This window comes from Leucoraja erinacea, chromosome 31 (genome assembly GCF_028641065.1).
Source record: "Leucoraja erinacea ecotype New England chromosome 31, Leri_hhj_1, whole genome shotgun sequence".
Lineage (NCBI taxonomy): Eukaryota > Metazoa > Chordata > Chondrichthyes > Rajiformes > Rajidae > Leucoraja > Leucoraja erinaceus.
The window spans coordinates 11,605,576-11,677,156 of NC_073407.1; the positions used below are offsets into that span (position 1 = coordinate 11,605,576).

General features: G+C 45.4%; 2 protein-coding genes and 2 long non-coding RNA genes across 8 annotated transcripts; 3 read left to right on the forward strand and 1 right to left on the reverse strand.

The window, feature by feature from the left end:
* The first annotated feature begins 8,771 nt into the window (after positions 1-8,771).
* On the forward strand, positions 8,772-17,591 carry LOC129711915 (uncharacterized). 4 transcript variants are annotated; one of them, XR_008725954.1, is made up of 4 exons: positions 8,772-8,895; positions 10,297-10,357; positions 14,988-15,076; positions 17,253-17,591. It is a non-coding gene; the product is annotated as an uncharacterized LOC129711915 (long non-coding RNA). The 4 variants fall into 4 exon arrangements; XR_008725955.1 differs by having other exon boundaries at positions 8,781-8,895; positions 10,300-10,357; XR_008725956.1 differs by lacking the exon at positions 8,772-8,895 and adding an exon at positions 9,736-9,753 and having other exon boundaries at positions 10,300-10,357.
* A 2,464-nt stretch (positions 17,592-20,055) lies between these two features.
* On the forward strand, positions 20,056-24,152 carry LOC129711916 (uncharacterized). 2 transcript variants are annotated; one of them, XR_008725958.1, is made up of 4 exons: positions 20,056-20,210; positions 21,696-21,795; positions 22,488-22,589; positions 23,807-24,152. It is a non-coding gene; the product is annotated as an uncharacterized LOC129711916 (long non-coding RNA). The 2 variants fall into 2 exon arrangements; XR_008725957.1 differs by lacking the exon at positions 20,056-20,210 and having other exon boundaries at positions 21,578-21,795.
* Positions 24,153-29,524: 5,372 nt separating this feature from the next.
* On the reverse strand, positions 29,525-34,857 carry atp6v1g1 (ATPase H+ transporting V1 subunit G1). Its single transcript, XM_055659942.1, has 3 exons — positions 34,702-34,857; positions 32,698-32,798; positions 29,525-30,727 (listed from the first exon to the last, which is right to left on the reverse strand). The coding sequence occupies exons 1-3, from the start codon at positions 34,781-34,783 to the stop codon at positions 30,554-30,556; spliced, it is 357 nt and encodes a 118-aa protein (XP_055515917.1). The 5' UTR covers positions 34,784-34,857; the 3' UTR covers positions 29,525-30,553.
* Positions 34,858-40,119: 5,262 nt separating this feature from the next.
* Positions 40,120-58,335, forward strand: agpat2 (1-acylglycerol-3-phosphate O-acyltransferase 2 (lysophosphatidic acid acyltransferase, beta)). Its single transcript, XM_055659943.1, has 6 exons — positions 40,120-40,484; positions 48,898-49,031; positions 52,382-52,557; positions 54,619-54,714; positions 55,516-55,588; positions 56,642-58,335. Exons 1-6 carry the CDS (start codon positions 40,309-40,311, stop codon positions 56,791-56,793), a joined length of 807 nt encoding a protein of 268 aa, XP_055515918.1. The 5' UTR covers positions 40,120-40,308; the 3' UTR covers positions 56,794-58,335.
* Positions 58,336-71,581: the final 13,246 nt, after the last annotated feature.

Here is a 71,581-nt window from a genome sequence, read left to right on the forward strand (position 1 = left end):
TCAGAGTGCAGGGGAGTGGATGAGAGAGTGGCATGGTATAGAACTTGTGCGAACGGGTGATTGATGGGTCATCGTTGTAAGGTATTCTCGCCTGAGGTAAGGCTCTGTTGTGACTAGCAAAGGACAGGTCCACACCGGGTTTGTGTTCCAGAGCAAGAGCTCGTTTATTCTGCAATCACTGCCTTTTATCTTGAAGGTCACGACCTCAGTCACGAGGCTCATCCACGAGTTTCTGTTACATTGATTGCAAAGACATCACAGACATCACAATCGTGGACACGGTGGGCCTGTTCCATTCTGTATCTCTTAAACTAAATGTCCGGTTGACCGCGAGCAATGAGTAGCTCAAGGGAGGAGGCCTGAGGGATTGGGAACTCTGGAGGCAGAAGGAATGGGTTCACAAACCGGGGGGGGGGGGGGAAACAAAATGCTGGTGTAACTCACCGGGACAGGCAGCATCTCTGGAGAGAAGGAGTGGTGGCGTTTCGGGGCGAGACCCTTCTTCAGACCTGATGACTGAAATGGCAGGCAGCTGGTGGATGGCAAGAGTTCAGGGTAACATTGGGCTGGTCATTTATTGAGGAGACAATGCTGAGACCACTGCTGAAAGCTGATCGTTTGGCTTCAGAGAGGGGAAGATCAGGAGGGATGGCGAAAACACAGACGGCGTGGTACAGAGGGTGGCGTCTGAGGGAAGTGCAGGTGGAGGAAGCTTCAGTGGAATCCAAGACCCTCTTATCTTTGCAGTCTCTGCTGTCGGACGTGTGGGTGTGAGGGCCGGCAGCTCAGACCTGTGCTTGTGTGGGTGTGACTGGGCAATGTGACAGCTCCTGCGATGAGTTAAAACCTGATACATTCCTGACTTCTGGAACTCACACTTCTGGACAGATGTGGTACAGACTCCAGCAGCATTCAAACCTTGTTCTAGTTTAGAGATACAGCGTGGAAACAGACCCACTACCCAAACTCCCATTCTATCAGAGATATCCCTTCAGGCAACCCCTCACTGCCCACCTTACATTGAACGTAGAACATATGTCGAACAGTACAGCACTGGAAGAAACCCTCCATCCCACAATATCAGTGCCGAACATGACTCTTTCTGAATACTAACTCGTTCTCTCTCCCCTGGTTCTGATGTGGAGTCCCAGACCTGGCTGGTTGACCGTCTCTCTCTCTCTCTACAGATGCTGCCTGACCCGCTGAGTGTTTCCAGTATTTTCTGTTTTATTTCGGATTTTCAGCATCTGCAGTTATGCTTTGATGTTTATCTTTCACCAGGCTTTCCTCGAATAGGTGCCCTTCTTTATTCTGGTCACCCTCCATCGCTCTCAAGCCACATCGATGTGTTGACATTCCAAGTGTCGGCACCAAGGGATAGCAACCAGTTTGTTGGGAGATCAGTACGTGGTTGAACGGAAAAAGACACAACGTGCTGGAGTAACTCAGCGGGTCAGGCAGCATCCCTGCAGAGCATGGATAGGTGACATTTGAATATCAAGGTTCAAGATTCAAGGTTCAAGATCTTTTAGGGTACAGTGATATTCGATAATACAGGAGGCATAGAAGAGATTGTGTTCTAACCAAACAGAAGTTTCCATCTGTACATCAGAGGCCAACAAGGAAACAGATAGAAACATAGAAACATAGAAATTAGGTGCAGGAGTAGGCCATTCGGCCCTTCGAGCCTGCACCGCCATTCAATATGATCATGGCTGATCAATGAATTGTGGCAGAGATAATGAATTGTGGTGAAGATAGACACAAAATGCTGGAGTAACTCAACGGGACAGGCAGCATCTCTGGATAGAAGGAATGGGTGATGTTTCGGGTCGAGATCCTTCTTCAGACTTAGAGGGAGGGGAGAGGTGAAGGCATATGGTGGTGCTGATGGGCTGAAATGTGGTTATTTCAATGCCAGGAGTATTGTGGTGAAAGCATATGGACTTAGAGCCTCGATTGATACTTGGGGCTCTGATACTGTGGCCATTGTGGAAACATGGCTGTGGGCAGGACATGAGAAAGATGAGCTGGGTGGGATAATTGGCTGCTGTAAATGACAGCTGGTGTAGGTAGGTGGCAGCAGAATCAAGGGCAAGTTTTAATAAAGCAGTTATAGGATCAAGCATGTTCAATGGTTATTCCTACCTGCTGCAGCTTTAGAGGCTTGTAAACACAATAGCATAGTATACAGTAGTCAATTATACCATCAATTACCAGTTATTCTGGATAAACCATTGCAAGCCAAAGCTGAATATGTGGATCAACCAGACTAGAGCAAAGCCCACAGTGGATCATTTCTGAGGTAGAGTTGAGGTTGGTTTTGTGCAGCGTGCAGAAGAAACTGATGGTCGATGGGAAGAAGCTGTTCTTGAACAATGGAGGCCAGGTTTCTTAGGCTCATTTATCTTTAACCTGATGGTAACATCGAGATGAGAGCGGGGCCATGGTGATGTGTGCCTGAGATATCATTCCCTTCTTAAAGCAGAGCCTCCTCTATTTCCCTTCAATGGCGGGGAGGTCGATACCCATGACGGACAGACAATCTTTATTGATTTGGTCTCCTTTTATCGATTTCTTACAAGCATAACGATAGAAATAAAATGTTTTAGAATCAGGTGGCGAGTGGCCTGGAACATAAAATAGGTATATAGCTTTCAATCTCCTTTTTCCTTTTCTTTTTTTCTTTTTCTTTTCTCTTTTTCGTCTCTTTCTCCTTCTATTTCTTCTTCTTTCTTCTTCCTTCTTTTGGACTATCTTTCTATCTCACGCACCACTTATGTCTTCTTTTCTACTCCTTTCTTCCTTATTCCTGTTTTGCTATTAAATTAAAAAATAAGAAGTTGTATATGAAATGTAATATGTCAACAAGTGTTAGGTACTGAGGTGCCACAGTATTGTACTTACTTCTAACAAAAATTTTTTTTTTTTAAAAAGACGGACAATTTAGCTTTTTGTTTTAATTTAGAGATACAGTTTGGAAACAGGCCCTTCGGCCACCGAGTCCATGCCAGCCAGCGATCCCCCGTACACTTGTTCTACACACTAGGGACAATATACAGAAGCTAATTAACCTGCAAACCTGCACATTTTTGGATTGCAGGAGGAAACCGAAGCACCCGGAGAAAACCCATGCAGTCACAGAGAGAATGTAAAAAACTCCACCCGAGGTCAGGATCGAACTCAGGTCTCTGCTGCTGTAATGCCCCCGTCCCACTTAGGAAACCTGAACAGAAACCTCTGGAGACTTTGCGCCCCACCCAAGGTTTCCGTGCAGTTCCCGGAGGTTGCAGGGGGTTGCCGGAGGTTGCAGGTAGTGGAAGCAGGTAGGGAGACTGACCAAAATCTCTGGGAACCTCCGGGAACCGCACGGAAACCGTGGGTGGGGCGCAGAGTCTACAGAGATTTCCGTTCAGGTTTCCTAAGTGGGACAGGGACATAATAAGGCAGCAACTCTACCGCTGTGCAGCCTCAAATGGCGCATAGTCCATCCTTTCTGTGGACTCCATTGTCCCTGAACTTTCACGTTACCAAACCAGGCGGTGAGACAGCCAGTCTGTATACTCCCCATTGTACATCGGTGGAAGTTTTATAAAGTATTTGGCAACATATCGAATCTCCTCAAACTTCTGTCGATGTGTTGGTGAGGTTTCTTTCAGATTCAGATTCAGATTCAGATTCAGATTCAGATTCAATTTTAATTGTCATTGTCAGTGTACAGTACAGAGACAACAAAATGCATCAATATGCTGGACCCAGGGCAGATCTCCAGAGATATGCACGCCCAGGAACTTGAAGCTGTTGACTTTCTCCACCGACAAACCATCGATGAAGTCAGGTCCGTGGATCCTCAGCTTTCCTATTCTAAAGTTAACAATCAGCGACTTGATCTTGCTGAGGTTGAGAGCAAGATTGTTGCCCTGCCACTTGCCAACCACATTATCGATCTCCGTACTCATCATTACCCGTTATTGGGTCAATGATATCGACGGCAAATTTAAATATGTACTAGACCAAGTGCAGACCCGTTGGGTCTGCTCCCCCAACGCAGCCGTTCCATCCCCGTAGCCCCCACAGGAGACGTGGTCCTCCAACTGAAGATTCGAGCGCTCAGCAGTGCGGCTGTTTTTAAATGGCGTCTTTGAGGCGGGAGGCGGGCACCAGCAGCCGGTATGGTCGCTGGCCAGCAGGAGGCGACAAAATGAGTGAGTGGGGGGGGGGGGGGGGGGGGGGGGGGGGGGGGGGGGGAGAAGGATTTTATTAAATCGTGTACATAAACACAACAAAATTTAATGAGGAGTGGATACTTGGAATGAAAAGCGAAATATCTACCGAAATGGAAGAAATCTGGGCGTTTGTGGGCCTGATGTTGGCGTAGCAACGAATCAAAGCCAGACACCCACAGGCTGGCAACCACAAGACAGGCAGAAACACACACACACACACACCACACACACACACACACACACACACACACACACACACACACACACACACACACACACACACACAGTTTTAAATATAGATAGATGACATGAAGATACAGTGGGGAATGGGTCTAAGGATGAGCGAGGGGGGGGGGGGGGGGGGGGGAGGGAGGGGGGGGGGGGGGGGAGGGGGGGGGGGGGGGGAGTGCTCCCATCTGTGTCTGTAAGAAAGATGATGGTGACTGGAGATGAGATGTGAGGTGTCGTGTGGTCTAGATGATGAGCCTGTTCAGGATGTGGGGATGGGCTCCCAAGGATGGGCTTGAGGTGAAGTGGAGGGGGAGCTCATGGGGACACTGGGACAAGTGGAGTTCAGGCAACATATGATCTGGGCATTCCATGGTGTGATGTGGCCGGCCAGGGATTTGTTGGGCACAAGGTCTCTCAGACTTCAGTGTACCAGTCTGGTGTGCAAGGTTCCGTGGGACAATCAAGGTACTAGATATTGGGTGAAGGAAATCAATCCATCTGTTGTCCCCCTACATGTGAGTCATAGACCTCCTTCCTCTTGCCTGGTGGCTTTCATTAAATAGTTTCTTGGCCCTCTGCCAAAGTCTTCAACCTGCCTGACCACGTGGCCAACTCCTGACCACCCAACGTTACTCACCACTCTGGACTCAAGCAGCAGCCCCATGCACAAAATCTACATTTTAAATTAGAAAGATTCTTGCCCAGAAGCTTTCCTTCCTTGTGAACACATGGAACTGCTGTTGCTGGAATCGGGCTATGACACAAAGTGCTAGAACACCTCAGCGGGTCAGGCAGCATCTATGAAAGACATAGATAGGTGACAATCCATGTCAGGACTCATCTTCAGACCGATTATAGTTGGGAAGAGAAAGCTGGAAAAAGAATGGAGTTGGGCCAAAGCCTGGCAAGGGATAGTTGAACAATAGGACACAAAATGCTGGAGCAAATCAGCAGGTCTGGCAGTATCTCTGGAGAACTTGGAAAGGTAACATTTCGGGATGGGACCTTACACGCCCATGTCCTCCAGAGATGCCATCTGGCCTGTTGAGTTAGTTTGTGTGTCCTTTTGTGTATTAACCAGCATCTGCAGTTCCTTGTTTCTACAAGTGATAGTCGGATACAGGTGAGGGAGTGTTTTGCTTGGCAGATGGGTGGACAGAGACTAGGGTGAAAGCGAGACAAAGGGGAACTAAAGGAGACAAAAAGGAGAAGTAGACAAAAGATTGTTGATAAGGAGAGAAGGGCGTTCCTTTCTTCATCAGTTGCTCCAGCAACAGAGACTTGAAGATGCTCACCGTCAGATGTGGGACATGAGCCAGATTTACTGATGTTGACTCACACTTTATCTAACCAGCTTGCCCCAAAGTCATTTAAGTCCAGTTAAGTAATTTTCAAGCAGAACAACACAGCAAACTCCCAGAAGCAATAACGTGTGTCATTGATATCAGCAATCTGGAAGAGAATGTACAAGGTTTTGTTAGTATGTTTACAGATGGCATTAGAAAAGGTAGTATCATAGGCAGTGAAAATGGTTATCAACAAAGTCAATGAGGTATTGCTCTTTTGGGCTTGAGTGGGCTGAGGAATGGCAAATGGATTTATTTCAGATACGTGTGAGATGTGGCATTGTGGCAACTCGAACCAGGACAGAACCTTCACAGTGAAGGTAGCTGAGGCATGTACGGAATCAAGGGATATGACCATTCAATATGATCATGGCTGATCATCCAACATCAGGAACGGGGTCTTTTATTTATGTTATTGTACCTGCTTGAAATACCTCCTCTGGCAGTGCGATTCTGGGGGGGTTAACTAAAACTGGAGAATTCAATGTTCATACCGTTGGGTTGTAAATGACTTTAGCGGAATATGAGGTGCTGTTCCTCCAGTTTGCATGGGGCCTGGCTCTGGCAATGCAGGAGGCCCGGGACAGAAAGGTTGGTATGGGAATGGGAGGTGGATTAAAATGGTAAGCAAGGAGAGTATCAGGAGATCCGGCAGACCTTGATGGACCAAGCACAAGTGTTGAATGAATTGGGTTGCCTGGTCTACGTTAGGCCTCGCCAATGTAAAGGAGATCTCATCGGGAACAGCAAATGCAGTAGATGATGTTAGTGAAGGTGCATGTGAGCCTCTGTCAACCATTTCTCCCACTATCCAGCCCTCCTTTCTCCCATTCTTTCCACCTATATCCCTTCCTCGGGCTTCACGTTTCACACCTCTTATTTCCTTATCTCATGGCCAATTTGTCTTATTTTCATCTCCGGCCTTTGTCCACCCACTTACCTGTACTCCGCTCACCTGTATCCACCTGTCACTTGCCAGCCTTTGTCCTTCCACCATTTCTCTTCCAGCCTCGATACGATACGATAGGACTTTATGTGTCCCAGGAGGGAAATTGATCTGCCAACAGTCATAAAAACACAAAATCCATGAAACATGAAATTAAAGTGTCGAGTGGAAAGGATTGGGGATGTGCAAAAATTTGGGAGAGGAGGGGAGGGGAGTCAGTCTCGGTCTACCCCACGACAGAAGGGGGAGGAGTTGTACAGTTTGATAGCCACAGGGAAGAAGGATCTCCTGTGGCGTTCTGTACTGCATCTTGGTGGAACCAGTCTGTTGCTGTAGGTGCTCCTCAGGTTTGTAGTCAGATCAGGCTCCACTGACACTTGTTCCCCCTATTACAATAGAAAGCAAGTCCACGATAATGCAGGTGGTGGTCTTTAGTGTTCTGTTGCTGAGATAGGACGAGGCTGAAGAAGGGTCCTGACCCAAAGTGTCACCTACCCATGTCTTCCAGAGATGCTGCCTGACCTGCTGACCTTCTACAGCACTTTATATAGTTTTTCGTAAACCCAGCACCTTCAGTTCCTTTTGCCTACTTAACCGACTTCATGCAACGATGATGTGCATTTTCGACAGGCAGGCAAGCTTTTCTCCAGCACTGGGTGAACCTGCAACCCATTGATCAACCTATGCTGATCAGTACATGGGCACCTCCGCACCCACTGAAATGTTGCATGTCTTGCATGAGTCAGACACTCAAACTGGCTGTGGGAGGATATGGAAAAAAGAACAGTATGGCTGTGATGAGCTGCAAGGCCTGCTCCCGTATTGTACATGATAGTATCTACATGCCCCACTGTCGGCTGCCTCGGCAAGGCCACCAGCATAATATAGGACGAGTCTCACCCCGGCCATTTCCTCTTTTCCCCCTTCCCATTGGCAAAAAGGTATAGAAGTGTGCAAATGCACAGCTCAAGATTCAGGGACAGTTTCTTCCTAGCTGTTATCAGGCAACAGAACCATCCTACCACAACTAGAGAGCAGTCCTGAACTACTATCTACATCATTGGTGACCCTCGGACTATCTTTGATTGGACTTTACTGGCTTTATCTTGCAAGTTATTCACGTTGTTCCCTCTATCATGTGTCTGTACACCACAAATGGCTCGATTGTAATCATGCCATAGAGGGAGTACAGGGAAGGTTCACCAGGCTGATTCCTGGCATGGCCAGACTTTCATATGAAGAAAGACTGGATAGGCTCGGCTTGTACTCGCGAGAATTTAGAAGATTGACGGGGGATCTTATAGAAACTTACAAAATTCTTAAGGGGTTGGACAGGCTAGATGCAGGAAGATTATTCCTGTTGTTGGGGAAGTCCAAAACAAGGGATCACAGTTTAAGGATAAGGGGGGAAATCTTTTAGGACCGAGATGAGAAAATCATTTTTCACACAGAGAGTGGTGAATCTGTGGAACTCTCTGCCACAGAAGGTAGTTGAGGCCAGTTCATTGGCTATATTTAAGAGGGAGTTAGATGTGGCCCTTGTGGCCAAAGGGATCAGGGGGTTTGGAGAGACGGCAGATACAGGATACTGAGTTGGATGATCAGCCATGATCATATTGAATGGCGGTGCAGGCTCGAATGGCCGAATGGCCTACTCCTGCACCTATTTTCTATGTTTCTATGTATAGTCTTTCCACTGACTGGTTAGTACGCAACAAAAGCTTTTCACTGTAACTTGGTTCAAGTGACAATAAACTCAAGCGCAAACTTTGCTGGTACCACCTGTTTGGACGCTGTGTATGGCAAATATCTCTAATACAGATGTGCAGTGCTGGTTGCCCTTGAACCAGAAGTGGCTCCAGTGGTTTGTCGCCATTGTCAGACGGGGACAATGTGGTGTACACTAGGTGGGGTTGGTCGTCAGATCAGGTTCCACTGACACTCAGTTGCAATTCACCAGCCGGAAAGGGTATTGCCAACAATGTCAAAGTAACCGGACAGGTTTAGCAATCCCTGTGTTTCAGTCCCCAGACAGCTTTATCTCTCAAGTACAGGGTTGCTGAGGTAACGAAGGTTGAGTCACTTCCTCCCAATAAAAACCTGTCAACCAGAAAGATCGGAGCGAGTGCAGGGTGTTTGCTCCAAGGTAAGTGGGAGTAGCACTGGGGATGGTCTTTGGGGGAGTTGAGAGCATGCGTGTGGGAAGACGCAGTTCACAGCTACAGCTCGTGACATGGAGTTTTCAACTGTTTCTCTGTCCACAGATGCTGCCCGATCGGATGAGAATCGTCATGTTTTCTGTGTTATTATCCACATATTGAGTGCAGGGTGATCTTTTTGTTTTGGGGAATGTCTGATGTGATTCAGGAAGCTGCCACAGGCTCCGGCGTGTCTGCAGCTGAGGACAAAACTATGCTGTTGGTGTTGCTCTTGAGGCTTTTGTTGCGGGAGGTTTGTATAGTTATGAGGAGGCGTGACAGACTGCAGATGTTGCAACCTGGAGCAATAATCCACATCTGCAGGGGAATGGAATTGTTAATGTTCCTGGTCAAAAGTCTGCAACAGGACTGAGTGGAGATGGGAGATGGCCGGTGTAGAGAGGAGAGGGGGAGTGGTGCGACAAGGACGATAGGTGATTGGTGCACTGTGGTGACACAAGGGACTGCAGATGCTGGCTTAAAAAAAAGGACACAAAGTGCAGGAGTAGCATCTCTGGAGACCCTCCTTCAGACCTGAACCAAAATGTCACCTATCCACGTTCTCCAGAGAAGCTGCCTGATCTGCTGAGGTAGGGTTGCTCCTCAGGTTCCTATAAAATTTGGCGCGGCACAGTGGCGCAGCGGTAGAGTTGCTGCCTTACAGTGCTTCCGGAGCCAGAGACGCGGGTTCGATCCTGGCTACGGGTGTTTGTCTGTACGGAGTTTGTACGTCCTAGCCCATGACCTGCATGGGTTTTCTCTGAGAACTTTGCTTCGGCTTCCTCCCACACTCGAGAGATGTACAGGTTTGTAGGTTAATTGGCTTGGTATAAATGTAAAAAGTGTCCCTAGTGTCGGATAGTGTTAACGTACAGGGATTGCTGGTTGGTGCGGACCCGGTTGGCCGAAGGGCCTGTTTCCACACTGAATCTTTAAACTAAACTAAACTAAATGAAACTAAATGAAACTAAACTAAACTGCTGGGAAGAAATTGTCCCTGAATCTGGAATATATTGAAGGTGGATATATATAATATATATAATATATATATATATATATATATGTCTGTCAGACTCCACCTTCAGTATATATATAGATATATATATATATATATTATATATATATAAGTATTATATATATATATTGTGTGTGTGTGTGTGTGTGTGTGTGAATATACTGAAGGTGGAGACTGACAGACATTGACACAGAAGTGTGGTGAGCAGGAAAGAGTGGATTGGTTGTGATGTGATTGGGTGGAGGACTGACTTTCCCACTCCAGTTCCTGCCCCCTAGTTTTGTGTTGGATTAAACAACGCTGAGCTTATGTTGTGCTTCTGATTTCACGGCAGCAGCACGGGTGTAAGCATCACTGAGGAAGGGACGGACCACGCAGTGAAACCTTCACTATCTGTGAGTGAAAGAGTACTTTGGGTGTGTGTGACAGATCATTAATGGCAGCTTCTTTGAGTTTGAACTTTCCCATTCAGTCTGAGGCAGGACGGAGCTGAAGGGATTTCATGCAACTTGTCAGACGATATCCAGTCAGGTGCTGAGACACACAAAGAAGTTGTTCTATTCATAATTACACTCGCAGCTCTTTCTAACAAAGTGCTTCAAGCTCTTTTCCTTAGTCAAACATTTAGATTAATTGATACAAATTTAGACTAATTCCTTTAGCCAGAGGGTGGTGAATCAGTGGAATTATTTGCCACTGAAGGCTGTGGAGGCCAAGTCAGTGGATATATTTAAGGCGGAGGTAGATAGAATCTTGATTAGTACGGGTGTCGGGGGTTATGGGGAGAAGGCAGGAGAATGCGGTTAGGAGGGAGAGATAGATCAGCCATGATTGAATGGCGTAGACCTGATGGACCGAATGGTCTAATTCTGCTCCTGTTAGTTATGAACTTTGGGTCAGTATGGTGATGTTGTTGATAGGTGTTGGCGTGGAATGTAACAAGCTGTTGATGCAGTGATCAGTTCTGTGCAGTCACTGTGCTGACACCAGTATAGGTGCACTGGCCCAGAGGGAGTTGACACTGGCAGCGATATCTATTGTCCTGAATCATAGTCCCTGGCACAACAATTGTTCATGTTAAAAACCAGACCTGAATTAACATGCTGTTCAGAAGCTGATAACTCCACAGTAGCTAATTTGGTCATAGAGTCATAGAGCTACACTGCACAGAAACCGGCCCTTCAACCCAACTCACACCGGCACGATGGTAGCGTTGCTGCCTTACAGCGCCAGAGACCCGGGTTCGATCCTGACTGCGGATACTGTCTGCACGGAGTTTGTACGTTCTCCCTGTGACCTTGTGGGTTTTCTCCAGGTGTTCCGGTTTCCTCTCATTCCACATTCCAAAGGCATTTGCATGTTATAATTGGCTTTGGTAAAATTGTAAATTGTCCCGAGTGTGTAGGATAGTTCTAGTGTACGGGATGATGGCTGGTCAGCATGTTTCCACGCTGTATTTCTAAAGGATAAAGTAAAGTCTAATAGTCATCCATGTCTCTACCACTTCCTCTGTCAGCTCATTTCGTACACCCATCACCCTCTGTACAGAATGCTGGCCCCTCAGGTTCCTATCCTTCTTTCCACTCTCACCTTGAACAATGACTTCTAGTTTAGATTCCCCTAGCCTGGGGAAAAGCTGATCTATGCCCTTCATGATTTTATAAACCTCTATAAGCTCTCCTACATTCCGTGGAAAACAGACCCAGTGTGTCCCACCTCTCTTTAGGATTCAAACCCTGCACACCCAGTAACATCGTTTGGGACCCGTACCAATTTGGTAACATCTTTTCTATAGTAGGGTGACCAGAACTGTACACTGTACTCCAAACCGTGTCCTTACCACCATCTTGTGCAGCCCTAACTTAACGTCCAGACTCCGGTACCAATGAAGGCCAGCATGTGAAATCGCTCGGTCTACCTGTTTTTCCCCACCCTGTCTACCTGTGACACTACCTTCATGGAACCACGTATCTGAATCCCGAAATGTCTCTGTTTTACAACACTCCCCGGGGCACCACCATTTACTACGCAAGTCCTGCCCTGGTTTGTACTCGCAAAATGAAACACCTTGCATTCTCCGATTTAAACTCCATTCCTCTGCCCACTTGGCCTCGTTGATTACAATCCCACTGCAATCCTAGATAGGTTTCACTGCTTACAATACCACCGGATTTAGTGTCATCTGCAAACTTACAAGCTTACGCTCATTACAAGCCTCCTGTTAACCCCCTCTTTCCTCGCCCCACCTGGGTTTCTTCCCTCCCCGCCCTATTCCACCTACATTCCATCATCAAGCTTCAACTCTTGAATCCTTTTATCTCACCTTCTGTCTCTTCATCTCTGGCCTTTGTCCACCATATGCGTATAGAAAACCCTCCTCACCTGTACCAACCAATTTAAAATTGTTACAGGCTTTGTCCTGCCCCCCCCCCCCCCCACAACAAACAGTCTGTAAATTGGTATCGACCTAAAAGGTCACCTCTCCATGTTTTCCGGAGATGCTGTCTCCAGAGAGGCTGAGTTCCTCCAGCATTTTGTGTCTTTCCTTGATTACACTAGATCAGGTTCGAGGGATTTATCTGTCTTTCTGGATTGTAACACGCCAGACCGAGTGCACGCCGACCATCGATCACCCGTACAGTAGTTCCATGTCCTATATTGGAATGTGTGAGGAAACCTAAGCATCTGGAGAAAACCCATGCAGTCACAGGGAGAACGTACAAACTCCGCACAGACAGCACCCGCAGTCGAGATCGAACCTGGGTCTCTGTTGCTGAGGCAGCAGCTATATTGCTCCCCACTAACACTGTCATCTCCTGCCATGTCACCTGCCCTGTTTTGTTTCCCGAAAGGAGGTTGGATTTCCCCCTTCTCTAGTCGAAACATCTATATATAGATTGAGAATAATGTCCCGAATACACGTCACAAAGTCCACCCCACCCAACCCAGGGGCACTCTGGCAGTTCCAGTCAACATTGGGAAGGTCAAATAACTTGCTGTGAAACGTGAGGGAGCTCACATCCTCTTTTGATTTCAAAATAGATTTTATTCAAGTAAATAAATTTATACAATAAAAAATACAGGAACCGTGCAAAAAATTCATCCAACATTCTCGGAGGCTATACAAACATTCAATACTGCTTACCCAAACACAATTTTACCCCCACACCTTTGCCACTCATGTGGCCCACTGGCGTGAAATCCCTTCCTTTATTTTGAGGGGCGTCTCCACCACACCCTGCCCCCCACGTCCAGCAGCGGAAAGGGCCCTAGACTGTGCTCCTCCCCCACAGAGCCTTGGCTGCACCAAGCTTGCGTCCCTCAGCACGCACTCCTGCAGTCTGCAGCGGGCCAGTCGGCAACATTCCTGTTCACGGTGCCAACATCTGGCCATCTGCACCAGGAGCTCATTCCAGATGTTTGCTGCAGCTCCACGGTACTCACGGACATGGACTGCAGGGCACTGCCGTGGGCTCACACACCAGGCGACGTGCCTGTTGGTGTCACATGCACAAGGCCAGGGACACAGTGGGTCTACCACCGTGAATGAGGTTTGTGGGGCTGCTTCAAACAGCGCTACTGAGCTTGGGTGGTTCCTGCGCTGAACTCACTGCAGGAGAGGGTGAGACTTCCCCTGTTGGCTCAGTGTTCACCCCAACCATCCTGAGTGCCCCTGGTCCTTAACTTTCATCTCTGTGTGAGAATAACCATCCAAGACTCGTTCAAGGTGCACGGGCCTTGGGCTTAGTGGACCAGGGACTAACTCTACTGAACGTTTTTCCTTCCATTATTTATTATGTAAAAGAATATGTGTGTTATGATTGTGTTTATAGTTTGTTTGATTGTTTGTCTTTTGCACAAAAGTCCGCGAGCATTGCCACTTTCATTTCACTGCACATCTCGTATGTGTATGTGACAAATAAACTTGACTTGACTTGACTTGATCTCGCTGCTGCCGGCAGTAGTTCTCTTGGCTCAGCTCAATCCAACCTTCCAGTGCTGTATGGTGCTCAGCCTAGCAAGGTTTACATCCAAGGAATATTTGTAGGGGTATGGAGAGAAGGCAGGTACAGGATACTGAGTTGGATGATCAGCCATGATCATATTGAATGGCGGTGCAGGCTCGAAGGGCCGAATAGCCTACTCCTGCACCTATTTTCTATGTTTCTATAGAAACAAGGAACTGCAGGTGCTGGTTTACAAAAAAAGATACATAGTGCTGGAAAGTCTAGGCATCCAGACCCTCAGACTATCCTTGATCGGATTTTACTGGCTTTACATTGCACTAAACGTTAGTCCCTTTCCATGTATCTACACACTGTAAATGGATCGACTGTAATCATGTATTGTCTTTCTGCTTAAGAAAGAACTGCAGATGCTGAAAAAAATCGAAGGTAGACAAAAAATGCTGAAGAAAGTCAGCGGGTGAGGCAGCATCTATGGAGAGAAGGAATAGGCGACGTTTCGGGTCGAGACCCTTCTTCAGACTGATGACGGGGTGGTGGGGAAAAGAAAGGAAGTAGGGGGAGACAGTAGGGCAGTGGGAGAACTGGGAAGTGGGAGGGGAAGGAGGGAGAAAGCAAGGGCTATCTAAAATTTGAGAAGTCAATGTTCATACCGCTGGGGTGTAAACTACCCAAGCAAAATACGAGGTGCTGTTATTCCAAGTGAGCTACCCACCCAGTATACGAGGAACATTTATAAATCTATGTTTCGGATAACTTGTGACACAAAACTGGTTGCGAGTTGCAGGCTATATCCCCTTTATAAGTTTACAAGTTCATGAGCAGAATAAGGCCATTTGGCCCATCAAGTCTACTCTGCCATTCAATCATGGCTGATCTATCTTTCCCTCTCAACCCCATTCACTTGCCTTCACCCCATTCACCCACAGCCTTCCATGATCAGGCTTTGTTTTCGAAGCACACTCAATCAGCATCTGTTGTGCGGTGGGTGGATGAATGACATCAATATAGCTCCTACAATAATGTGCAAACCCATTTTTCTTTGCTCTCATTCCCACAGGCGCATGGGGCAGAAGATCGGCGGGCTCTGTGGGGGGAAGGAGGACGATGGAGCGCCGTATGGGAAATCGTCAGCTGGTGGGACCAAGTGTGCGTACGCTGGGACCTTCATGTGATAAGAGCAGAATTAGGCCATTTGGCCCATAAAGTCTACTCTGTCCTTTAATCATGGCTGATCTATCACTCCCTCAATCCCATTCTCCCCATAACCCCTGACACCTGTACTAATCAAAAATCTAACAATCTCTGCCTTAAAAATATCCATTGACATCCACAGCCTTCTGTGACAAAGAATTCCACAGATTCATCACCCTCCCACTACAGAAATCCCTCTTCATCTCCTTCCTAAAGGAACGTCCTTTAGTTCTGAGGCTATGACCACTGGTCCTCGACTCTCCCACTAGTGGAATCATCCTCGCCTCTTGTCTCTCCTGCAGCTCTGAACAACTCCATGCCTGTTCCCATCCCACACCTCCCTCAACATCTCCCACCCCTCCGGATCTCCGCCCTGCCGACAGACAATTCAGCCACGGAGAGTTTTGTTTTCCCAGTGAATTCTGAGCAAGGTCTCTCGGAATATTTCTTGGCCATGTTGTCAGCGTGACATTGCAGGTTCAGTCGCTGTTGACAAATTGCTGCTTGATTGAAGAACAATGGTGGAGCCGGTGTGGGGGATGAGAGAGAGAGAGAGAGGGAGGGGGGGAGGGGGAGAACGAAGGTGGACATGGCACGGGGTACCTTGTAACATTGCCGGCGCTCTTTATGTGGTGACTATCAAAGATCCTATAGCGGAGCAAGATAGACCACTCCTGCTAAATGCAATGGGCTGACGTGTAGTACGCAACGGAACGGAACGTGGGCCTTTTTTTCATCCATTTCCGTAACCGGACCCGACCCGACGCAACTCGCAGTGTAATCAACATTACGGGGGAACAGTTTGTGTTAATAAATTTAAAATTCTGAAAATGAGGAGAAGAGTTTTACCAAATAACTTTGGTAAGCCGGTTACGGAAATGGGACCTTAAATTACCCATGAATCTGCCCATGACCGTACTACGTCTTTTTCGTCGAGTGGACTATCTTGCTCGCTATAGGATCTTTGGTGACTATTGCGTGCCTTGGGTCTGCAAGCAAAGGATTTCACCGTGACTTGTCACATGTGGCAACAAAGTATACATAAAGTTAAATCATTTTATTTCCTCTTTTCGTTTTCTTTGGAACGGCGGCAAAATATGGTGACTGTGCATTCGTGGCTGTGCAAAAGAATGTCTCTGTGCTGTGCAGAGGTGACAATTGAACCAATCAATTGGGTCAAAGAATCAGAGTGAAAAGTGAGAGCTGGCATCACAAGAGGGGGGAATTGTCGGCAGTCTTCCCATATTTAATTCCTGCAATCAGTCTTGATTAAGGGGAGGCTGTTCAGGAAGTCCAATGCAATTTTTTAAAAATTATTTACTTTTTGTGCGCGGGGCATCAGTGCTGGGACCGGCATTTATTGCCCATCCCGACATCCCCTTGAGAAGGTGGAGGTATGCGCCACCTTGTACTGCCGCTGTCCCTCCAGTGAGGAAGCTCCCACAGTGTCGCTGGGCAGGGAGCACCAGGATTCAGACCCAGCTACCGTGAAGGAACGATGATATATTTCCAAATCAGGATGGTGTGCAACATTGTGGGTGGGGCCAGACCTACTGGGAGAGGTTGGGTAGGCTAGGACTTTGTTACGCACAGTGCAGGAGGCCGAGGAGTGATCTTACATATAATATCATGAGAGGAATAGATAGGATGGATGTACAGAGTCTTTTACCCAGAGTCGGGGAATCACGAACCAAGAGGGCAGGGCATAGGCTTGAAGGTGAGGTGGGAAAGACTTAATGGGAAACTAAGAGGCAACCTTTTCACATGGAGAGTGATGGGTATATTGAATGAGCTGCAGAGGTAGCTAAGGCAGGGACACTATTAACATTCTAAAGACGTTCGGGCAGGTACATGGATAGGAAGGATTTTGTGTGGTATGGGCCAAATGCAGGCAAATGGGATTGTCTTAGATGGGGCATCTTGGTCAACGTGGAAGAGTTGGGCCGCAGGCCCTGTCTCCACGATGTATGACTCCATGAGTCCAAAGGTTTGTTCAGGATTGGGTCACGTTGGGTTGGAGATGAAAAGATCTCACTGCCCATTGGTACCCGGACAAATACAGATGTGGATGAGTGAGATGTGATCACATTGGGAAAAGCCTAACTTGACTCTGCCTTTCACTTCTGTCTAGATCCCAGCGGCAATGATGGGAGATCTGTAACCAAGCCTGTCCACAAGAACCCACCGCATAAGGTGGAGTATGGGCCCTGAGGGTAGTGGGAGCACTGAGGGTGAGTGGGGGGGCTCCTCCTCTGCCCCTCCCTCAGTGCTGCCTGACCAACAATGAACCAACCTTTGCTTTGGGTCCAGGCTCCATGACGACTCGTTCACAACCTCTCAGCGCAGAACCGAACTTGTCCGAAAGATTATTGCCTGCGGCATGGAAACAAAAGCAAAAGCAAGGATTAGTCTGAAATTAAACGCGTCAGTGTATCTGTAACTGTACCAATAAATGTGTGCCTTCCATTCACTGACTCGTTCGGTTTTATTTGTACATTGATCCTCTTTGTTTGCTCAATGTCTTTACCGTTCACCAGCTGATGAATGAATGACTGAGGTTCAATGGTGCCTCATTCTACCGACATCATACCATCCAACTCCGCTGGAATCACACCTCAGGCAGCAGCAACGATTTGTTTACTAATCAACACTGTTTCCCCTTCCACCAATATCCACCTTCTCTGACTTCACATTCGTGCCTCTTCTAATCTCACATAAGAGATAGGATTAGAATTAGGCCATTCGGCCCATCAATTCTACTCCGCCATTCAATTATGGCTGGTCCATCTCTCCCTCCTAACCCCGTTCTCCTGCCTTCTCCCCATAACCTCTATCACCTGTACTAATCAAGAATCTATCTATCTCTGCCTTAAATATATCCACTGACTTTGCCTCTAGAAATGATCGGCCAGTCTGCTCACCGCAGATTCAGCACCCTTCCTTCTTCTTATTCCTATCTCTGGCCTTTGTCCACCCATCTGCGAAGCAACCGGCTGAGCAACCCCCCACCTGTGCATCCGCCTATCACTAGTCTGGGGATTTCAAGTCCGAAGAAGGATCTCGACCCAAAACGTCACCCATTCCTTCTCTCCAGAGACGCTGCCTGTCCCACTGAGTTACTCCAGCTTTTAGTATCTATCACATGTCAGGCTTGATTCCACCTCACCGCTCTTGCAGCTTTCTCCCTCACTTCTACGATCAGTCTGCAGAAGGGTATCAACTTGAAACGTTGCCCATCAATTTCCTCCAGAGAGGCCGTCTGATCCGCTCAGTTACTCCAGCACTTTGAGGCTTTTTTTTTTGTAAACCAGCATGTGCAGTTGCTTGTGCTGAGCAATGATTTTACCGCCTTTCTCTCCTCTTACAATCCTCCATTGGCCTGGCGGAAGCACATTGGAATGAGACGGAACTCTTTCCCATGGCCGCGCACAGTTTTGTATCGTCGCCTGAACTTCAATTCATTTCTAATTGATGTTCCGTGCTTTGGAGGCCTGTACTGTCACTGGCAGGGATTGGACCCGGCAGTTCTGTGAGCACCAGTGTTTCCAGTGAGCGAACAATTGCAGTTACTGAGCCCCAGCTCCTCGCTCCAGGTTTGCCCCACTGTCTCACAAGTTCAAAAAGTGTAGCAGGAAAGAACTGCAGATGCTGGATTAAATCGAAGATAGACACAAAATGCTGGAGTAACTCAGCGGGACAGGCAGCATCTCTGGAGAGAAGGAATGGGTGACATCTCCCCATAGATGCTGCCTGTCCCGCTGAGTTACTCCAGCATTTTGTGTCTATCTTCGATGAAACAGTGCAGCACAGGAACGGGCCCTTCGGCCCACAATGTCTGTGCTGATCATGATGCCAAGTTCAACTGATCTCATCTGCCTGCATGTCATCCATGTCCCTCCACTCCCCACATATCCATGTGCCTATCCAAAGGCATCTTAAACACCACTCTGGTATCTGCCTCCATTACCACCCCAGGCAACGCAAACCAGGCTCCCACTACTGTCTGTGTAAAAAACTTCACCAGTGCATAGGCTGCGGAAACAAAAGATAGACATAAAAAGCTGGAGTAACTCAGCGAGACAGGCAGCATCTCTGGAGAGAAGGAATGGGTGACATTTTGGGTCGAGACCTTTCTTCAGACTGGTTAGGGATAAGGCAAACAAGAGATATAGACAATGATGTAGAGAGATAAAGAACAAGAATGAAAGAAATGCAAAAAAGTAACTATGATATAGGAAACAGGCCATCGTTAGCTGTTTGTTGGGTGAAAACGAGAAGCTGGTGTGACTTGGGTGAGGGAGGGATAGAGAGAGAGGGAATGCCGGGAGTACTTGAAGTTAGCGAAATATGAGATGCTGTTCCTCCAATTTGCATTTAGCCTCACTCTGACAATGGAGGAGACGTAGGGCAGAACGTCAGTGTGGGATTGGGAAGGGGAATTAAAGTGTTTAGCAACTGGGAGATCAGGTGGGTTCAGGCGGACTGGATGAAGGTGTTCAGCAAAACGATCGCCCAGTCTAATGTGTGCACTGAATTCGGTCAGTCGCAACACCAGCAGCCTGGCTACACAGCATTGCCATACTGCCCCACCTGGGCCGAAGGGCCTGTTTTCATGCTGCATGGCTCCGTGGAAGATGTCCATCCTCGAATAGCTGCCTCGTCAGACTCTGACAGAAATGAACAAAGTCTCTTCCCCACAAACTTCAGGGTTGGTTAGTTCAGTGCCCTGGAGAGACGGAGACACTGAGAGGGTTGATTTTACTGAATGTGTCAGGTACTATGGGACCATGTAGCAGTTCCAACCCTATCATCCATGACTATCTCCCTGATTTGATTCATGGACACGCCGTCTCAGGCCAGGCTTCACTGACGCCCAGTTTAAACTGTGTTGCAGGGTGTTGCCAAAATAATTCATAGTAACCGGACAGGTTTAGCAATCGACGGAGGAGCTGTACATCCCTGGGTCCCAGTCACTGCCGGCTCTATCTCTCACGTACAGGGTTGCTGGGGTAACGAAGGATGAGTCACTGCCTCCCAATAAAATCTGGCAACTCGGAAAATCGGAGTGAGTTTGTGTGTTTGCATCAAGGTAAGTGGGAGCAGCAACTGGGGATGTTTTTTGGGGGAGTTGAGAGCAGGCGTGTGGGACTCCTGCAGCTTTCCTGTCCCGGTTCAGGCTTGAACCAAGTTCTTCAGCTTGTGACAAGGAGCCTTCGTCCGTTTCTCTATCCACAGATGCTGCCCGACCGGCTGAGAATCATCACGTTTTCTGTGTTATTATCCACATATTGTGTGCAGGGTGATCGTTTTGTTTTGGGAAATGTCTGATGCGATTCAGGAAGCTGCCAGAGCCTAAAGTGTGTCTGCAGCTGGAGTTGCTCGTGAGGCTTTTGATTGTGAGAAGCTTGTATAGTTATGAGGAGACGTGAAAGACTGCAGATGCTATAATTGGGAGCAATAATCCACATGAGGAATTTAGGGAGGCGAGCAACATCTATGCAGTGTTGCGAAATAGTCAATGTTTCTGGTCAAAAGCCTGCAATAGGGTCGAGAATGGGGAAGGATGATGTCTGGTGTAGAGAGGAGAGTGGGAGAGGTGAGACAGGGACCAGAGGTGATTGGTGCACTGAGGAGACAAGAGGAATTGCAGATGGTGGCTTACAAAAAAAAGATACAAAGTACAGGAGTAACTCAGTGGGTCAGGCAACATCTCTGGCGAGAGGTCAAGCCAAATTGAGTTGAAATACTGTCATGGGCACACGTACAGTGAGGTACTTGCAGCAGCATCACAAGCACATGGACTTAGACAACACCAACTATAGATAACACATAGATTACACGTAACATTTCTAAAAGAAAGTAGACTGCGCAAAACACAAGACATTACTTTTAAAACATAATTAGAAAAATAAACCAGTCCATAGTGGTGCTAGAGATGGTCCCTGGTCATGATAGGATTAAGGGTGTGGACCAACAAGGAACTGCAGAAGGTACACAAAAATGCTGGAGAAACTCAGCGGGTGCAGCAGCATCTACGGAGCGAAGGAAATAGGCGACGTTTCGGGCCGAAACCCTTCTTCAGACCTTCTTCAGGAACTGCAGATGCTGGTTTGCATGGGACACAAAGTGATGGAGTAACTCAACGGGTCAGGCAGCATCTCTGGAGAACATGGACAGGTGACGTTTCGGGTCATTTTGTGGAGGTTGGTTTGTGATCTTGATAGTAAATGGAAAATAGGTGATTGGTAGACCGAAGATGGATGAAAGATGATGGGTTTGCAAAGTCTTCACCTGTTCCTCTCTCCACAGATGCTGCCTGATCTGCTGAGAATTTCCACATTTTCGGATTTCATCCACAAATTGAGTGCAGGGTGATAATGTTGTTTTGGGAACGTCCTATATGACTAATAGCTACCAGAGTCTCCAGTGTGTCTGTAGCTGATAATGAAACCATGGCGCTGGTGTCACTTACAGGGTTTTTCATTGTAGTACTACCGTGTTGGTACGAAGTGCGTGCAGACAGACTGTTCTCAGGTAACGTGACGCTTTTTTTAATCTTCACCTTCCCACAAAGGATCAGAGGTTGTGGACATTGCCTGGGACACGGCAACTGAAACATTCGTTCTGTCTGAGTGGGGGAACAAAGATAACCATGGTGTGACTGATCATTAATGGTGAGTTTGAACTTTCTTATTTAACGTGAGACAGGGCGAAGGTGCAGGGAGTTCGCTCAGTGTGAAACGTTAACCAGTCGGCTGCTGAGTCACCCAAGGAAGTCGATGTTTTATCAATACTCACACTCCCCTGCACTTTCTAATAAAGACGTAAGCTGTGCTTCTGACTTTGTGCAGTGATTTTGTTGATTGTAACAAGTTGTTATAGAAAACATAGAAAATAGGTGCAGGAGGAGGCCATTCAGCCCTTCGAGCCATCAGGTCATGAACTGGTCCAGGAACGCTGAGGCCCTTTATAAGAAGGGATCAAGCCGGCTGTACTTTTTGAGAAGGCTCTGCTCCTTCAACATCTGCAGTAAGTTGCTGCAAATGTTCTTCCAATCGGTGGTAGCCAGTGCCATCTTCTTCATTGCCGTGTGCTAGGGTAAATTTAATTAAATTACATTTACACTGTGTTTTCTCAATAAACCAAATTAGAACAAGTATCCGGAGACACAAGCGACTGCAGATGTTGGAATCTTCAGCAAAAAGCCTTGCCTGTCCATTTACCTCCACAGATGCTACCTGGTCTGTTGGGTTACTTCAGCACTTTGTTTCTTGCTGAACAAGTATCTGCCAGTGTAGTGGATGAATTACATCTTATTCTAGCTCCTAAAATGATGTGCAAACCCCATCTTTTTTTTGCTCTCAAGCCTGCAGGTACGTGGGACAGAAGATCGCCGCTCTCTGTGGGAGGAAGAGAAATGATGGAGCGGTGCCCACAAAACCTGCAGCTTCAGTCAGTCAGACTAAGTGTACGTACGCTGAGATCTTGACTCCCCTGCAGCTGTGCACACCTCCATGCCTGGCCGATCTCTCTCAATCCCCTTGATCCCTTCCCTGGGAGGTTCCCCGACAGGCAGTCGGTCACAGAAGGTCTGGTTTTCTCAGAAACCTCAGGGCAGGCTCTCATGGTCACCCAGCTATGGGATGGATCTCGTTAAGTTGGAAAGGGTAGAGAAGAGATTCACCATGTTACCTGGGCACGTGGGCTTCAGTTACCGGCTGATGTTATCTGGGCTGAGACTATTTTCTTTAGAACGTAGGAGATGTCTTTATAGAGTGTACAAGATCATGAGGGGCATGGATAAAGAGAACACTCACAGTGTGTTTCCCGGGGTAGTGGATACTAAAACTAGAGGGCATAAGTTTGTTTAGTTTAGTTTAGTTAGTTAAAGCGGGAGGGGAGAAAATTAAGAAGGACGTCAGGGGAAACTTTTACTCTCAGAGGGTAGTCCATATCTGGAATGAGCTGCCAGGCGAAAGTATAGAAGCAGACACAATTACGACTTTTAAAAGTCATTTGGATAGATGTATGAATAGGAAGGGTTTGGAGGCCCATCGGTCAAATGCAGGCAACAGGGACTAGCCCAGTATACCAACTTGGTCGACATGGACAAGGAAGGGCTGTAGGGCCTGTTTCCGTGCATTTCATCTCAATGACTCTCAGGCCAATTTGGGAGCAGAAAAGGTAAGAGTTGTGGAGCTGGTTCTGCAATGCGGTTGTCAGCATGACTTAGCAGGTTCTGACACTATTGACAGATTGCAGCTTCGGGGAGGTTGGATCGTGTTACTGAACCAGGTTGGATGCTTCTGCTAGTGATATCATTATCTTTTAAATGTTGTTATCGCACCTCCCTCAACAGGTAGAGGCAGGTACAATAACACTATTTAAAGGATATTTCGAAACAGGTACATGGATAGGAAAGATTTTGAGTTATTTTGGTCAAACCTGTGTAAACAGGCGCAGCTTACTGTAGATGAGGAATCTTGGTTGGAATGGAAGGAATGGGCCAGAGGGCCTGTTTCCATGCTGTGTCACTCCATGACTCGAAACGTTTCCTCATGGGTGGGTCACGTGGAGTTGGAGATGTAAACCTCTCACAGTTATCCGGACAAATAAGGAGGTGGATGAGAGAAGTGATCACATTGAGAAAAGCCTCACCTGACTCTGCCTTTCTCTTCTGTCTAGACCCCAACGGCATCAATGATGGGAGATCTGTAACCAAGCCTGTCCACAACGACACATCACGTGATGTGCAGTGTGGGTCCTGCGGGTAGAGGGGGCACTGAGGGCGAGGGGGGTGGGGGCTCCTCATCTGCCCCTCCCTCAGTGCTGTCCGTCCAACAATGAACCAACCTTTGTTTTTGGGTCCAGGAACCATGACGACTTGTTCACAACCTCTCAGCGCAGAACCGAACTTGTCCGAAAATCTATTCCCTGCGGCACGGAAACAAAAGCAAAAGCAAGGAGCAGTCCGAAATTAAACGCTTCAGTGTATCTGTAACTGACACTAGTAAACTGGTTATATTCCGTTCACTGGCTGGTTTTGCTTTATTTGTGCATTGTTCCTCTTTGTTTCAGCGATGCTTTCCCCTGTTGACTACTTGCTGATTAATGGCGAGGTTCAGTGGTGCTTCATTCCCCTTGTGACCATGCCCTTTAACACCCCGATTGGTGGTCATAGGGTCATACAGCATGGAAACAGGCCCTTCTCCCCAATGTGCCCACACTCTGCCCACACCTACCAACATGTTCCAGCTACACTAGTCCCACCTGCCTGCGTTTGGTCCATATCCCTCCAAACCTGTCCTATCATGTACCTGGAGAACCGCATGATGGTACACTGGGTCTCACTGCCTCACTAGTTTTCAAACTCCATTCCATGTTTTAACAAAGACCAGTCAAGCATAAACTCCCCACTCACCCCACCCCACTCCTAACGCTGGCATTGGCATTGGTGTAGGTCTGCTCACCTGGAACAGATCCTGTGGTCATTCCCTTGATTTGACATCTGCTAAGTCAGAGAGATGTGCGTTTAGGAGGGTTTGTTATACTGTCACAGACTGCAAGGCACTCTCTGTCCTCATAGGTTGGGTCATAGTGTCCTACAGCTTGGAAACAGGCCTTTTGACCCAACTTGACCATGCTGACCAAAACGTCCCATCAACGCTAGTCCCACCTGCCCACGTTTGGACCACGCTCCTCTCAATCTTTCCTGCCCAAATGTCTCTTAACTTTTGTTATAGTATCTGTCTCAACTACCTCCTCTGGTAGCTTGCTCTATATACCCAGCAGCCTCTATCTGTAAAAGTTGATCCTCAGGTTCCTATTAAATCTTTCTCCTCTCACCTTAACCTTAGGTCCTCTGGTTCATGATTCCACTACTCTGTGCATTCAACCCATCTATACTCCCCCAGCTTCCTGTGCTCCAAGGAATAAAGTCCTAGCCTGCCTAACCTCTCCCTAGAGCTCAGGTCCTTGAGTTCTGGCAACATCTTCATGAGTCCTCTGTGTTCTTCCTTGCTTAATGACGTCCTTCCAGTAGCAGGGTGACTTAAACTGACAACAATTTTCCAAATGCGCCCTCACAACCCTGACCGTTGAAAGCCTTCTTGACCACGCTCTGCCACTTTCAGGGAACTGTACCTGTATTCCTAAATCCATCTCCTCAACAACAATTCCCTGTGCCCTGCCATTCACTGTGAAAAAGATAGAAAATATTGCACATTCCATGACTTTAGACTTTAGAGATACAGCGTAGAAACAGGCCCTTCGGTCCACCAAGCCCATGCCAAACTGCAATCACCCCGTGCACTAGCATTATCCTACACACTAGGGACAATTTACAATTTTTAACAAAGCCAATTAACATGCAAACCTGTACGTCTTTGGAGTGTGGAAGGAAACCGAAGCCTGTGGAATTCTCTGCCTCAGAGGACGGTGGAGGCGGGTTTTCTGGATGCTTTCAAGAGAGAGCTAGATAGGGCTCTTCAAAATAGCCGAGTCAGGAGATATGGGGAGAAGGCAGGAACGGGGTACTGATTGGGGATGATCAGCCATGATCACATTGAATGGCGGTGCAGGCTCAAAGGGCCGAATGGCCTCCTCCTGCACCTATTGTCTATTGCCACCCAGAGAAATCCCATGCAGGTCATGGGGAGAACGTAAACACTCCGTAAGGACAGCACCTGTAATCAGGATCGAACGCAGGTCTCTGGCACCATAATCAGTGAATTGACTGCAGACTAATGTTCATAAAACACAATGTGTTTAACCCTTTCAATCCATGCCCATTGCACTTCACTGAACATTAGTGGAACATTTAAGTCCAACTTCTTGCAAAGCAAAGCTCCCGAAGCTCCACAGCTTAGGTAGAAATAAGGAACTGCAGACGCTGGTTTATATAAAGATAGACACAACGTGCTGGAGTAACTCAGCGGGCAAGGCAGCATCTCTGGCGAAAAACAACGGGTGACGTTTCAGGTTAACCATCCCTACCCGAAACGTCACCCGTCCGTTTTGCAGTAGTACAACTCTCTCTTCCATTGTACGAGGCAAGTGCTTTTGAAGGGAGTGCAGGAAATGGAGCCAGGGTGAACCGAAAGGGAGTGCATGAAACAGACCAGGTGAATCAAATGCCAAATCATTGGGATGTCTGAAGAATTGGACGGAATATTGCTGGAGTTTTATTGTAGAGATTCAGTCTTTTCAGTCAATTGGTGCGGTGGCGCCCTCTACTGGTCCACCTCCTCTACTGGTCCATCTCCTCTACTGCCTGTTTGCTCCTTTCCTTTGTTCACTTGCTGAGGCAGTTTACTTTTACTTTAGAGATACAGCGTGGAAACAGGCCCTTTGGCCCACTGAGTCCGCGTAGACCAGCGATCACCCCGTACACTAGTACTATCCTACACAGTAGGGATAATTTGCAATTTTTAACAAAGCCAATTAACCTACAAACCTCTACGTTTTAGGAATGTGGGAGCAGCTACAGGCATATGGGAAAAAAAAGGTGGTCACAGGGAGAATGTACAAACTCTGTACAGACAGTACCCATGGTCAAGATCAAACCTGGGACTGCGCCACCATGCCGCCCTAAGTTCACACAGAACTAAAGCTGTCCTAGCTCGGAACTTACTTGCTCCTTTGCATTCTCTTCGGCCAGAGGTGTTACATATGGACCACGCCACATTTGCCCTGAACTTGTCAGGTACATAATGATGGTGGAAATACTACCCATAGTCAGGATCAAACCCGGGTGTTTGGCGTTGTAAGGCAACAACTCTGCCACTGCACCACCTGTCATAACCCACTGTGGCATCCCATTAATACATCAAAACCTTTGCACAAAAACCTCCTCTAGCCCTCCTTATCCACAGTTAGCCTCATCTCTTTACAGGTAAAGTACAGTGTGATTTTGATGTACTTTCGTATGACCTTGCACTAAAAGTTATTCCCTTAACATGTATCAATACACTGTAAGTGGCTCGATTGTAATCATGTATTGTCTGTCTGCTGACTGGATAGCACGTAACATAAGTTTTTCACTGTACCTCGGTACACGTGATAATAAACTAAACCTGATGTTCTTGTACATGAATTACAAAACATCAACACAAAGTCAGGGCCTATCAGCAAAGGTGTTTAGAAGCAGGGACCATATGGTCATCATTGTACAAGGTGCTAGAGAGACCACGCCTGGAGTAATTTGCAGTTTTGGTCACCTTATTTAAGAAAAGTTAATCTAGTGCTGAAAGTAGCTCAGAATAGATTCACCAGGCAAATTCCTGGAATGACACATCACTGGCAGCTAAAGGTTTGATCTATACGCATCAAAGTTTGGAAGAATGAGGAACTGAATTAATCTGAGATTGAGTAGGCTGGTTCTATTTTATCTGGAGCAAAGGGAGCTGAGAGGTGACATGAGAAATGTCTATAAAATTTTGAAAGACATGGATTGGATAGGTAGCTTCCGTGTTAGAGACATACAAAACTAGAGGGTAAAGATTTAAGGTAAGAGTGAGGAGCTTTAAAGGAGGTCTGAGGGGTAAATTTTCACATGATCAGCAGCTGATGTCTAGAATGAGCTGCCAGAGGAAATGGTGGTGGATGAAACAGTAACAATGGGTAAGAGGCATCTGGAGAGATGAGCAGAGCGTTGAGGAATGTGGAATTCATGCAGGCAAAAGTAGGATCAGTAAAGATCGGCATGATGACACAAGGAACTGCAGGTGCTGGAATCTTGCATAGAACATGAAGTGCTGGAGTAACTCAACGGGTCAGGCAGCATCGCTGGAGGATGTAGATATTTCACAGTAGTGTTGGTCCGTGATGTAGGATGTGATCCTGAGGTAGGATTAATAATTTCAAGGAAGTATGAAGAACCACTGTGTGCAGACAAAAGCAGGGAAGGTAATGGGCTGCTCCAGTACTCAAGGCAGGCAGCAGGCTGAGTCATGGCAATCTTTATCAACTGTGAAGGAGAGATTTCACTCAATCTTCATAAGTACTTTCAAGTGAAATAGTCTGCCTGAATTTGATCCCAACACTAGACATAGAAGCAATTATCGAGGCACTGCAAAAAGGCTCTGAATTCTTCATCTCCTCCACTGACAAGTTTTCAGACCCCTTTGTGAAAATGTCTATCTGGTTTCATTAGTCACACTAAGTTGGTATGCAGGTACATTTAGTACAGCAAAGTGGCACAACTGGTAGAGTTGCTGCCTTACAGTGCCAGAGACCCTGACCTCGAGTGCTTTCTATGTGGAGTTGGCACGTTCTCCCTGCGACCATGTAGGTTTCCTCCGTGTGTTCCAGTCTCTTCCCATGTTCCAGACATGCAGATTTGTCGATTAAAACATTGGAATTTGTAAATGGTCCCCAGTATGTAGGGAGTGGATGCAAAAGTAGGATAATGTAGAACTAGTGTGAATCGGTGATCAATGGTCAGCGGGGACTCGGTGAACTGAGTTTCCATGCTGCATCTTTCAATAAATCAATTCGGATGCAAACTTTTGACTATCACAAGAAAGTTTTATTAAACACCCTGTTTTTGATTCTACGTGTAGGAATGACAAATAACTTGCATTTACAAACCATCCCGATATTGGGACACTTCAAGAACGGTGCGTTATAGCTAAAGGCTGAGGTGCAAGGGCAGAGGCAGCAATGTGCCCCATTGATTAGAATCGCTGCCAATGCTCTCCCCACATTCACATCGACGGGTCGGTGGGATATCATTGGATCTCTTACCTGTTCCTCTGGTTTGAGGTTCAGAACAATACAGCACAGGAACAGATTGCTAGACCAACAAAGTCTGTTCAGCTTGTTGAATGCTTTATCAAAGGCCATGCGCACAATATCCACTGCCCTACTCTCATCAATCATCTTCACCTAAAAATACTCAATTAAGTTTGTAAGACGTGTTATACTGATCCGTATCATCCTGCAGCTTAAGGCTAGTCTCCTTGCTCACACCACTAATGTTCATGCCATCTATAAACTTACTAATCATACTGTCTACATTCATATCCAAACCATTAATACATAAAGTTTCCCGACTCTAATCCAAAGTACATCATTGGTCACATGCTTCCAATTACAAAACCACACCACACACCTCTCATCATCAAGTCAATTTTGGATCCAATTTGCCAGCTTGGCCTGGACCTATGGGGTCTCACCTTTGCACCAGTTTCCCCATGCAGAAAGCTGTCCTGATACTGATTGAATTCAGGTAATTAAAAGCAAGGCAACGCAGTTGATGCACCACATTAAGGCAACAAGGCAAGAGAACCAGACCGCCCTGAAAATGCATGATCATATCCTGCTGTTTCTCACCAGACACAGCAGCTTGTGAGTAAAATCCCATGAGATGCATGTGTAACAAAAAAAAACATGTACATGATGTGAAGGCAGCAACAGATTTATTACCAGATTAAGACAGAAGTATTATGATGAACAGTAATGTTAACAAAAACAAAAATGTTTAATTGCCAGCAGTTTCAAGTAAAAGAATAGACTACTCTGTCGCACACTAGGATGGTACTACACAACACGAATTCAAACACAAAGTTGGAATCTCATTACAATAATCAGCTGTTACACAGCTTAGATTCTGAAAATAATCACTTAATTATCCAAGTTTCCTTTTTATATATTAGACTTTAATGGCACTCGGACATCTGTTCCAACAGGTGCATTTATGCCAACTATGCAGAGTCTGAACTGTTTATAATTGCTCAAGGCCATTTTGTTACAATGGGATCCGAATCTAAGATGGATCCAATTGCCAATGTCCCATATTTCTATTTAGAATATTAATAAAGCATTTTCGTCCCAAAATATTTCAAGTGGACAGAGTTCAGTGCATTCTTTGCCTCCCTCAATTATTCGCAGTTTGATAAAGATTTCTTGGATCACTACATCAGTTTATATTGTCAGACTGACCACGTTTGTGCAACAACAACAACAAAAAATCAGTAGAGTAATCACACAAGCTCCAATGATCTGAATGCAAGTATCTACTTGTGTCAAGCACAATTTTATATTTTAATTATGTCTACTGTTAAAATGCACCCTTAATTCAAAATATAATCTAAGCAATTGTTTTATTCTAGTATGATTAATATTGTGCGCATTTATATCACTTAATATCTGAATTCCTCACTTTTAAAATGGAAAATCATTGTTGAAACGCCTTCAGTTTTGCCTCGGAAAATCTAGTGGAAATCAGGAACATGTAAGAGTTTCAACATCAGAGGAAACTTCACAAGAGAAACTCAAACTGCCCTTTTTTTAAAAATTCATCTGATTTTTATTTTATTTGAAAGTAGAAATGTTGCACAAATAAGAGTTTGCATAAGCATAGTAATATCACAAAATATTTCTATCCCAGTGGTTCTTTGGTATTGTTCAATGCAAAACTACAATCCAGTTCTAACCATTAATGCGAACGTTGACATGAATTTCTGGTTTGATGTCACAGATCAAGTTGAGGAGGTTATTCAAAACCATTTCCTTGTGCTGCTCATAGCTTGCCCCAATTATTTTGATTTTCTCAACAGTGTCTTTGTCAACTTCAGTGGCCGAATTACCATGTGAACCAAGTGCCTGAAAAGGAATGTAAAATTGTCAACGGTGTGTTCAATTCTACACACGAATTGTGCCTTTTGCACAACACCCACAGAAGCCTTTGTCCAGCATTTTAAACATTCATGTAGCGATACTGTTCATTAAATATTAAACCAGTAACCAAGCACTGGTCCGAATTCCATGCATACATTAAGACAAAAGAATCTCAAACGCACACATGCTAGTTCCCTGCAAACATTCCTTCTATTTGCAACTTTTAAGAACTCAAGAATTGGCTTTACGGGCATTGCTTCACAGAGCATTACATTTTAACTCTTGCATATCCAGCTGCAGCTCCATTATCAAAATTAATTTGTCACATTTTATTTCTGAACACAAATTCAGAACCATACTTTTCTGCCAAAAATCAGTGATGCCAATAGCCACCACACTCCCCACAGAAATGGTGAGCAGAGGGAGGCTGCTCGATTTACACGATATAAACTTAAAATGATGTCCATTCGTTTTCAAGCCATCACCATCTGACCACAAGAATCAATTACTGCCAATCTCCGACATTGACATTTCTTGCAAGCGAGTCAGCGTTCAGACTTGAGCTATGGATTTCTGAGAAGGAGCCCTCAAAATAATAATTTCAGCATTTATGTTTCCTTGCCTTGCCCTCTCGCAATCCAGGCATGTTCTCTCCCTCGAGTAGGAAGGAACTGCAGATGCTGGTTGACACCAAAGACGGATACAAAATGCTTGAGTCAATCAGCGGGTCAGGCAGCATTTTCGGAATGGGTGAATTTTTGGGTCGAGACCTTTCTTCAGACGTCTCTTCCCTCTATTTCTTTATACAGACTCCTCTATTTCTTCAGTGCCTTAATTTCACATTTACTTCTCCATTTTAATTTACACTTCCTCTTCATGACTTTTCTCCAATTTAATCTTTCACCCGTCGGCCACGTCAATTTGATTATCATAACCTCACACTGAGCATATAATATTCTCTGACAAAGAGAACTGGCCAAGTCTAATCTATGCAGAGTGCCAGATAGATATTTAAAAAAGGTGAAAACTCCATGATTATTTGAAAGCTGCTGAATCAAGGATACTGCAGCTATTAGATGCACAAAATGACATAATGTTGAGATACTGGATCTACTAAAAACTGATGGAAATGTTAGCTGCACATAAAATGGACAAACCACGGATGGGGTGCATCGTCAGTGACAAGAGATGTAAAGGAAGGAAATTACAGGGGGGGCTCTTTCCATTCTGACTAATTCTCAATGGAATCATTCATCCAATCAGTTTTCCCAGCTCAATTGGCCTGTCTGCGCCATCCAGTCATCACCCGTACACTAGCTCTATCATTCACACTAAGGACAATTTACAGAAGCCAATTATCCTCCAAAAACCTGCATGTCTTTGGAATGCGGGAGGAAACCAGAGCATCAGGAGAAAACCCACCCCGTCACGAGGAGAACGTATAAACTCCATACAGACAGCACTTATAGTCAGGATCAAACCCAAGTCTCTTGTGCTGTAACACAGTAACTCTACCACTGCGCCACCCTTCAGATTAGTTCTTCTGATTATCAATCACATTAAGGACAACGTCGGCACATTTTCAATTTTAAGTCGACCTAAATTAACGCAGAACATCCACAAAAGGTAGGCACAAGGAAATCCAGACTCCAAAAGATAAAGTGCCGAGTTACTCCAGCACTTTGAATCAATTTTCCACAAAAAGTCACTGTTAAAAACAATCATTAACTGAAGATCAATGATCTGCTACTCTAGAGAGATCAGCAGCACTTAACAAGAAAGTTCCTGATTTCATAAAATCATCACTTCTAACGGGATTCCTGCAAACAGACCACGCACTGGTGCACTTAAAATGCACAATCAGGAGCAACTCAATCCTCTAAGTATGTGTTTAAGACTGGAAGCCAAGCCTTTAAAGCATTCTCTGAGGTTTACTGTGCACTTATACCACGTACAGCATCTTCCTTATTTTTGAACTCCTTCTCCCGCTGGAGGCGGTACTGCTCGATCTCAGCCTGGGCCTCCTCCTTCGCTTGCTTCAACCGACGATGCTTTCCTGCAAAGGAGAAAAGTCAGAGACATTCAGCAAAGCACATTTACAATATAAAGTCTATATGTTTGCTATCAAACATCTATTTTAATCAAACCCGATGCCAGGTTTGCTTCCTCACAGTGCTTATCATTCTTGAAAGTGAACTCAGCAATAATATCCTGTTATTCATTAGATTAATAGGAAATGTAATGGCTCACTGAACTAAGAGGCACCCCCTCTCCCCACCCACCATTGTAAAATAAATGCACAGCACACAATTTGGTTACAGAAATGGCTTCATTATAGGAAGCAGAGGGTGGTGGTGGAAGGTTGTTTTACGGACTGGAGACCTGTGTGTCAGGGATTGATGCTGGGCCCATTACTATTTGTCATTTATGTCAATGATTTGGATGAGAATGTACATGTACAAGGCATGATTGGTAAGTACAAGGCATGATTGGTAAGTTTGCAAATGACAATGAAATAGGTGGTCTCGTACACAGTGAAGATGGTTATCAACAATTACAACAGGACATTTTAGTTTAAGATATTAGTCAGCTGGGCAAATGGGCCGAGGAGTGGCTAATAGGGTTTAATTCAGATAGGTGCGTAGGAAGGAACTGCAGATGCTGGTTTAAACCAAAGATAGACACAAAATGCTGGAGTAACTAAGCGAGACAGGCAGCATCTCTGGAGAGAAGGAATGATGTTTGTTTTGTTTAGAGTCAAGACCTTTTTTTCAGACGGTCTCTTCCCTTTATTTCTTCATACAGACCTCTCTATTTCTTCAGTGCCTTCATTTCACATTCACTTCTCCAATCTAATGGATCCGAAGAAGCGTCATGACCTGAAACATCACCCATTCCTTATCTCCAGACATGTGCTTTAACTGTAGGACCAGCTAACACAAATAAAATGAAAGTTAAGTAACTTCCCAAAATATTCTGCAATTTTTATAATGGATATCCATAGATCTGCAGACCAGTTTCAAAGGCGTAAATTCAAGAGCCATTGCACAATAACTTTAACCCTTTTACACAAAGCGCCCACATTGTTGTAAGCAATGCAGAAAAAGCAGAAATCAGATTTCAAATTCTGGAACAAAGTAAAACAGGAAACATTGAGCATACTCAGCAAGTCAACCCACATCCAGCAATTTCTGCTTTTGGTTTGGGATGGGGGGGGGGGAGGGGTGGGGGAAAAGGAGGGGGGAGAGGAAGGAAAAAGGAGGGGGGGGGGAGAGAGGGGTGGGGGAGGGGAGAGTGGTGGAGGGAGGGAGGGGGACGGACAGTGGAGAATGGAGGGGGGAGAGGGGGAGGAGAGGGGGGGAAGGTGGGGAGTGGAGTGGGAGGGGGTGAGGGGGAGTGGGGGAGGGTGGAGAATGGGGGGGGTGGAGAGGGAGGGAGGGGGAGGGGGGAGTGTAGAGGGGGGAGAACGAGGGGAGGGAGGGGGAGGGGGAGGGGGAGGGGGGGGGGGAGAGGGAGAGAGGGAGGGAGGGGGGGAGGGAGGGGAGGGAGGCGGAGGGGGAGGGAGAGAAGGGGGATGGAGTGAGCGAGGGAGGGGGGGGGGAGAGTGAGGGAGCGGGAGGGGGGGAGGGGGAGTGGGGGGGGGTGGAGAATGGAGGGGGGGAGAGGGAGGGAGGGGGGGGGGGAGGGGGGAGAGGGAGGGGGGGAGGGGGAGGGGGAGGGGGGGGGATGGAGAATGGAGGGGGTGGGGAGTGAGGGAGGGGGAGGGGTGGAGAGGAGGGAGGGGGGGAGGGAGAGGGAGGTGTGGGGGAGGGAGGGAGAATGGAGGGGGTTGGGAGGGGGAGGGGGAGGGGGTGGAGAGTGAGTGAGGGGGGAGGGGAAATATGGGGGAGTCGGGAGGGTTGTCGCGGAGAGGACAGGCGGTGGGGATGGAGAGGCGGCTCCCCCGGACCCGCACTCACGTTTGCGGGCCTCGGTCACCCGCTCGGCCGCGCGTTTCTCCGCCTGCAGAAGCTGCTGGATCCCCTGCGACTGGCTCGCCATCGCCCTCCGCCCGCGCCTGCGCACCCCACTCGATTCCGCCCGCGCCTGCGCACCCCGCCGCCAGCACCGCCCTCTGCAGGCCGAACGCTGACGGTGCAGAGAGGACGGGACAGGGGGGATGGGACAGGGGGGATGGGCAGTGGGGAGCAGAGAGTGGGGATGGGACAGAGTGGATGGGGCAGTGGGGGATGGGACAGAGGGATGGGGCAGTGGGGGATGGGGCAGGGGGGATGGGACAGTGGGGGGGATGGGGCAGGGGGAGGTGGGACAGGGGGGATGGGACAGAGGGATGGGGCAGTGGGGGATGGGACAGAGTGGATGGGGCAGGGGGGATAGGGGGGGTGAGGACAGTGGGGGGGATGGGGCAGGGGGAGGTGGGAGGGGGGATGGGGGGGGGGAGATAGGGCATGGTGAGGACGGGGCAGGTGAGGATGGGGAAGGTGAGCAAGTGAGAAGGTGAGGCTATGGGGAAGGAGGGGTGGGAGTGGATCAGATATTGTGTGTTGAGGGTAGAGAGGCAGGTAGTGGGGAATGACATTACATAATTGCTCTGGACTTTACAGGCGACAGTTTCGTAGCTCGTAGTGCTGTTACATCACAGCTCCAGAGACCCCGGGTTCGATCCCGACCTCCAATGCTATCTGTGTGGAGTTTGCTCATTCTGCTCATTCTCTCTGTGACTGCACGGGTTTCCTCCCACATCCCAAAGATGTGTGCGTTTATAGCTTACTTAGTTTCTGTACATTTCCCGTGATGTATAGGGAGTGGATGAGAAAGTGGGATAACATGGAACTAGAGTGAATGGATGATCGATGGTGGACATGGATTCAGTTAAGTGCACAGATGGAGCTGAGCATCAAGCACTTTGACAATGTAACCACTAATGAGAGATACCACCCCCTTCGCTATGTTTGACAGATTGCCATGCCAAACACAAAGAGTCCAATCTCACCTCTGAGCATACAACCCTCAGCTCACTCAGCAACAAACCCAACATTATTGTTCTTCTCTGGCAGACTGACCTCTACCATGCTGAGGCCAGGCGTCAGCTCTCGGATACCTCCTCACACCTACCCCTCTCCTCCACAGCATCCAACCTTGTAGTTCCCCAAATCCACACTGCCCTTTCCTATCTCCTTCCTAAAGTCCACAAACAGGACTGGTAGACCCGTCGTCTTTGCCTGCTCTTGCCCCACAGAACTCCTTTCTTAATAACTTGATTCCATCATATTCCCGCTTGTAACCATATAACAATTACAGCACGGAAACAGGGACCCTTCTACCGTCGAACATCTCCCCTAGTCCCATATACCGGCGCTCAGACCATAACCCTCCAGTTCCCACATATAACTATCCAATTTATTTTTAAATGATAAAAACGAATGCCAGCCACCACCTCACTGGAAGTTTGATCCTGACTAGCTACCACTGTCTGAGTAAAGGAGATCCCCCTTGTAAACTTCAGTTCTTAATTCCCATGTCCCCTGCTACTCTCAGTGGGGCTTTTGTCTCTGAGATCCCTCATTTTAAAAACCTCTATCAAGTCCCCCCTTAACCTTCTGCGCTCCAAAGAATAAAGCCCAAAGAATAAAGCCTTGTCCGGGATACCTCACAAGCAACGGTAGAGTTGCCACCTTACAGCGAACGCAGCGCCAGGCTCGGGTTTGATCCTGACTACGGGTGCTGTCTGAACGGAGATTGTACGTTCTCCCCATGACCTGCATGGGTTTTCTCTGAGATCTTTGGTTTCCTCCCACAATCCAAAGACGTCCAGGTATGTAGGTTAATTGGCTTGGTAAATCTAAATGTAAAGTAAAAAATTGTCCCTAGTGGATATAGGATAGTATTAATGAGCGGGGATCACTGTATCTCTAAACTAAACTATGGGCCTCAATTACCCTACAAACAGCAAACAATGGCCTTGTTTCCTTTATCATTGTTACTTTTTTGCATATCTTTTATTCATTGTTCTTTATCTCCCATCGTGTATATCTCTCGTTTCCCTTATCCCTAATCAGACTGAAGAAGGGTCTCGACCCGAAACGTCGCCCATTCCTTCTCTCCAGAGATGCTTCCTGTCTTGCTGAGTTACTCCAGCTTTTTGTGTCTATCCTCAATTGCCTGATCTTTACCATAGACATTCAGCCTCTTTACACCTCCAATCCCCACCAGGAAGGTCTCATGGCCCTCCATTAGTTTCCCTCTACTAACACTCTCCACCGCCTGGCAAAAGTTGTCCTCACCCTCCACAACCTCTTCTGACTCCTCTCATTTTCTTCAGGCCAGGGGCAAACTATTTCGCCAAACACTTGCACACAGTCTGCCATGATTTACTGGAACTCCCGGTTGCTAAATATTTTAACTCCTTATCCCATTCCCATTTTAACCTTTCCATTGCCAATCTGTGTGACATTCCTCCAGGCTAGATGCAAACTGGAAGAACAGCACATCATATTCTGTTTGAGAGGCTGGCAACCCAACGGTATGAACATTGAATTTTCCAACTTGCTGACTAACCTGCCCAAACATCCCCTTTTATCCCTCACCCCCTTTTCAATACCCCCTTCCCCATTTATCTGTGCCCCACCTAGACTTGCACCCAATTCTCCCCTCCCCCATTCCTTCCTTTGGCTTTGCAATTCCTATATGTAATTTGTATTTGGCTTTGCAATTCCTATTATCATTGCTATATGTAAGAGGGAGTTAGATGTGGCCCTTGTGGCTAAAGGGATCAGGGGGTATGGAGAGAAGGCAGGTACGGGATACTGAGTTGGATGATCAGCCATGAACATATTGAATGGCGGTGCAGGCTCGAAGGTGTACCTATTATCTTACTTCTTCTTTTCATCTTTGGCCTTTATCAAACCATAGAGCTACAGTGCCCTCCATAATGTTCGGGACAAAGATCCATTGTTAATTTATTTGCCTCTACTCCACAATTTGAGATTTGTAATAGAAAAAAAATCTCATGTGGTTAAAGTGCACGTTGTCAGATTTTAATAAAGGCCACTTTTATACATTTTGGTTTCACCATGTAGAAATTAAGGCAGTGTTTATACATAGTCCCCCCATTTCAGGGCACCATAATGTGTGGGACACAGCAATGTCATGTAAATGAAAGTAGTCATGTTTAGTATTTTGTTACATATCCTTTGCATGCAATGACCACTTGAAGTCTGCGATTCAAGGACATCACCAGTTGCTGGGTGGCTTCTCTGGTGATGCTCTGCCAGGCCTGTATTACAGCCATATTTAGCTTATGCTTGTTTTGGGGGCTAGTACCCTTCAGTTTTCTCTTCAGCATATAAAAGGCATTCTCAATTGGGTTCAGATCGGGTGATTGACTTGGCCACTCAAGAATTGACAATTTTTTAGCTTGAAAAACTAATTTGTAGCTTTAGCAGTATGTTTGGGATTATTGTCTTGCTGTAGAATGAATCGCCGGCCAATGGGTTTTGAGGGATTGAGCAGATAGGATGTGTCTACACACTTCAGAATTCATTATGCTACTGCCATCATGCTACTATCTTCATTGTATCATCAATGAAGATAAGTGAGCCAGTACCTTCAGTACCTGAGCCCAGGCCATAACCCACCACTGTGTTTCACAGATGAGGTGGTATGCTTTGCAACTTGGGCAGTTCCTTCTCTCCTCCATACTTTGCTCTTGCCATCACTCTGATATGTTAATCTTCGTCTCATCTGTCCACAAGACCTTTTTCCAGAACTGTGGTTGATCTTTTAAGTACTTCTTGGCAAACTTTAACCCGACCATCCTATTTTTGTGGCTAGCCAATGGTTTACATTGTGCAGTGTAGCCTCTGTATTTCTATTCATGAAGTCTTTTGCGGACAATGGTCACTGACAAATCCACACCTGATTACTGAAGAGTGTTTCTGATCTGTCAGACGGGTGTTAGGGGATTTTTCTTAATTATAGAAAGAATTCTTCTGTCATCAGCTATGGAGGTCTTTCTTGGCATGGTAGTCCCTTTGCGATTAGTAAGCTCATTGGTCTCTTTCTTCTTAATGATGTTCCAAACAGTTGATTTTGATAAGCCTAAGGTTTGGCTGATGTCTCTAACAGTTTCATTCTTGTTTCTCAGTCTCATAATGGCTTCTTTGACTTTCATTGGCACAACTTTGGGCCTCATGTTGATAAACAATAATAAAAGTTTCCGAAGGTGATGGAAAGACTGGAGGAAAGATTAGGTACTGGGAGCTCTCTTATACCTGCATTAAGGAAGCATTTAAACACACCTGAGCAATTACACACACCTGTGAAGCCATGTGTTCCTAACATTATGGTGTCCTGAGATGGGGGACTATGTATAAACACTGCTGTAATTTTTACATGGTGAAACCAAAATGTATAAAAATGGCCTTTAATAACATCTGACAATGTGATTTGTTCTATTACAAATCTCAAATTGTGGATTACAGGGGCAAATAAATAAATGATGTGTCCCCAACATTATGGAGGGCATTGTATAAAACAAGCTCTCATCTGTATCCACCTATTACACATGGATTAGGATGTGTAATATGCAGCCCTGCCAACTCTCGGCATTGAGCGTGAGACTCACGCATTTCACGCAATTCTCACTCTCTCATGCTGATCACAGAATCTGACGTCTTCAGTTGTCGTTGACAGAGGTCGTAAGTTGCTGTAGGTGGACTTCCCAATACGCGAGAAATTGTGTCCCTGATCGACGTAGCTTGACGTTAACTAGGTGGTAGCTTGTCGTAGGCATTGTCGTTGGGTGAGTCCAGGTTTCTCACTCTCAACTCTCACCCAATGTTGGCAGCCCTGAATATGTATATTAATGTCTGTAATTAATAGACATTAATGTTTGCACTCCACCTTTCTCCAGCAGACACCACAACCAGTGTGCAGGAGGGTCTCAACCGTAAATATCACCTATCCATGTTCTCCAGAGATGCTGCCTGACCTGTTGGGTTACTCCAGCACTTTGTGTCTTTTTGAGTATGAACCTGCAGTTCCTGGTGTGTGGAGCATCATCACGTGGTTGAGATAAGCCCCGCCCTCCTTCGCTGTGATCGACAGGAGTGGCAACGGCGGTGGCGCTATGATCACGTGGTTGAGAGGAGCCCCGCCCCCTCACTGGAGCAAAGTCCATGGCACTGACGATCACGTGACGGATCATGTGACTGGTTGGAGCCTACGCCCCTCCTCAGTGATTGACAGGTGGATCGTGAGAAGCTCCGCCTCTTCCCACTGAGCACTTGATTGACGACGGGCCCCGCCCCGTCCTGTGATGGACAGGCGGGGCAGCGGCGCTTGGGTCACGTGGGCGAAGATGACCCCGCCCCTCGCTATGATCGGCCGCTGAGGCGACGCTGGAGGAAGCAGCGCCAGTGTAGACGGTGACCGCGGGCAGCTGAACGCGCAGCGCAGCACAGCACAGCACAGCGGCTGGGAGGTGTGTAGGAGGCGAGTGGGGTCGGGGCTGCAGGGCGGAAGGAGTAGTTCCCCCCCACCCGGCGGAGGCGCAGGCCCCGAGCATGGCCCCGCTCTGGCTACTACTGGCCGTCCCGCTGCTGCTGCTCCCCCTCTGGCTGCTGAGCGTCAACTTCCGCTACTACTGCAAGATGGCCTTCTACTATTCGTGGATCATGGCGCTGGCCGTGCCCGTCATCCCCCTCTGCCTGTGGAGGGGCCGCGATGTGGACAACATGAGGTGGGCCCTTTGCCATGAGGGAGGGGGCGACGGGGCAACTAGCCGGGCTGGAGGGAGGGAGACGATGTGAGGGGATGGAGCAATTGGGGCGCAGGCATGTCGTCGGGGGGGCGGGGGGGAGATGGTATGGGGTGACTGTGGGAGTGATGGGATGAAGCAATTGGGATGCACATCTGTCGACGGGGGAGTGAATGGCATGGGGCGTCTCGGGAGGGAGAATGAGGGGATGGAGCAATTGGGGGGGGGAAGGGGGGCAGGTATGAGCATTGAGATGAAACATATGGGGTGCAAATGATGGGGATGGGGAGGAGAATGAATGGGTAAGGATAGGTGGCGGGGGTTGAGAATGGGGGGGGGGTATAACAACATAACAACGAAGGCAGGGGGTGGACATTTGGATGGAGGAAGGTGGACCTTGGGTGAGCTATGTGGGGTGGGGGTAGTAGGAGGAGAGACTGGTCTGATGGAGGGTGTGTTTCTTTGTGTGGGAAAGCAACTAGTATATCTCCAAGGAGGTGAATTGAGCAAAGCAAATTAGAGACAGTAATTGGATGGGTATGTTTAATCGGGTCATGTTGGATTGTTAATGTCTTTAGGGCAAATAGATATGCATAATAACTTCGGTGATGTACTGGAGGATGGTGATCAGAAATGTTAATAGAATCATCTGGGAGTGAATAGAATGACAGAAAATAAAGTTAGTGAAGCCAGGCACCACCTGTGTGGAGAAAAACAATGAAGCAGCATTGACTTGAAACTAACTCTGATCAGCTCCCAACTGATATGACTGACCTGCTGAGTATTTTAAGCAGCCTGCTTCAGATTTCTGACGGTTAGATTTGAATCCACATTCAGAAATGGTTATGGGAAGGGTGAGCAATAATTATGAATCTAGTGAGGCACAGGGACAGTGTTGTAAGCACCATTTTTTTGGCTGTGATGTGAAGGTTTATCTTCTGTTTTCTTTGACAATAATGGCAAAGAAGGATTGGCAAAGAATACTTTTTGTTTAGATTTATAATCTAGAAAGTACATTTGCATTAATGAATATCCGATGAAGGGTGGAGTGTGGCGTAGTGTTTTACTCATATTTGATTGTCTATAATTTAAGGCCGGTTTTTAAGGCAACTTCCGATGCTCCAGAGAAAACTATCCAAGTTTGTCCAACCTCTCCTTATAGCTAATACCCTCTAATCCAGACAGCAACCTGAAACACCCCTTTTGCACCTTCTACAAAGCCACTGCATCCTTCCTCTAATGGGGTGACTGGAACTGCACTAGATACTCCAAATGTGGTAATGTTGCAGTTTTTAAAAAAAAGTTTTATAATGCTGCAACTTGACATCCTGACTCTTGTACTCGATGCCTATCTCCCAGTGCTGCCACTTGCATGAAGATATGGCCTTGAACCCAAGATCCTTTTGTACAACAATGCCGTTAAGGGTCTTGACATTAACTGTATACCTACCCTTTGTATTCGACCTCCCAAAGTGCAACTTCTCACACTTGCTCAGATTATACTCTCATCTGCCATTTCTCAGTCCATATCCATAACTGATCTACGTCCTGCTGTATCCTTTGGCAGCCTACCTTATTGCCTGCAATTTTAATGTCATGCAAACTTGCATCAAATCCATCAGCATTTATGGCCAAATCGTTGGCATCACGTATGCCAGCAGTCCCAGCACCGTTTTCTGCCGATATCCACTGGTCACAGACCTCCAACCAACTTAACACCTTTCCACTGCTGTCTTTAATGGATAAGGCAGTTGTGAGCCCAAAATACCAAGTCACAGTCATTTCCATGCATCTTAATCTTCTGCCTTAGCTTACACTGAGAGACTTGATCAAATGCCTTATTTAAATCCATGTATACAACCACAGCCCGGGCCTCATCAGATGCCTTCTTTCACCACCTTAAAAATCACAGACTCAAGAGACTAGGAACTGCAAATTGTGGGCTCTTGAGTAAAAGCACTGCTGGATGAATTTGGCTGGTCAAACAGTATCTGTGGGTGGAATGGATATGTTTTTAGATAGATTATTTATTCAGATGCCATTCCCTGATCTGGAATAACGGCATTGGCTAATTGATAAATAGGGAGAGGATTCCAAAATCTGAGGTGCAAAGGTTTTTGGGAGTGCTGATGTAGGATTCCCAAAGGGTTAATGTGCAGGTTGAGTCAGTGATAAGGAAGGCCAAAGCAATTCGAGCATTCATCTTGAGGAGACCACAATATAAAAATGAGGATGTCATGCTGAGGCTTTATAAGTTAAGGACACATTTTGAAAATTGTGAGTAGTTTTGGGCCCCATATCTGAGCAAGGATGTGCCGAGGGTCCAGAGGATGTTTACAAGAATGATCCTGGGGATGTTTCAGTTTACATAGAGGAGCGGTTGAAGGTTCTGGGCCTGTACACACATGTTTCCACTAGTGTGAGAGTAGAACTAGAAGGCACTGTCTTAGAATTATAAGGGCGTACCTTTAGAATTAAGAGGAAATTCTTTAGCCAGAGAGTGGTGAATCTGTGGAATTAATTGCCACAGACAGCTGTGGAGGCCAAGATAACGGGAGTTTTTAAAGCAGAAATTGATAGGTTCTTGATTATTCTGTTGGAAGGAACTGCAAATACTGGTTTAAACCGAAGATAGACATAACAAGCTGGAGTAACTCAGTGGGTCAGGCAGTGTCTCTGGAGAAAAGGAATAGGTGACGTTTTGGATCAAGACCCGAGATGTATGGGCATCAAAGGTTAAGGGGAGAAGCCAGGAGAATGGAGTTGAGAAGGAAAAATAGATCAACCATGTTTGAATGGTGGAGTAGACTCCCAATGGGCTGAATGGCCTGATCCTGCCCCTATATCTTATGTTCCACAAATGCTGCCTGTCCTGCTGAGTTCACCCAGCATTCTCTTTATTGACAAAGCCATGATGACTGTCCCTAATTATCACATTGATTTGTAAATAAGTTTTGTCACTTCCTTTCATTTTCATCATATTTCAGCTATAGAAATGACGGTAAAGAATGATTGTGATCATTTCCATCTTAGCAATGATTGTAACTGAAAAATGTAAGGAGATGATGCTTAATGTCAACTCTGTTCTGGTGGTAAAGTAGGAATTAAATTATTTTTGCAAGATGTTTGCATTGCAATTGTTTTTAATGACAATATTTTAGAAGCAAGCACTTTTAAAGATGTTTCGTCACTTGGCAAGGGGCTGTGTTCTATGTTGCTCTCGAAAGTGCCAACTGCAGATAAGATTGAGACAGTCCTTTGAATACATGCAAAGTGTTGCGATTCTTCATTGATATTGGATTTATCTGGCATTGTTGTGCTTGTCAGTTTGAACACAAAAGATGATCTGTCTTGTAGTATCTGTGAGCATTGTGAATAGTGCTACTGGACGGCTACTTGTGGGATTCAGAACAAAACACTTTTTTTGGGAACACACGAGACTGCAGATGCTGGAATCTTGAGCAAAAACGAATTCCTGTCGGGATAATTCAGGCTGATTTGAGTACGGGTCAGAAAGCTGGAAAAGAGGCAGGGGTGGGACAAAGTCTGGCAAGTGGCAGCTGGATTCAGCTAAGGGGGTTTGGTTGGCAGATGAGTGGATGTAAGTGCCCCTACAGTGGAGCAAGTAACAAAGGCTGGAAGTGAAAAGGAGACAAAAGGGTGCTGGAGAAGGAAAGAGGAGCAGTGAAACGTAAGGCAGGAGGGTGGGATATGAATGGAAGTGGACAGGGGGAGGGAAAAGAGGGGAGATAAAGGGAACTGTGGGACACATGGGAGATGACCATATGAAGGAGGGGGATGGAGCAGGGTGAATAGTGTTGGGGAATGATGGGAGGATGTGTGCACCAGGTGAGGAAAACTGTGGCAAGATGGACATTGTTACTTGAAATTGGAGAATTCAAATGTTCATACCTTTTTGGGTTGTAAACCCAGGCAGAATATGAGATGCTTTTGTTCCAATTTAGTGTGGCCTCATCTGGGGATGGAGGAGGCTCGGGACATAGGTTAGTCATACAGCATGGAAACAAGCCCTTTGGCCCAACTTAACCATGCTGACCAAGATGCCCCATCTACACTGGTCCTTCTGCTTGCATTTGAGCTATATCCCTCTAAACCTTTCCAGTCCATGACCCTGTCCAAATGTCTTTTAAATGTTGTTATCGTACCTGCCACAACTACCTCTTCTGGCAGCTTGTTCCATATGCTCTTCACCCTCTGTGGAAAAAGTTCCCCTTACATCTTTCTAATCTTACCTTGAACAAGTCCTCCAGTTTTTAATTCTCCAGTTCTAGGTAAAAGACTGTTAATTTATCCCATCTATTCCCTTCATATTCTCCATTCCTAGAAGATCACCCCTGATTGTCCTGCTCTCCAAGGAATAATGTCCTAACCTGCCCAATCTCTCCCTATACCTTGGTCCCTCAAGTTCTTGGTAACATTCTCGTAAATCTTCTTTGCACTCTTTCTAGCTTAGCAACATCCTTCATATAGCAGGGTGACCTAAACAGAATGCAATATTCCAAATGCAACCTCACCAATGTGTTGTAAAACTATAACATAACATCCCAACTTCTATGCTCAATGCCTTGGCTGATGAAGGCCAATATTCCGAAAGCTTCCTTGACCACTCCATCCACCTGTGACACCACTTTATTTACTTTGTTTCTCAAACAAAGGAACATCCTTGGCCGCTCTCCAGTCATCTGGGACCTTACCTGTGCCTAGAGATGAAACAAAGATCCTCGTCGTGGCCCTTGCAATCTCTTCTTTTGCCTTGCACAATAACCTAGGATAAATCCTATCAGGACCTAGGCATTTATGCACCTTAATGATCCTCGTGAGCCTCAGCACCACCTCCATCTAAAACTCCCCTAGCATATTTATGATTCTCCACAACAAGCCCTTCTTGGTGAATATAGATGTAAAATACTCGTTCAGTACCTCACCTACATCCTCTGACTCCATTGCCTGCTTTATGTTTCAGCAGTCCTAGCTTCTCCCTGGTCACTCATATTTTTAACAGGGGTATTAAAAGCCTGGAGATTTTCCTTAATCCGACCTGCCAACGACATTTCAAGGCCCCCTTTGGCCCTTCTAATCGCCTGCATTCTTTCCTACTCGCTGTATACCATGTCTGATGTCACTTTAAACCTAACACATGCTTCCTTGCCTTGCTGTCCCTTCCCCTTACTAGAACCTGCGGATACTGGACTTTGAATGACTGTTACGTGTTATGTGTGCACTTGCCCAATAACAACTGCTCCCAATCTACCCTCATTAACTCCCATCTAATGACATTATAATCTTCCTTGCCCCAATTAAGTACCTTCCCCCAATATCTAGACTTGTCCATATTCAAAACAATCTTAACATTTGTGGAGCTGTAATTACTATTTCCATTTTTTTCTTTCACCTCAAAACCAGTCACCTGGCCAGGCTAGTTTTCCAATACAAGATCCAGTATGGTCTCTCCTCAAGTCGGCCTATCCAAATACTGTTTTAAGTCTGAAGAAGGGTCCTGACCCAAAATGTCACCTATCCTTTTTTCTCCGGAGATGCTGCCTAACCTGCTGAGTTACTCCAGCATTTATCTACTGTTTAATGAATGAATGAATTAATAAGTTTATTGGCCAACCTCATTGGATACACCTAACACATTCAAGGAATTTGCCTTGGTGCTCCGCCCGCAAGTGACAACATGACATACAGTGACAGTTAGGAATGACACATAAAACATTAATAATAAAACATTATTGATTAAATGTGAATTGAATAAAATACCAGGAGGCTACAGATTTTTGGTTATTGAGTGGAGCTACTGTGGGGGGGGGAAAAAGCAGTTTTTATGTCTGGCTGCGGCAGCTTTGACAGTCTGGCATCACCTTCCAGAGGGAAGTGATTCAAAGAGTTTATGGTCAGGGCGAGAGGGGTCAGAGATGATCTTACCCGCTCGCTTCCTGGCCCTTGCAGCGTACAGTTCGTCAATGGAGGGAAGGTTGCAAGGAGGGAAGGTTTAAGGAGGGAAGGTTTAAGGAAACCTCCTTGGATACACCTAACAACATTTGACCCGTCTAATCTTGTACTGCATAAATCCCAGTCAATATTGGGGAAGTTAGTCACCCACTGCAACAACCTTGTGGTTCTTGCATCCTTCCATGTTCTGTACATATCTGATCCCCCAGCTTCCGCTTTCTATTGGGTTACAAACCCTTATAATATAATCCCATTAGATTAATTGCTTTCTTGTGCTCAAACCACAATGCCTCAGTAGATGTACACTCCAGTATGTCCTCTGACGTTCTCCCTGATTAGTAAAGCAACTCCAAACTTTTTACCCCCCCCCCCCCCCCCCCCCCCCCAGCATCTCGCTGAAACATTGAAACCCAGGCACGTTGAGCTGCCAGTCGTCCCTCTCACAACCAAGTTTACGTAACTGTCAAAATATCATAATTCCAAGCACTGATCCAGGATCTAAGTTCATCAAATTTACCTACAATACTACTTGCATTGAAGTAAACACACTTTCAGCCCTTCATTATCTCCATATTCATGAACCTCTCCATGTCTGACATTCCTTTGATGCTTGCAAGTCCTAACCACTTTCTCATCGGCCCTTTCATTTACTGACCTGCTACTCTGATTCCCACCCACCTGCCATTCTAGTTTAAACTTTCCCGAGTAGCACTAGCAGACCCCCCTGCAAGAATGTTGGTGCCCCTCCAATTCAAGTGCAACCCGTCCCTCTTGTGCAGGTCACCTCTGCCTCGGAAGAGATCCCAATGTTCCAAAAATCTCAATCCCTGTCCCCTGCACCAACTCCTTAGCCACACATTCATCTGTCTTATTCTCCTGTTGCTACCCTTATTAGTACAAGGCACCAGTAGTAATCCAGATATTCCCACCCTTGAGATCCTGCATTTTAACCTTTTGCTTAACTCCCTGTATTTACTCCACAGGACCAGATCCTTTTTCCTACCCATGTCATTTGGGGTGATGTACGCAATGACTTCTGGCTGCTCTCCCTCCCCCTTGAGAATGTTCTGCAGCCCTCACGAGACATCCCAGACCTTGGCAACAGACTATTCTGGAGTCCTTTTTACCTCCGCAGAATCTTCTGTCTGTCCCCCTAACTACAGAGTATCCTATCAATAATACTCTCCCTATCTTCACCCTACTGTTTGTGTCTATCTACTGTTTAAGGAAACCTCATTGGCTACACCTAACAATTTCTGCCCCGTCTAATCCTCTTGCCTTGCGTGAGTCCCAGTCAATATTGGGGAAGTTAAACTTACTCGTTACAGCAACCCGTGGTTCTTGCATCCGATCCGTAATCGATCTACATATCTGATGCTCTATCTTCCTCTGGCTATTGGGTGGCCTATAATATCATCCCATTAGAGTAATTGCTGCTGTCTTATTTTTGTGTCCAAACAATAAAAACTCAGTAGACGTACCCTCCAGTATGTCCTCTCTCAGTTACACCGTGAAATTCTCCCTGATTAGCAAAGCACTTCCTCCATCTCTTTTACCCATCCCCTACCCCCACATCTCATCTGCAACATCGAAACGCAGACACGTTGAGCTGCCATTCGTGTCCCTCTCACAACCAAGTTTCTCTAATGGCCACATCATAATTCCAAGCACTGATCCAGGATCTAAGTTCATCAAATGTACCTGCAATACTCCTTGCATTGAAGTAAACACACTGAACTGACACCTAACTCCCTATATTTACTCCGCAGGATCTCATCCTTTCTCCCACCTATGTCATTTGGGCTAAAGTGCACAAAGACTTCTGGATGCTCTCCCTCCCCCTTGAGAATATTCTGCAGCCGAGACCCTGGCACCAGAGAGTGAAGACTATTCTGGAGTCTCTTTTACTGCCACAGAATCTCCTGCCTGTCCCCCTAACTACCAAGTCTACTTACATTATCACTCTACCCGACTTCACCCTGTGCGTTTGAGCGAGCCCTGGTGCCACAGACCTGGCTGCTACTGTTCTCCCCTGAACGGTCATCCCCCTGAACAGTATCCAAAAGGGTACCTGTTCTGCAGGGGAATGACCACAGGGATTCCTGAACTCTCTGCCTATTCCCTCTCTTGGTGGATCACAATGGGCCATCGGGCCTGTTTCCGTACTGTATGTCTCTGACTGATTACATCTCGTTAAAATAAATATGCAGTAATTTGCATTGTTTTGTGTACAAATCACTATTCATGGTGTTCATTACCATGACAAATTCCTGTTGCTTGTGAAAAGATATGTCTTCTGTTGAGCTATGAACTGTTTAAGCATGACAAATTTACTTGGCTTCTTTCCCCACCCATCTAAATTTGATTGTATGCAGAGTGAATCTAACTATCTCATGCATTCCATGGTTTTGTTCCGCTCCAGGATAGTCCGTAGCGCGTTGCAGCACGTCAAGAATTTGTACGGAATTAAGATTGAAGTGAAAGGGTTGGAGAATCTGAATGTCAAGGGTCCATATGTCATCATCTCCAATCACCAGAGCTCTCTGGACTTAATGGGTAAGGATGGGCTGCCCGTGTGTTGCCTTTCTCCTTTGTAGAGTCTTGTTATTTACAGTTCTTGTGTGGACAGTGGGTGCTGTGGAACAGGTAGAGTGGGAATAGAACTGTGACCATTTGGGGGGGGGGGAGAGAGAAGACTCATTTTACTGAACTGTAATACATTTCAAGCACAGTTCGGTTGAGCAAATTGTACTGTCTGGGTGACACTCCTCTATAGATCTACCGCCAGAGATCAACCTGCTGGCTAATAATGAAAGGATTCCTCCTTGGGCCAGCCTATCAGTATAACTCCCAAATCATTCATTTTTGCTGTGAAGCATTCAGAGTGCTTCTGGATTTCTCCTCTTAAATGAAATTCCAATATCTTTTGGGTGGGGGGTGGCTAATTGGTTTGTTCTTCAAAAGATTATACTTGCCATACGAGCCAAAATGGCCAGCTACTTCATGAGTGATATTGGGAGTAAAACTTCAAATTTTACTGCAAATGCTACTTCCATCATTCCTCAGGCCAGAAATGTCTATCGCCTAGAAAGCAAATATACTAGAAATGTGGGAGCAACGCCTCAGCAGGTTCCTCTCTGAATCTCACCTTGCCGTCATCACCTTGTGAACAAGGGACGAGTGTGATATTGTACCAGTCTTCGTAGAACATCTTTTGATGAAGAGCCACATATACAAGTACAAAAACAGAAGACGTTTATTCAATAGAATGAAACTGTCTAGTTAGAGGGAGATCCAGAGGGGTTACATCATAGTCAGCCAAAGTGCTCATCTAAGATGGTCCAATTTGCTTGTGTCTGGCCTATATCTTTCCACTTTTACCATCTATATATGCTGTCCAAATGATTTTTGTACATTATGATTCTACCCACCACTAGAGATTTTTTTTTTGGCACCTCATTCCATATACATGCCATGGTCTGTGTGAAAACTTGCCCTTCAGATATGCTTTAAATCTTTCTCCTCTCTTCTTAGATCTATGCCCTCTAGTTTTAGACTACCTACCCTGGGAATAGAACTGTGACCATTTACTTTATCTATGCAACTGATTTTACGAATGAATGAATACGTTTATTGGCCAAGTATTCACATACAAGGAATTTGTCTTGGTGCTCCGCCCGTATGCGGTCACACCTCATGTCGTCCTTTGGCCCAATTGGCCATGCCAGTCAAGATGCCAATCTAAGCTAGTCCTATTTGACCCATAATCCTATAAACCTCTCCCATCCATGTACCTACCCAAATGTCTTAAATGCTATTATTGTAATGCTTTACTCCTTTCTTGGGTAGCCTGTTCCATATACCCACATGTATTAATAAGTTGCTCTCCAGGTCACTTTTAAATCTTTCTCCTTTCGCGTTAAACCTATGCCATCTAGTTGTTAATTCCCCTTACATCAGAAAAAGACGGTAGGCATTCAGTTATCTATGCCCCTCTTAATTTTATGCACCTTTATAAAGTCTCCCTTAAGCTCCAAGGAATAAAGTGCTAGCCTGACGAATATCTCCCTATGACATTGACCCCGAGTTCTGAAAATATTCTCATAAATTATATGATGTTTTTCCTATGGCTTCATAAGTAAAATTGTACACAATGGTGACCAGAACTGCACATAAAGGCCTCATTAGTTTCTTGTATAACTATAGCATAAGTCCTGCACTCAATGCTGTGACTTGACAAGGCCAAACACTGCCTTCACCACCTGTTTGACTACTTTCCGAAAACTTTGTAGTTGTACCCCAAGGTGTCTTTGCTCTATACTGCTCCGCAGGGTCCTGTATTTATCCTGCCCTCGATTAACTTCCCAAAATGCATCTCTTTTCACATGTACGAGTTAAATTATTTCTGCCATTTCTTTGCCCACTTTCCCCAATTAAAGTCATAGAATTGTGCAGCCTGCAAAAAAAGGCCTTTGAGCCCACCTTGTCCATACTGACTAAGTTGACATTCTGGGCTACTGCCATTTGGTCATTACCTTACCTATCCTATTTGTATCTGTCCACATGTCTTTGTCATAATTGTATCAGATTCTGCAGCTTCCTCTGGGAGCACATTCCAGATAAAGACTACCCCCAAGTGAAAACAATGCCACTGAGATTTCTCTTGAATCTCTCACCTTAAGTTTATGCCCTCTAGTTTTGGAGTTGCCTACCCTGGGGGGAAAAAACGGAGTCTTCATTTTATCCATGACCTCTCGATCACCTTTATAAGATTACCCTTCAGCTCCCAAACTCCAAAGAAAAAAAATCCCAGCCTATTTCGCCTCTCCCTTTCATTCGAGCCAACAAGCAGGTAACATTCTGGTGAATCTTCTGCACCGTTTACAACTTAATAACATCCTTCCTGTAGCTGGGCCAACAGAACTGCTTCATATTGCAAGTCTGGTCTCGCAACTTGTACAGCTGCTTCATGATGTCCCAACATAAGTGCGGTAAACGCCTTATTCACCATTGTCCACCTGACTCGCCACTTTCAGCGAACTATGCTCCAAGATCTCTCTGTTCCACAACACTCTTCAGAGCTCTACCATTTACTATGCAAGTCCTGGCCAAAGATGTTCAACAGTGCAATTGCCAATTCAGTTGTGTTCTGATTAGATCATGTTATAAGCATTGATATCCTTCAGCATCGTCGCTAATTTTCGTGTCATCTGTAAATTTACTAACAAAAAAATACAGACAAGAGTTTGCCCATCTCCTGTGACTCCACACATAGCAGATCAGGCAGGTCATTAAGGGAATCTACTCTCCCTATTTATCTCCGTATTCTTTATGTGCCTGGATTCTCTTTTATCTTTCTTGCCACCAGTGGGGGAATGTTTTTTAAGGCTGCCGGTCACCTGCTTTGGCCACTTTCGTTTCCAGTTTTTACAAATTTGTGTAAGAGTATCGATCTGCTAGTGATTTTGAGGACTAATAAATTGGCGAACAATGCTGAGATTGCTAGTGAAAAATGAACTCTTTAATAACTCTTTCAGCCAGTGAAAGGGAGACTATGTGTGATGTTGTGATATGTTGAGGATGACGGCTATGCATTCATCCTTGTGTAAAAACCATCCTATTGAGGACTACAGTCATAGCAATGAAACGATGGTGAATTTGTAGTCTGCTGACAAAATTTATTTTGCACCGTGACTCTTGAGGCAAATCTATTTGCTGCCTGTGGAGCTTTTACATCTTTTCCTTTGATCCACCCTCTTTCTCCCCTCTTGATGGGATTGCTGAGTACTTTCCTGTGTTGCAATTTGTGCAATTAATGTTTATTTGGTTTTGCTGGACAATAAAATGTCACCGTGACCTTCAGTCTCCTGATGCAAGGGCCATTATGATAACTCTTGTTTTGCAAGGGATGATGGAAATCCTTCCTGATCGCTGTGTGGCAATTGCAAAGAAGGAACTGATGTACACTGGCACGGTGGGGTTGGCTTGCTGGCTTGCTGGCATCGTCTTCATCAACCGCCAGAAAAAAAGTGATGCAAAGAGTGTGATGACAGAAGCTGCTCAGACCATGCTGAAAGAGAATGTGAGTACATGTTACAAGACCATCATGTATCCATTTGCCTCATTTGACATTAAGAACCTGTGAAACACATTAAACATATCTGTGCTTCAAATAAAGATTTGCGCAGTTGGCAATATTCAAGGATCAATATGTAGGGCAAAACAATATCTCAAGACGAGTCAAGAGTGTTTATTGTCATATGTCCAAACAGAACAATTAAATTCTTTCTTGCAGCAGCACAACAGAATATGTAAACCTAGTACTCTGTGAACGATATATAGGAAGAAAGGTTAAGTGCATTCACACGCATCTAAGTAGTTCCCAGCTAATTTGGATGTTGTACTGCTTCATGGTCTGATGGCTGTAGGGAAGAAGCTGTTCCTGAACCTGGACATTAGTTTTCAGGCTTTGTTTCAATCTTTGTTTCAATGACCTGCTTGAGTGATTGCAGCAAAAGATTAGATATCTCAATTACCACAGAATGATTGGGATTATTGCATTAAACATGTGAATGATCTCAAAGTTATTCGGACCACCCCATGCAATTTCAGTGCATTCTGTAAAGTATAATACATTCCTCACAAGATGGCTCGAGGTGGACTTCATCCTCATGACTAAGGCCAAGCACATTGGTTTTCTTCTTTCACCTGCCCCCTCACTGAAACTCATTGGAAGGGAATTTCATTAAAGGGTGGGGGTGATGTAAGAACTATTGCAACATATTACATCATCAATTCGCTCAACCTTCCCCTTGTATTTTCTTTTGCACCTTGTATCCTTTAAAACTGGATTTATTTAATTATTTGTTCAAATTCCTTGGTTGCTGTGAGATTTAACTGTTCTCTGCATCAACGGTCCAGTTTTTTAAAAATAAATCACCGAGTGGCTTGAGAGCAGGGCAGGGCAGGACGGTGGACTCTTTGGATTGCAACAGGGCCTTTGACAAGATCCCACATGGTAGGCTGGCCTGATTAGATTCATGGAATCCAAGCTGAGCTTGCCAGTGAATTCAAAATTTGATTGGATGAAGGAGTCGGAGGGTAGTTGCGGAGGGCTAGTTGTTGGACTGCCGCAGGGGTCGGCGCTGGGTCTGCTGATGTCTGTGGTGTACATCGTGTAGAAAGGAACTGCAGATGCTGGTTTATACCGGAGATAGACACACGATACTGGAGTAACTCAGCGGGTCAGGCAGCATTTACACGAGGGGTGACTGTAAGTTATCCCTAGTGTAGATAGTTGGCAGTTGAATCTGAGTTGGTGTACGTGTGAAAGGACAGGTAACGGCGATAACTTGGAGTAGTGCTGTAGACTTGAAGGACCAAATCGCCTTTAAGTGTCAGAAGAGATAAGTACTGATAAGAAATGCTGCTATGACTAACAAATTATCTTGGTTTCCCAATATTACATTGCTAGCAGTTTCTTGCACAACTTCCTCCTTACTTTAGCTTCTTTCTTTACCCCACTCCCACCTGCTCAGCGTGTTGCTCAGCATCACCACTCAGCTACTATTTGATTATCTTCCTCTGCAATATTCAAAAGCAAAACCGAGAAACCCAACTGCTTTAAGTCTCCAAACAAGAAAGGAATCGACTAAGCAACTGTCTTCAGCTACATTCTGTTAAGCTAATGTGTCTTGCAGTCACTGCTCACTGCTTAAAGACCACCGTAGAAGCAAATAAATAGCAACACTCTTTTTTTAATTAGCCTTTCTGCTTAAAGTTCTACCTTTTTAATCCTGCCTTTTTTTCTCATTTGTCTCAGAGGCTAATTGGCCCTCTGAAAATTGTGTTGAGACCTTTTTCCTGTTTCTGAAAAGAGCGATATATAAAAATTGCTCAAAGCACTTGTTTTGTTTTTAATATGGTGAGGCTTTGAACTGCATTGAGCAAAATGTGTTTGTGTGTGTATCGTAAAGGTCTGATTGTGGATACAGTTTCTGCATTACACCTGCTGGGGAACTTAACTTCTTCTGTCATTGTAAGAGCTATTGTTTTGCATGCGTGTTTGGTTGTAAATTGAAATTGAGAGTTATTCTGTCAATGCTGAGGTTGACGGTGCACTGAGGCTGTGATATCCTTCCAGATTAGGTTGTGGGTGTTTCCCGAAGGGACCAGGAACCACGATGGGAACATGCTGCCATTTAAGCGAGGAGCTTTCCACTTAGCCGTGCAGGCACAGGTAAAATGAGTCCTCATTTTGAAGATGTTATTCACTGAATGTAGAGAAGTGTGCAGATGTTGGTGCAATGTGTGAGAGTTGTAGAGCAGATTAAATTTCTGATGAGGGGAGTGGGGGGGAGGGATGCTGTTTCACCCTATCCATCAGAAGCCCAAGCTCTTGCACACCCAGTATTGAGTAGGGAGTGCCAGGAAAAAGACACAGAGCAAATCTCCATGATGGCACTGGGAGGTAACTGGGTCCTGCAGAGAACTTTCCTGTTGATCAAAGCCATCCAGAATGGAGTAGACCAAACAAGAGTGTTTAATTGTCATATGCATTGGGAACAAAATAAAGTTCTCACTTGCTACGGCTTTACAGGCACATGACATGCAACACAACATTTATTGTACTGTTTATTGTATATTTATCATTTATACTCAGACCAAAATAGTGCCAGCGAATGTTGTGAAACCTATACAAAATCCATAATTTAGTGCTGAGGTGGATAATCCATGAACCCAAGGGATTGCCTGAAAAGAAGAAACAAAGCAGTGTTTCCTAAAGGTAGATGGGATGAGACTGAACATCACATTGATTTTGCTGAGCCCTTCCCAATCTGAGCCGTGTCATGACGGCTTAATTGGGCTCCATCTAGGAGTGGCTTAAATGCCATCAGTTTTGCTAACAGCAATTGCCTTTTCCCACTTGCTACGACCTGATGGTCTGAAATGCTAATCCCTCTTTTTTAATTTCTGGCAGTGTACAACTATCATGTTGGTGTGTGTTTCTATTTTACATGAATGTACTGTTATGTTTCAGGTTCCAATTATTCCAGTGGTCTTCTCCTCTTACAATGACTTCTACAACAGGGCAGATAAAAGGTTTACCTCTGGTATGTATTGTGCAGGGAGCTCTGACATACTTGAGAAACAGGATGATTCAGTTTTTTCGGAGTATATAATGGAAATAGGCTCTTCAGCCCACTGAATCCAGTATCCATGCCAACCATCAGTCACCCACTTTCTAGCCCTCCCTATACATTAAGGGATATTTTCTTGAAGCTGATTGACCTACAAGCACACGCCTTTGGGTTCTATACCTGCTCTCGTGGTCAAACGTTTGTTCCTTCTAATGACCCTTAGCCTGTTAGCTGATCTGTCTTGGAGTGCAGACTATCTTTGCATGGACTTCGCCCATAAAAATCGTGCTCGCCAAACCTTTTGTTCAGCACAATGTTTCTTCATCTGCGTTATGGCTTGAATAAATTAGTGAACCCTCAAAATTTCCTCTCAAATCACCAATTCAGCTCCTTATAACCATCTTCCAATTCTCTCCAAGATTATCCTCTTATCTCTTTTGGTCTGTCTGCTTCCATGAATAACGCCAACTACTGGATGCTAACATTTTACAAGGGGTTATTTCCAGCTAATGTCTAATTATTACGGCCTGAACTTAAAATGAATTCCAATGCTACAATTTCTGAAAAGATTATTACATAAATTCTTAAGGGAAAAGAAAATATTGTTGGGTGTTGCATGCAGAACAATTGGAATAAGAATAATTAACCAGCTTTTTCAAGGAGCAAAGTGTAAAGAAAATAAAATGCTGCAGTAACTCAGCAGATTAGGCAATGTCTCTGGAGACCATGGTTAGGCAATGTTTTGGATTGGGCCTTTCGGACTAATTGTACTGGAGTTGAGAAAGGGGCAATGGGCTGCTCCACTACCCTCTGGAGTAAAATTCTCACCCCAATGGAACGTTGTAGGGTTTGGCAAACGGGGCTCTGAACGTGGAAAAGATTATGCAACCTTTGCAGTTAAGTAAGGATTGAACGGGCTTTTGATTGGTGAATGAGGAAGATAAGCTTTACTCCAAGCAGTGCAGAGAGCTGGGGAATATCTCCTTGCCCAGAGCCACAGTTATCCATTTGTTTCTTCATTTGCAGGCAAGTGCACAGTTCAGATTCTTCCTGCCATGGAGACTCGTGGGCTGACAACAGATGATGTGCCAGATCTAACAGAGAAATCACGGGATCTGCTCATAGCCACGTGGGATGAAATCTCCGCTCCTTTGCTCAAAGCGAGTGGAAAGCACTAAAAAAAAAAGTTCTCCTTTCACTGATCTCTTCGTGGAGTGTTTGCGTCAGTGATGTTTATGCTGAGGTCCACTGGTTCAGATTGTGCAAGAGTTTTACACTAAAGGAATTTTCATGGGACATTAGGAATTCTTCATTGATCAGCAAGATGCAGTCACTTGGGCTATGAGATAGTCTCTTGCTGGGCTGTATAGGCAGGAGATCCCAGCCGATGGATTTGGAGCCCGAGGTGGGATCTCTTGCTTGTAACTAATAGGAAAAGGGCAGACGCTCTGTGAGCTGTTTAACTGCTGTCATTTCTACTACCCAGGTGCTCCCTCCCTCTCTCCCACCCTCACTCAGGCTGTTTTACTTTGTGAGTTCCATTGTCTTCCTGTAGTGTACCTAAGTTCCAACATATAACGTTGGATACGTTCGAACACGCAAGTTAAGGCACTAGGCTGGAATCTATGGCTGCCATTCACAATTATTAACCATGATTAAATGCCATTGCATTCATTAAAATAACAGCAGCAAGCTGTCCACTAGATTGCAGTACGTAACAATTTTATGTTTTAATGTACAGAGCGGGATAATCGTTGGGTTGTCACGGATCCCATTATTACATTCCATGTCCTTTCTTGATCAGGCCTCTGTTTCCTTGCCTAAATCATTTACCTGGGATGTTGGTGCCAACCCTCCCTCCCGTAAGTGAGTCAGAGATACTGTTCCGGTATGCACTATTGACTTGTTCAAATGCTTTCATCCAAAATGTATTTCACTTGTTGAGTTAGCTACTGTGTATTTATTGAGGCAGATATGTCTTAAGCTTCGAGGGAGGCAAGTCCCGCGAATGAGGTAGTCACTGCCTGCATTGGCGATGAGCTAAAGCCACAGTGAGTTTGCGCACATGGGTCAGGGAACTGGTGTAAATTACAAGTCTCAGTATTCACGGCATACTAGATGTACACAATTTAACCTGCAGTTAAATGTATGTGCAAATGTGACTGTACTATATTTATGGCACCAGAAACGAATTGTGTCCATCCCCAGAATTTAGTCTAGCATTGTTCATTGGGTCAGATAATGTGGAAGCTTCCTTGCCTGTCACGGCCTCTTCCCAAGTATCTTTGTTTAGAGCCATAGATATATAGGTTCTGCAGCTATTATTTGCTCTTGCTTTTGAATGTCCATTTCTCGACCATTTGCAGTTGTCCTGGTAAAATATTAAATAATGTTGCATGCAAATGTAATTTGATTGTTTTAGGCTTGTGTGAAGGCATTCAAACCTTTTAAAAGTTATTTTCAATCAACTTTTGAATAAATATTTAGCTGCAAGTCTGTCTTTGTACCTTTTCCCTCCTTCCCATTCCTTTGAAAATTGACAATTGGTTCTGTCTTAATTGGTTGTGACAACAGCATTTTAGTGAACAATAAAGCGATTTGGGCCATGATATTTCAGGGGTCAGGTGTAATTGCAGAATACTTGAAAGGTATTAGCACAGATTGCTTGAAATGTTGCCATACTTATTGCAAAATAAAATACCAGCAATGCTTAAATGACACATTGGCTTCTCTTCCGCCTCCTGCACCATCAGCTGCCACTTGACTACCGACATTAATACTGCGTCTACACTCTACAAGAACAGGTCAGGGGAATTATACCCTGCCCGACAAAGTGTTTGAGGAGTATGTTAGAATGAACTCCATGATTAGCTGTGTCTACAAAGCCTTCAGATAAATGCGGATGGGAAGTACCAGTCGACGGACACTGAGTTAATTCTGACGATAGTTGACGATAGACACAAAAAGCTGGAGACGCAGCTCCATGGAGTAACTGCGGGTCAGGCAGCATCTCAGGCAGCATTGGATAGTTATATGGATGGGAAGGGAATGGAGGGTTATGGTCTGAGCGCAGGTATATGGGACTAGGGGAGATTATGTGTTCGGCACGGACTAGAAGGGTCGAGATGGCCTGTTTCCGTGCTGTAATTGTTATATGGTTTATCTCTGGAGAAAAGGAATAGATGACAATTCGGTTCGAGACCCTTTTTCAAACAGAGTCGGGAACTGGAACCAAGATATGTGGAAGGTGCATAAGACAAATGACTGAAAGATATGCAAAAAGCAATGATCAAGGAAATGTGGAGTCCACAATGGTCAGGTTGATGTCCTTTCATGAGGTGGGCAAGGTCAGTGTTTCAAGGTGTAGTAAAGTGGGAGGGAAGGAGCAAACTGGGGTAGGTACATGTAGAGATGGTGCCAGTGCCATCTTGTGTAGAAAGCTTGGAGTGTGTGTGTGCGCTCGGTCTTGAGATGGAAATAAAAGATGAATGAGAGCAGGGAAAATCAAAATGAATTAACATTACGGCTGGATCTGTTAACAGGCCTAGCCAGGTAGAAACAATAAGGCAATTGCAGATCTGAAATAAAAACTGAACATTCAGATTCTTAGAGGGTCTGCTGCATCTGACAAGTGAAATGGATTTTGAATCGATATACCTGTGGTGAAGTTGGAAACAAATGCCATGGAGATATTGTTTTTCAGTTCTTTGAATTTGGTAGCATAGAACAGTACAGCACAGAAATAGGCAATTCAGCCCACAATATCTGTAGAACATGATGCCAAGATTAACTGATCTCATTTGCCAGCGCATGATCCATGTCCCTCCATTTCCTGCATATGCATCTGCCCATCTAAAAACTACAAACACCCCCTACTTCAGACAGAATGCGGATAAACCTAGTTTACATCCTCTCCAATGCCTCCACGACCTGTATTGGGGTGACCAAAACTGCGCCAATTGTGGCCAAGCCAGCCCTTAAAGATGCATCATGACTTCCGCACTCTTGTACTAAGTGCCCTGACCAATGAAGGCAGTATATTTTCCTTTTACATTCGACCTCCCAAAGTGCCACATCTCACTCTTGCTCTGACTAAAACCCATCTGCCACTTCTCCACCTATTTCTATGTATCCAAACTTCCCCACAGTCTGCAACTCCAGCAACCTGGGTGTTGCCTGCAAACTTATTAAACAACCTGTCTATGTTTATGTCCCAAGTAATTTATAAATATCACAAACAACAGAGGTCCCAGCACAGATCTCCATCATGTGCCTTCTATGAGTGAGCATGTTCTGAATACTTTTGACCAAATCACTGAATCCCATGCATCGCAATCTGCTGAATAGCCTGCCATGGAAGACTTCGTCAAATGCATTTTGAAAATCTGCATTTGATTCTCTGGCAACACCGCTATATCCTAATAACATTAAATTATTATTGGCAGTGCATCTGCAATTCCTCCCTTAACTCAAAATCCAATTGTTTTGGAAGACTTGCCTGTTTTAGTCACACCACATGGAAAGAGGACCTTCAGCCCAATCCTGCTCTGCTGCCCAAGATGCCCCATCCAAGTTAGCCCTGTTTGACTAGACCAGCTAGTCTTTTCTCGTGTGCTCTCTTTACCTTTTAATTTTCCACATTTTCGGAAAGGTATGGTTTGGACTTGTGGGCCCCTATGTTCAAGCCTTGATTTGGAGAATGTGAGTGGAATTAACACAGTTGCCCAATGTGAGAGCTAGGTCATCTGGGCTAAAGATGGTGGTGAAACAAGAGACACTAATTGGGCCTCTGAGAGAAGAAACTGGTTGTGTGGGGTTGGAAGACGGTATGGGAGCTCTGGAGAGGTCCTTGTTTTGGAATCACTTGGCCTCTCACAGCTTCCTCTGTATATTGTTGATCAATTGATGCAAATTCCTGGCCGTGGACGTAACTTGAAAGTGGCGCCGCAGTAGAGTTGCTGCCTTACAGTGCCAAAGATCCGGGTTCAGTCCTGGCCACAGGTGCTGTCTGCAAGGAGTTTGTATGTTCTCCCTGTGACCATGTACCCCCCCATAAATATTGAACTGCCCCTTTTATTTGCACCCGTCATTTGTTGATTTGCACCCTTTCCTACATCCCAAAGATTTAAAAGAGACGGCATTGGAAGTAGTCAAAGCTCTGGTTATCATTTTCCAAAAGATTATTTTGATTCTGTGTGGAATGGGGCGGGGTATAAATGTGGTCCCATTATTTAAGAAATGACGGAGAGATAAGATGGAGAATTCGAGATCTGTTAACCATGGTAGGGAAAATACTGGACTAGTGGAGAATTGACACCTTCTGGAACTGTGCAGAAACTACACTGGTTTATAAAGAGAAAATCATGCATGTCTATTTGCTGGTGTTCTTTGAAGATATGATCAGAATTGGTGGGAGAGAACTGGTGGATGCAGGTTAGAATTTCTGGGAGGCTTTTGATGAGGTCCAATATAACAGTAAGTTAATTAACAAGGATAGATCACGCAGTTGGGGATAATATACTGAAATTGGTTGAGAGTTGGTAATAGGACAGAAGACAAAAACTTGGGAACCAACAGATCCTTCCCAGGTTGGCAGTCTCTAACTATTGGGGTGTCTTCAAATTGGAGATTGGTCTCCTGCTCCTCACAATCTATGTCAATGATGTGGCTGAGGAGATGAAATGTTCTATTGCCAAGTTTGCTGGCAATACTAAACTACAAGGGATGAGACAAAGGTGCTTCAAGGGGATGTGGACTCAGTAAGTGAGTAAAACAAAGAAAGCTGGAAGAATTTAGCTAGTTAAGCAGCATCTGTGGAAGGAGAAACTGGTGAACATTTTGACTGACTATTCCTCAGATGAACTGAATGGGAAATGGGAATTGTCAGAATGGGAGAAGTGTCAGAGATATAAGTGGGAAGGAAGTGGGCCAGAGAGCATAGGACCGAGTTGCAAGAGGAAGGAATAAGTTTGGTAGGTCAAGAACAGCCTGAAACAATATGCCTGACATGACAGAACTGTTTGTGGATCTTGGGTAGGATGTAGAAGTGGGCAGTGTGGGGTAGGGACACTGCCAGCTTGGAGTTTGTTGATGGAAGATCTGTTGATACGATGGTCCCTGATCCAGGAGATATTGACCTGATGTTGATCTGTCTGGCCATGGTCCTAAGGGAGGTACAAGGATGTGTCTGAGCGCTGACGTATGTCCTCTGTAAGATGCTCAAAAGAGATAAATAAAGATGATGCGTGACATTCCACCCTTTGTGATGAGTAGATCAGGGGAGGTAAGGGGCCAGGGGAGGGGATCATAAGTTCATGTTCATGTGATAGGAGAAGAACTAGGCCATTCGGCCCTTCGTCTAAGCCATTCCATCATGGCTGATCTATCTCACCCTCCTAACCCCATTCTCCTGCCTTCTCCCCATAACCTCTGACACCAGTTGCTCTCCAGGAACGGAAATGTTGCAGACAGGAGAATGGATCTTGGGAAAACACAAAGTGCTGGAGTAACTCAGCTGACCAGGCAGCATCCCCGGGGAAAATGGATCGGTGATGTTTTGGGTTGGGACCATTCGTCAGATTCCAATGGGACTTGGATCTGGTGGAGGAGTCGGCTGAAGTTCGACATCATATCTTGCCTTAAGTCATTGAGGTAGGGGCGTAAGGGTAGAAAGCTGAGGCCTCAGCTGAGCGCTGATCATGCACAGTAAGTGAGGAGGAGACCAAGAGGCAGGGATTGGGGACGTGGCAAATAGAATATAATGTGGAGAAATGTAATGTCATCCACTTTGATGCACGATAAAAAATGAGGATTGATTATTATAGTGACAATGCTGTATGAATCCATGACTCTAATACTCTTAATAATGTCATGGTTCAGACTATCAATGTACCCATTCCGAAACTCATTATCTTCCACCTTTTTCTTCCTGGTGAATACAGGTGAGAAATATTAATTTATGACCTTGTCCACACTCCAGACTAAACCATATTTTCCTTTCATCCAGAACATGCCGGCCCTGAACTCTTCGTAGCTCTCTTTTAAAAGACTCCCACCTGTCTGACCATTTCACCTGCTCCCAATCTACCTTTACCAGGTGGTCTTATATGCTGCTATCGTCAATTTTCTCCCAATTTGAGAACCAACTGTAACCCTTTCCATAACTATCCTAAAACATAGAATTATGGTCACTGTTTTCTTTCCACCGACACTTCCACCACGTTTAGTTTAGAGTTACAGCGCGGAAACAGGCCCTTCGGCCCACCGAATCCGCACCGACCAGCGATCCCCACACATTACCACTCCCCACACACACGGGACAATTTTTCAGAGGTGGAGGGAGTTGGGGGAAGGTAGATGAAGGGGTGCGGAGAAAGATAGGGATAGAGGAGGTTGTGGAAGGTGTGACGGAGAGGCAAAGATAGGGGGTTGAGAAGGGAGAGGTGCAGAGGGCTGGGCAGAGAAGATGGAGAGGACTGAGGAAGGAAGGAAGAGGTGCAGTGGGTTGGGAAGGGGTGGAGAAGTGGAGAGGGTGAGGAAGGGGCAGATGAAGGAATGGGGGAGAGAGGTGGAGGCGGTTGGGGTGGAGAGGGTTGGAGACTGGAGAGATGGAGAGAGTGAGGAAGAGGCAGATGAAGGATTGTGAGAGAGGTGGCGGGTGTTGGGGAGGGAGAGGTGGAGAGGGTGAGGAAGGGGCAGATGGAGGGGATTGGGGTTCGGAAATACATTCCTGGGATGGCAGGACTTTCATATGAAGAAAGACTGGATGGTCTTGGCTTGTACTCGCTAGAACTCAGAAGATTGAGGGGGTATCTTATAGAAACTTACAAAATTCTTAAGGGGTTGGACAGGCTAGATGCAGGAAGATTATTCCCGATGTTGGGGAAGTCCAGAACAAGGGGTCACAGTTTGATGAGAGGGAAGTCTTTTAGGACCGAGATGAGAAAATCATTTTTTACACAGAGAGTGGTGAATCTGTGGAATTCTCTGCCACAGAAGGTAGTTGAGGCCAGTTAACTGACTATATTTAAGAGGGAGTTAGATGTGGCCCTTGTGGCTAAAGGGATCAGGGGATATGGAGAGAAGGCAGGTATGGGATACTGAGTTGGATGATCAGCCATGATCATATTGAATGGTGGTGCAGGCTTGAAGGGCTGAATGGCCTACTCCTGCACCTATTTTCTATGTTTCCAAAATCATCTGAAATCGAACAACAGAAATATAAATCTTAATGTCTTCCCTTAACGTACAGAACCCTTATCAATGTTTTTTTTAGATCTTGTAACATGGTGGAATTTCTGTGGAGAAATAGTTAGCAGAGCTCGCTGAAGGCCCCATGTTACAAGTCCATACAAAATGCGGTGCGTGCAGCCTCTTCATTCAACCACACCAGCTTCGAGACCAGATAGCAATTGTTAAAGAGAGCATTATTTTCCAAGCATTTCTGTACCCACATTAGATATTGCCTGTTAAGTTATTCACAAATGGTTGTCTTCGGGGAGATACAAAGTGTTTTGTAAACTTTATGAATATATAACAGTTATCTGCTTGCTAATTCTAGAGAAAATCCCTGCAGGTAAATTGTAAAAAGTGTATTAATGCAAGGAATTAACACCATAACCGGCAATTAATTTGCCTGTCATGTCATCTCTCTGTAGAAGAAATGGCTTGATCTTCGTAATAATTATGCAACATTTATTTCACAACGAGTTGAACAGCAACAAAGACAAAAAGAAAACAAGCTTAGAATTTAACAGTTTTTGACACCCTCGTGATATTTTATTAAAGAGGAAGTGAGCTCAGAATCGCAATTATCCTCTGCCTTCCTTGTGTGATTTCATGTAGGTGTTGCGAAAATTAGCAAAGAGAGTGTTGTCGCTGAGTTGAAACCTGGAAGTAGTCTCTTTGAGTATAATATTTCAGTGAGATGAGGACTGTACGGTGAGACTGTCAGCCACTGTGCATTATTACTCACGGTACGAGTTTGAAGTGTCACAGCGCGTACCAAAAGTAATAATGAACCGTCACTGACGTACAAGTTGTTATCCAGTTGTTATATTCTCAGGCGAGACTGATCTGGGCCACTTTTTAAAATAGACTGGCCATGTTTTCTGAAAGCTGCCAGGGAATAATGACTTTGGTGTCTTCTTCAGTCACTGCTTCAGAAATCCCAACCTGTTCTCCTCCGCCAGATGATGCGGGTGCAAGTGAACCCGATCCTTATAGACCTGTGGGAATCCATCGGACGGATGCTGCATGTGATGGGCAACGGCTCTTCGCTCCGTCCACCTCTTGTTCTGCGGATGTTTGCCAACGCCGTGTCAGCCGAAGGCTCCGACTCCCAGGCCAACCAACCCAAACCAGTGCTCCAAAGTTACCGGTGAAGATGGTGGTTGTTCTGATTCTCCGACTGTCATAAAGTCACAAGGTCATAAGTGATAAGAGTAGAATTAGGCCATTCGCCCCATCAAGTTTGCTCCACCTTTCAATCCTGGCTGATCTATCTCTCCCTCCGAACCCCATTCTCCTGCCTTCTCTCCATAACCCCTAATCAAAAATCTATCTATCTCTTGCCTTAAAAATATCCACTGATTTGGCCTCCACAGCCTTCTGTGGCAACGAATTCCACAGATTCACCACCCTCTGACTAAAGAAATTTCTCCTCATCTCCTTCCTAAAAGAACGTCTATGGCCATGACCTCTAGTCCTAGACTCTCCCACTAATGGAAACATCCTCTCCACATCCACTCTATCCAAGCGTGTCCTGGGCAACCTCCTTAAACTGTGATGCTGAGAGCTATATGAAGTCTCATATACAGCACAGCAACAAGTCATTTGACCCACAATACCCACCTGCGCGCCCATCTACACTAATCCCATTTGCCTGCATTAGCACTGTATTCTTCTATGCCCTGCTTATTTAAATGGCCTGTCTAAATGCCTCAGAAATTGTATCTCATTCCGCCCCCTCCTTCACCTCCAGTGACAGCGGTGGATATTTATGGCAGGGATAGACAAATTCTTGATTAGAACGGGTGTCATGGCTTATGGGGGAGCAGGCAGGAAAATGTGATTTGTGAGGAGGCAGAGATCAGCCATCAATGGCGGAGTAGACTCAATGGGCCGAATGGTCTAATTCTATTCCTATAGCTTGTGAACATGTGACATCCAGATATCAACCACTCTGTGTGTAAAAAACTTTCTTCTCAAATCCCCTCCCATCTACTTATTTTTGATGGTGGTGAAGGTTTTGCCATTTGTTTTGGAAGGCAGGGCCTTGACATGATGGCAATGAAGCAGTAATGATGTCTGTCTCAGCACGATGTTGAAAAGAGGTTCCAGCAACTGCAGTTCCTTCCTACACATTTCTATTTTCATTTATTGGTTTCATAGGATGTGGGATAATTACTGGATACACAAGCATTCATGCTGATCCTTTAAAACCACTGACCTGTAATGTTTCAAAGAGCAATTAAAAGTCAATTGCACCAATGACAAATGCCCTTCCCTGAAGGATATTTGTAAAATAGACGGGCTATTATGACAGAATGGCAGGCAGTGACTAGTGGGGTACCGCAAGGCTCAGTGCTGGGACCCCAGCTATTTACAATATATATTAATGATTTGGACGAGGGAATTGAATGCAACATCTCCAAGTTTGCGGATGACATTAAGCTGGGGGGCAGTGTTAGCTGTGAGGAGGATGCTAGGAGGCTGCAAGGTGACTTGGATAGGCTGGGTGAATGGGCAAATGCATGGCAGATGCAGTATAATGTGGATAAATATGAGGTTATCCACTTTGGTGGCAAAAACAGGAAAGCAGACTATTATCTAAATGGTGGCTGATTAGGAAAAGGGGAGATGCAACGAGACCTGGGTGTCATGGTACACCAGTCATTGAAAGTAGGCATGCAGGTGCAGCAGACAGTGAAGAAAGCGAATGGTATGTTAGCATTCATAGCAAAAGGATTTGAGTATAGGAGCAGGGAGGTTCTACTGCAGTTGTACAGGGTCTTGGTGAGACCACACCTGGAGTATTGCGTACAGTTTTGATCTCCAAATCTGAGGAAGGACATTATTGCCATAGAGAGAGTGCAGAGAAGGTTCACCAGACTGATTCCTGGGATGTCAGGACTTTCATTTGAAGAAAGACTGGATAGACTCGGCTTGTACTTGCTAGAATTTAGAAGATTGAGGGGGGATCTTATAGAAACTTCTTAAGGGGTTGGACAGGCTAGATGCAGGAAGATTGTTCCTGATGTTGGGGAAGTCCAGGTCAAGGGATCACAGTTTAAGGATAAGGGGGAAATCTTTTAGGACCGAGATGAGAAAAACATTTTTCACACAGAGAGTGGTGAATCTGTGGAATTCTCTGCCACAGAAGGTAGTTGAGGCCAGTTCATTGGCTATATTTAAGAGGGAGTTAGATGTGGAACTTGTGGCTAAAGGGATCAGGGGGTACGGAGAGAAGGCAGGTACGGGATACTGTTGGATGATCAGCCATGATCATATTGAATGGCGGTGCAGGCTCGAAGGGCCGAATGGCCTACTCCTGCACCTATTTTCTACCTATGTTTTTATGACAGTAGAAACGAAGAACTGCAGATGCTGGTTTATACCAAAGAATGACACATAGTGCTGGAGTAACTCAGCAGGTCAGGCAGCATCTCTGGAGAAAAAGGATGGGTGACGTTTCAAGTCTGAAGTAGGATCTCGACACGAAACGTCACCCACCCTTTTACACTAGAGATGCTGCCTGACCCGCTGAGTTACTCCAGCACTTTGAGTCTATATCTGGGCTTTAATGACAGTCTGGCCATTAGGTATTCACCAATCATGAAACTGTCTTTCTTATTCTGGATTTAATTAATTATTGGAATATAAATTCTCCAGTAACTCCAATGAAATACAACTTCACATCCCCAGAGTAGTCCAGGTCAATGGATCCTGGCGCAATAACAAAAGCACCAAGTATTTGCATTCCCGCAAGAGGCACTGCCTTAGTTGGTGCAATCTCCTCAATTTAAATTTAAAAAGACAATTTAAATCAACTTTGAGTCTAGATCCTATTCCGATAAAGTTATTCTTAAGCTCCATCCAAACCAGGTACATTCTATCTCAGATATGGTGCCCCGAACTGACCTGCTGAGTTACTCCAGCATTCTGTGTCTATGCAACTGCATCGAATGTGATCTATTCAGGGGCTTTGATCACTGAAGAGATCTTCTTCCCTCTTAGAATATAAATTCAAGGACAGTACAACACAGAAACTGGCCCTTCACCTCTTAATGCCTGTGCCGAACATGATGCTAAAATAAATTTATCTCATCTGCCTGCATATGATCCAGAGGTCTTCATTCCATACTTGTCTGCTGAAAAGCCTCTTAAAAACGACCATATATCTGCCTTGTTCACCACCTCTGGCAGTGCGTTACAAGCACGTCTATCCAACCTCTCCTTGTAGTTTATAACCCCTAATCTAGGCAGTGGTCGACCCCTCTGCAACTTCTCCAAAGCCTCCACACCCTTCCCGTAATGGGGCAATCAGAAGTGCACGCTGTACTCCAAATGTCGCCTAACCAAAATCTTATGGAGCAGTATCATGACTTCCTGACTCTTATACTCAATGCCCCGACTACACCAAGCACATTCTTTATCACTTTATCTACTTGTGTTGATACTTACAGGGAGCTATGGACCTGAACGTAAGATCACTCTGCACATCAATGCTGTTAAGGGTTTCGCTATCAATCATATATCTTCCTCCTATATTCGACCACCCGACGTGCAACACCTCACACTCACTTGGATGAAACAGCGTCTGCCAATGTCTCCGTAGTTGATCGATGTCCCACTGTATATCTCGACAGCCTTCGTCACTGTATGCAACGTCAGTAATCTTGGCATAGCTGCAATCAACACATTTACATCCAAGTCATTTATATATATATATATCTATATGTCACAAACATCAGTGGTCCCAACACAGATCCCAATGCAACTCCACTGGTCACGGGCCTCTAGCCAGAATAACCCCTTTCCATCACCACCCACTGCCTTCTATGAGTGAACCCGTTCTGAATCCATATGACACAAGTCATCGTGTATGCCATGCATGTTAATCTTCTTGGTCAGTCTACCAGGGGTGACTTTATCAAATTCCTTAGGTGACAGTCACAGTCCTTCCCTCGACGATCATCTTCGACACCTCCTCAAAATCCTCAATCTAATTCTTGTCCTCCAGTCTATTTGAAATAACCACCAGCCTTTTTTGGGATCATTTCCTGGAATAGCCCATCACATTTTAAAAATTGATGCTCATGGAATCGCAGACAGAAGACAGAAAGCCTGGATGAGGAACCATGACAAACAGTGGCAATGAGCGGGATTCAGCAATTTATTCAGGGCTTTGTATTGAAGCTTCCACTGGCAAATGACTCATTTAATTTAGTCTACAGATACAGCATGGAAATAGGCCCTTCTGCCCATCGAGTCTATGCTGACCATCGATCTCCCGTCCACACTGCAAGATGGGACAACAGAGGAGGGGAGGAGTGAGGTGGGGGGGGTACCCTGTCGGAGGAGTGTGTGGAAAAAATAATTACAGCTGCTGGGGGTAGGATAGAAGAAGAGGGTGTGAGAGAGAACCAGGGCAGGGGAGAGGAGACAGAATGGGACAGAGGGGGTGGGTACCTGAAGTTGGAGAATTCCATGTTCATGTTGTGGGCTGCAGAGTACCCAGGTGGAATATTAATTGCTGTTCCTCTACTTTGCAATCGCCCTTATCCTGGCAGAGCAGGAGGCCAACGTTAGATATGTCCGTGAGGGAAGAGGAATTAAAATGACTGGCAACCCGGAGATCCAGGTGGCCATTGCAAACAGAGTGTGCATTCAGCCAAGCAGTGTACTGGTCTGCATTTGGTCTCACCGATGTAGAGGAGGCCACATCGGGAGCACCAAATGCAAAAGACGAGGTTGGAGGAGGCAGGTGAAAGATCTGGCTCACCTGGAAGGGCCATTTGGGTCCCTGGATGAAGGTGAGGGAGGAGGTGTAGGGACAGGGTTACATTTCCTACAGTTTCTGGGGAAAGTGCCAGGGGAGGTGAAGGGATGGGTGGGGAATGATGAGCGGACCAGCGAATCACGAGGAGATTGGTCCCAGCTGAAAGCAGAAAAGTGTGGGGAGGGGAAAATGTGACTCATGATATGATCGCAGAGAATCATTTCCTCAAACATGTGCTGCCCTATTCAAAATAAATGCAAAAAATGCACTAGTGTCCATTTTCAGAATAGAATTGTAAGAAAGGTTATTTTGACAGACTATACTTAAAGTTATATTGCACAATAAATAACATGCTGATAATAAAATCATTAAGGAAAGAGCGGAATGATTTGCAGGGATAATAGCAGGTGGTACAACTGTCAGGAAAAGCTAAATATTCTCTCACCACCTGTCAAGAATCAGATGCGGAAGGGCGATTTCAACCCATGGGGGATGTCAATAATCACAGCCAAATCTTATTGGAAATATTGGGGAAATATTGACTCTTTCAAAGAGTGGTGGCAGTGTGGGGTTTGCACAATCGGGATAGCCAAGGGGAGATGGAAAGAGACTTACGGAGAGTGGAAAAACTAAATGCATCAGCATTGACTGGTGGGGCTGAGTGTTCTGCCACAGTGCTCCGAATACTATGCATTAAACATTACATGGCACTGATGTCCTATGTACAATAGTTAGAAATTTCATTATGGGGAATTGCCGAAAAAACTGTGTTTATTGCAGAAATAATTGCCTTGAATCACCTACTTATTTGAATGATAATTGTCAGCGGGTATTGTAGGCTTTTACCGACATCAAACAATTGTAGTTCTTGGCACATTTGACTAGTCAGTGTTAGGCTGTGTCATTGTTAATGACTGAGATCATCGTTGGCTGTGAAACCTTGCCAGAAATTAACTCATCGCATGAATTTTATGCTTGTAAATGGAATGAAAGGGGGTACATTTTAGGAGAGCAATATGTCATGTTCAAAAGATACTAGGACCATCCTTCGCTCCATAGAGATACTAGTAACCTAGAACCATCAATATCGGGTGAAGTGATTTCTCAGTCATTCTCGCTAACTGCTTCATTAAGACCTGAATCGTTAAGATCCAAATGTCGGGAAATGATGGGTTAAAATATGTTTTAACAGCAAAGTTGATTAAAGTGAAAGAGCCGTGCTCAGCGTTTGAGTGAGTAGAATTAATCACTAGATATGTTCCTTTGGAGAAATGAGTATACTTTGAAATGAGCAAATCTCAGAGGATATTGATTTTGGCAACTTTGCCAATGAGATAACATGCCTTAATTAAACAATGTGCAATCTGTCAATGAGAGAAGCAATGGGTGCAACCACTGCAGCAGACACTCCAAAGGTCTGAATCATTCTTTAGAGCTAATCTTGAGCTTCCTGCGTAGGTAGATACAAAAAGCTGGAGTAAGCCAGTGGGTCAGAGCGTGGGTATTGTGTGTGGGTCATTGGTACTCTGGTATAATATGGGAGTGGAGGAAGCTCCACCCTTCCTACTCGCTGAAATCCTCTTACCTTTTAAAAAGTTACAGTTGAATTGCAATAGTGAAACTAATGAGAGGAATAGATCGGGTAGTCGCACCGAGTCTCTTGCCCAGAGCAGGGGAATCGAAGACCAGGGGACATGGGTTTAAGGTGGAGGGGGGAAAGATTCTAAAAATAATCTGAAGGGTGATTTTTTCAAACAAAGGGTGGTGGGTGTAGGAACGATCTGCCAGAGGAGTATTTGAGGCAGGGACTATTTCAATGTTCAAGAAACTATTCGACAGGTACATGGATAGGACCGGTTTAGAAGGATATGGCAGACTTATCAGGCAGGTGGGATGGAATGTAGATGGAACATGTTTCCACACTGTATGACTATAACTCTATTACTAATTTTCATAACTTATTG

Bases quoted from the DNA above. Each gene is read 5' to 3' on its own strand.
- atp6v1g1 (XM_055659942.1), bottom strand. From the start codon at position 34,783: ATGGCGAGCCAGTCGCAGGGGATCCAGCAGCTTCTGCAGGCGGAGAAA. The intron at 32,799-34,701 runs GTGAGTGCGGGT...TCTCCTTTGCAG, and splicing joins GGTGACCGAGGCCCGCAAAC to GAAAGCATCGTCGGTTGAAG. The intron at 30,728-32,697 runs GTACGTGGTATA...ATTCCTTTTCAG, and splicing joins TCAAAAATAAGGAAGATGCT to GCACTTGGTTCACATGGTAA.
- agpat2 (XM_055659943.1), top strand. From the start codon at position 40,309: ATGGCCCCGCTCTGGCTACTACTGGCCGTCCCGCTGCTGCTGCTCCCC. The intron at 40,485-48,897 runs GTGGGCCCTTTG...GTTCCGCTCCAG, and splicing joins CGCGATGTGGACAACATGAG to GATAGTCCGTAGCGCGTTGC. The intron at 55,589-56,641 runs GTATGTATTGTG...CTTCATTTGCAG, and splicing joins AGATAAAAGGTTTACCTCTG to GCAAGTGCACAGTTCAGATT.